This window comes from Thalassophryne amazonica, chromosome 1 (genome assembly GCF_902500255.1).
Source record: "Thalassophryne amazonica chromosome 1, fThaAma1.1, whole genome shotgun sequence".
Classification (NCBI taxonomy): domain Eukaryota; kingdom Metazoa; phylum Chordata; class Actinopteri; order Batrachoidiformes; family Batrachoididae; genus Thalassophryne; species Thalassophryne amazonica.
Window position 1 is genome coordinate 18,051,968 of NC_047103.1, and position 72,089 is coordinate 18,124,056.

General features: G+C 40.3%; 1 protein-coding gene and 1 long non-coding RNA gene across 2 annotated transcripts; both read left to right on the plus strand.

Moving 5' to 3' along the window:
• Window positions 1-7,939: 7,939 nt before the first annotated feature.
• Window positions 7,940-20,188, plus strand: rbis (ribosomal biogenesis factor). Its single transcript, XM_034166619.1, has 4 exons — window positions 7,940-8,009; window positions 17,785-17,900; window positions 17,992-18,108; window positions 20,056-20,188. The coding sequence occupies exons 2-4, from the start codon at window positions 17,790-17,792 to the stop codon at window positions 20,122-20,124; spliced, it is 297 nt and encodes a 98-aa protein (XP_034022510.1). The 5' UTR covers window positions 7,940-8,009; window positions 17,785-17,789; the 3' UTR covers window positions 20,125-20,188.
• A 910-nt stretch (window positions 20,189-21,098) lies between these two features.
• On the plus strand, window positions 21,099-49,148 carry LOC117506949. The gene is made up of 3 exons (XR_004559585.1): window positions 21,099-22,143; window positions 31,914-31,916; window positions 49,138-49,148. It is a non-coding gene; the product is annotated as an uncharacterized LOC117506949 (long non-coding RNA).
• The last annotated feature ends 22,941 nt before the right edge of the window (window positions 49,149-72,089 follow it).

A 72,089-nucleotide genomic window follows, 5' to 3' on the forward strand; every position in this document is an offset into this window, starting at 1 on the left:
ATCACGGCGGAAAGCTCGTATGGGCGAACCACGAAAACATCGAGCCAACAGGAAGGCGTGAACGATCCTGCTGCGATGGGTGACGTTGCTGTGCACGAGTGTACACGAAGCTGTCACAGCGGGAACACAGTGTGAACAGCTGGGATGTGGTGCACCACATCGTGCCGCTGATGTGGACAAAAATAAAATAAAAACCAGCTGTATAATTAGTGAATATCACTGGGTTGATATAAATAATAAACAAAATGGGACCCAATACAGAACCTTGTGGTTAAATAACCCTGGTTAAATAAAAATAAATGCCACTCACAGGATTTGAACCTGCAATTTACAAAAGCTGTGATTACCAGACAGAAACTTTACCACTGTGCTACAATCACTGTCTTATAACAGGAGCGCAAAATGACTAAAATCGACAAGGAGATAAATGTATTTTTTTTAAAAAGAGAAAAAGGCACAGTGATAACTAAACAAACGGAGTTTGTTACGGCATATTTCTGCTGATACGTGACTGAAAGTGGCGTATTTGTCGCACTGTTGGCTTGTCATTTAGTCCTGTCAGACAGACGTGACATTCAGATCACCTGCTGCGTGTCCACATGAACCGACGGTTCATTTCAGCTGGGACAGCCTGTCAGTGTGGTGCTGTGCGAACTCTTCAGCCCGTCGCAAAAGCCATATATGTTTTTATGTATTTCCACATTAGGACAACAAGCACACACACGTGTGTGTCCATCAAAACACAGTACGTGTTCTGCAGCTGTGATGTCCAGGACCACAGATATCAACAACTGCTGCTGTTGGCAGCCAGCCACGCCCCCTGTCTGTTCAGCACACAGATCAAGGTATCACTCTGTGATCAGATGAGAGGCGCCTCGTGTGTGGAGGGAGGAGCGCGAACCACATGCACACCATCTGTTGGGGGTGAGTGGGGGAACATGTGAAACACATGCCCACGTGTTGTGGGGGGAGTCGACACTCTGGCATGCCACATGTGTACTTAACTTCATACATGTGGGGCACTTAGCCAAATTTTATCGCCAGTTCAAAAGTGATTGTCTGCTGACTGTTTGCGTACTAACAGCGCAAATGGCCACACATTTTCTAAGTGCCAAGTGAGTGGCGTTAGATGTTCATGTGTGTCACCTGGAATTTGGCCAACACCTGCCGCGAGAGAGTTTGATGGGCTCTCATAGCGCACACTCTGTCTTTCAGCCGAATAGTTGTAGCAACAGGTGTCCGAGGCGTTGGAGGCCGGTCCGATTTCACATGTATTGCATACGATTCCTGCTTCATGTGCAATTCGGCCACATTCATACTATGTGTGAAGGGGCCCTTAGCCTTGTTTGAGTCTCGCTGGGCCTCACCTCCTCCTCCTCCTCGTTCATGAGCGCGAGTGCAGGAGGAGGTGGGGACCAGCCAGTGTTGGCTTTTGTGTGAACTAGTTTCCCGGATGAGATGCATATTTTTAAGCACTAGGGGCAAGGACACAAACCTTGGCAGCCTCTGTTAGTGTCCAATTTTGCAATGTTAAAAATGCAGTAGTGTATTTATAAACAGAGTACATTTATATACAGTACGTAGTGCTTTTCCATCTGAATCAGAAGGTCAAAGTGTTTTATAATGATATATCACATTCATTCACTCTCTCTCTCTCTCTCTCTCTCTCTCTCTCTCTCTCTCTCTCTCTCTCTCTCTCTCTCTCTCTCTCTCACTCACTCACACACACACACACACACACGCACATATACTTTATATATATATATATATATATATATATATATATATATATATATATATATATATATATATATATATATATATATATAAACGCAACACTTTTGGTTTTGCTCCCATTTTGTACGAGATGAACTCAAAGATCTAAAACTTTTTCCACATACACAATATCACCATTTCTCTCAAATATTGTTCACAAACCAGTCTAAATCTGTGATAGTGAGCACTTCTCCTTTGCTGAGATAATCCATCCCACCTCACAGGTGTGCCATACCAAGATGCTGATTAGACACCATGATTAGTGCACAGGTGTGCCTTAGACTGCCCACAATAAAAGGCCACTCTGAAAGGTGCAGTTTTATCACACAGCACAATGCCACAGATGTCGCAAGATTTGAGGGAGCGTGCAATTGGCATGCTGACAGCAGGAATGTCAACCAGAGCTGTTGCTCGTGTATTGAATGTTCATGTCTCTACCATAAGCCGTCTCCAAAGTCGTTTCAGAGAATTTGGCAGTACATCCAAGCAGCCTCACAACCACAGACCACGTGTAACCACACCAGCCCAGGACCTCCACATCCAGCATGTTCACCTCCAAGATCGTCTGAGACCAGCCACTCGGACAGCTGCTGGAACAATCGGTTTGCATAACCAAAGAATTTCTGCACAAACTGTCAGAAACCATCTCAGGGAAGCTCATCTGCATGCTCGTCGTCCTCATCAGGGTCTAGACCTGACTCCAGTTCGTTGTCGTAACCAACTTGAGTGGGCAAATGCTCACATTTGCTGGCGTTTGGCACGTTGGAGAGGTGTTCTCTTCACGGATGATGCGAAGGAGATGTGTTGCACTGCATGACGCAAATGGTGGTCACACCAGATACTGACTGGTATCCCCCCCAATAAAACAAAACTGCACCTTTCAGAGTGGCCTTTTATTGTGGGCAGTCTAAGGCACACCTGTGCACTAATCATGGTGTCTAATCAGCATCTTGGTATGGCACACCTGTGAGGTGGGATGGATTATCTCAGCAAAGGAGAAGTGCTCACTATCACAGATTTCGACTGGTTTGTCAACAATATTTGAGGGAAATGGTGATACTGTGTATGTGGAAAAAGTTTTAGATCTTTGAGTTCATCTCATACAAAATGGGAGCAAAACCAAAAGTGTTGCATTTATATTTTTGTTGAGTATATATATATATATATGAGGGCTGTCAATAAAGTATAGGTCCTTTTTATTTTTTTCAAAAACTATATGGATTTCATTCATATGTTTTTACGTCAGACATGCATGAACCCTCGTGCACATGCGTGAGTTTTTCCACGCCTGTCGGTGACGTCATTCGCCTGTGAGCACTCCTTGTGGGAGGAGTCGTCCAGCCCGTCGTCGGAATTCCTTTGTCTGAGAAGTTGCTGAGAGACTGGCGCTTTGTTTGATCAAAATTTTTTCTAAACCTGTGAGACACATCGAAGTGGACACGGTTCGAAAAATGAAGCTGGTTTTCGGTGAAAATTTTAACGGCTGATGAGAGATTTTGAGGTGATACTGTCACTTTAAGGACTTCCCACGGAGCGAGACGTCGTGCAGCGGTCCCAGGCGCCGTTGTCAGCCTGTTTCAAGCTGAAAACCTCCACATTTCAGGCTCTATTGATCCAGGACATCGTGAGAGAACAGAGAAGTTTCAGAAAAAGTCGGTTTCAGCATTTTATCCGGATATTCCACTGTTAAAGGAGATTTTTTTAATGAAAGACGTGCGGACGGGTCCGCGCGTCGGGACGCAGCCGGCGCGGTGTGGCGGCACAGGAAAAACACCTCCGTGTTGATAACCATTTGTAAAATCCAGGTAGCTTTTGATGGCTTTCAGTGGAGTGAGTATATGAGAAATTGTTTAACAGCTGGACATGTTCCAACTTGTCCTTAAGGCTTCCAACGGAGGTGTTTTTCCTGTGGCGGAGCGTCGCAGCGGCTGCGAGCCGACGCTGCAATCCGTCCGCACGTCTTTCATTAAAAAAAATCTCCTTTAACAGTGCACAACGTCTCGCTCCGTGGGAAGTCCTTAAAGCAACAGTATCACCTCAAAATCTCTCATCAGCTGTTAAAATTTTCACCGAAAACCAGCTTAATTTTTCGAACCGTGTCCACTTCGATGTGTCTCACAGGTTTAGAAAAAATTTTGATCAAACAAAGTGCCAGTCTCTCAGCATCTTCTCAGACAAAGGAATTCCGACGACGGGCTGGACGACTCCTCCCACAAGGAGTGCTCACAGGCGAATGACGTCACCGACAGGCATGGAAAAACTCACGCATGCGCACGAGGGTTCAAGCATGTCTGACGTAAAAACATATGAATGAAATCCATATAGTTTAAAAAAAATAAATAAAAAGGACCTATACTTTATTGACAGACCTCGTATACAGTGTGGAAAATAAGTATTTGAACACCCTGCGATTTTGCAAGTTCTCCTACTTAGAAATCATGGAGGGGTCTGAAATTTTTTATCTTAGATGCATGTCCACTGTGAGAGACATAATCTAAAAAAAAAAAAAAAATCCAGAAATCCCAATGTATGATTTTTTTTTTTAAATAATTTATTTGTATGTTAAGTAAGTAAGTAAGTAAGTAAACTTTATTTATATAGCGCTTTTCACAGACAGGGGTCACAAAGCGCTTTACAAGGTAAAACAATAAAAATATACAGTAAAAATACACACTCAGTACTAAAAGATTATTGGCCATGAAAAGCCTGTTTAAAAAGTAGAGTCTTTAGTTGCTTTTTGAACATCTCAACAGAGTCCAGGGATCGCAGGGACAGAGGGAGTTCGTTCCAGAGACGAGGCGCTACGGCTTTAAAAGATCGGTCTCCTCGAGTTTTAAAGGAGGTTCGAGGAACCATCAACAGGTTCTGACCTAAAGATCTGAGGCTGCGGGCTGAAGTGTAAGGCTGAATCAAGTCAGCAAGTTTGGACCTTTGGAGTAAGCCTTCTCCAGTGTTTCACAGAAATTTGAGAATGTGCTATGTCAGCCACTGTCAATCACTTCACTTCATAGTGTGACTGGGCCATGTGGTGTTCCACAAGGCTCAATTTTAGGACCTATTCCATTTGCCATATATTTGATTCCACTAAGTCAGATAATTACATATTTCAGTGCCATTTCTTCTCATTTCTATGCTGATGTTTGCTTGAGTTTGTATATGTTTCATTCTGTGGGGTATCACTTTGTTGCATGACGTATTAGTTTTATATTGTATTGCAAAGCATTTTGTAACATCTGTGAAAGGTGCTATAGAAATATTATTTACAATATATCCAAACAACTGAATTATGTGTTCATATTTCATCTGTAAAATGCATAATGTATTTTAAGTGTCCTGCAGTTTATCAGAAAACTGATTTGTATTTAATTGGATTTCTTTTTTTTTTTTTTTAAAGAGCCTTCCAACTTCATTACTGATTTATTTCTTAAATTAAATCTCCCATCTGAATTCTGCAGTGTGGCAGTGCATTAAATTTTCAAATTTTTAAATTACTGTTGATGCACAAATGAAAAATGAGAATAAATTGGAAGATTTTCCTCAAAATTGTCATTGCCTGAAATATTTATGTGTGTTGTGCACCTTTTATTCATAGGTTTGGTTCTCAGTGTAAATTGATTTCTGGTAGAAAATTAGTTTCACTGTATGCAGAAAAAGAATGGAAAAAAAGAATTTCAAAACAGTAGCTTAAATTCTGTTGAAAACATCAGAGTTCAGTGTATTATTAAGAAGGGTTTTGAAACTTGCAGTGCCAGGATTTGACAGCTGACTACACACTTTTACCAAGATGGTCATTTCACAATGGTTGTTTCAAACCTGTCAAAATATCTTCAACCTTTCTGGTTCCTGTGGTTATGATGGCCTGTTACAGTCCAACAAGGAAGCTAGACACTGCCACCTGGTGTACTAATATCATCTTTTATGACATGTTTATATGGCCTTTGTTTGCCCAATTTGTGGCAGGGGGCCCTTTGAGGTTCACGTTGGTGTGAATCTACCTAGTGGCTGTGTCCACACTTGCTCATCACAAACTTGATCCCGAGGACAGCATTGCCTTCCGCTATCAGCTTGCTGGAAGTTTCCTAAATCTGTGGTGACTCAATGCCACGACGAAAACCCGGAGTGAAGTAATATTTGACCTCCAGTATGCAGAGGATGCTGCCTTCACCAAGTTAGTCAGCAGCTGGCCTCCAAAGGACACTCTACACCATGGCAGATATGTGTGGTAGCACTGGTCTTGACATCAATGCCAGAAAGGCCCAGGTTATCTATCAACTACCCACCTTGGCAATGATGCTCCTGACTGGTACCTAAAGTCTGGAGCTGAAGACTTGTCAGGAGATTTGCCTAACTTGGCAATGTCGTGACTCAGACCTGTAGTGTTGATGAAGAGGTACAGCACACGATTTGGCAAGCATCTACTGCCTTTGCCCACCTCTCACACTGTGTGCTTCTCAATCAATGTATCCCTGTATCCACCAAGGACTCAGTTTACAAAGCTTCTGCTTCTGCATATGCTTCTATGGCTTTAAGGGTGGACCATCTACAGAGCCCATATCAGGAGCCTCGAGGCCTTTCACATCTACTGCCTGCAAGGGATCCTGCAAGGGATCCTCTATATCACTTGGACTGATGGGTTCCTCAGGTGGCCATCTTCCAGTCTGCAGGTTGTATGAGCATATAAGCTCACATCAGCTAACGGAAGCGTCGCTAGGTGGGTCAAGTCTGCCGACTGTCTGAAGATCACCTGCCCCAAAAACTGCTCTTTGGTGAACTTGTTCTCAGTCACCACAGTGTTGGGGGGTTACAAGAAGTGGTTTAAAGATGTTTATCATCATGATCGCTACAGTATTTCAGTTAGCTCTGTTATCAGCTGGAAAATGGCTGTGCTATTGCGACTCTGAATTTGAAACATTTAGTAGTTAGTCAGGAGACTGGATGACCGACTGTCTCCACAAATGTGCGGTGTAAGCAGTTAGTATACTGCCTGGTTTACATTGTGCAACTTCATTCAAAAACTTAAACAAGATGGCAGCTATGGGCTAACAATGTGCACAGCAAAGACTAGCTTGCTAACTACAGCATTAGCAATATAGATGTAAAATATTGTTGATATTATTGTTTTGTTACATTTTTCTAAAGTCCAAATGATGGCTATTGTTATGTTATGGAATGTTATTATCCAGTATTTCTAGGAATTGTAAGGTTGAACCCAAAACAGGAAACATTAACATACCAATTCTGCTTGGAACAACTCAATAAAAACAAAACAAACAAACCCCCCCCCCCCCCCCCCCCCAAAAAAAAGCAAGCTTACATTTGAATTACAACTTTCTTATAATTGATCATTTATTTTAGTTCTAGCAGGGTACCCTGGCAATGTGAGATTTCATAGACATTTATGATTGCTTCAACTCTGACAGTATGTTTGCTGGGCAACCAAAACCAAGTTTTGATTAAAGCCACCAATGACATCAAAGACAGAATTGAGTGAAATTAAAGGCAACTTTAATCCTCCTCACTGAACTCTGATCTTGACTGATCAGTAGTTTTATCTATTTAAAATTAGGAGCCCACGTTTACTAGGTGTTTGCACAATGCAAACAGGAAGGAAGGAAGGAAGGAAGGCTGGGAGGAAGGACTTCTAATTTGGAAGGTCCATAAATATTTAGACATTCTCTATCCATCTCTGTCTTCAGAATGGAAACAGATGACCACCAATTCTAAGCATCTCACTTACAATAGCGCCCTCTATTGGTGGTTATTCCCCATGAATTTCTCATGAATTCCATAAGGATGAAATGTAATGTTAATAAAGTTTTGATCTTAACAGAGATTTTAAATGTAAAATTCATGAAAGAGCTTTCACTTTATCGTCTGAACATCATGTGCTGTGAAAGGACAACAAAGTATTTTCAGAATAAATAACTGCACATAAGTACATATCTGTGCTTGTATTACAGTGACCCCTGCTGGTTACTAATGAGACTGCAAGGATTGTGGTCAGCGTCTTTGTGGTTTACGTCATTGAAAGTTTAACCTGGTTTTAACGGAAAAACAAAATTAATTTTAATCACTTCCAAACAAATTTATGTTACTCTGATGTGGCTTTCATTTTTATTCAGCACCGTTTTTTTAAATTGCTTGGTTTACTCCTGAGATTTGGCAACTCGACGCTTGTCCTGTCGCTTATGTATGACGTAGGTAGTTTGTACTACGACCAACAACACGTGAAGGTATGTGTGTGTATATTTTATTCTAAATCATTTTATCTACGATTTTTGTGTTAACTTATCTTCAGTCCGAGGATTTTTAATATGATATTTAACATAATATAATAAATTTAGATGATTTAGACGGTCACAGTGTTTACACGCAACACTTTGAAAGAAAAGTAGTTAGTCTTGTACAGTACCGACTGAAAAAAACAAACAATTTTCACCTTTTAAAATACACGTTAAAAATTAATAACAGATTTTTTTTGTGTGTGTGTGGTTTTGTATAATGAAAAAAAAAAAACCCCAAAGTGTTTATTTGTAGTTGTTGTGTATGAGAGTGGTCATAGATACTTATCTTTGTGTTTTCATGTGCTGGCCATTAACTCTATACATAATTATTTTAGTTTTGAACTATAGTTTTGTAATTTAATAGCTGGTTGTTTTCTTTAGCTATGGTAGTGAAAACAAAAACTCAACTCAAAAATTCAAGCCTACAGACAAAAGTCTGCTTCCATGTTTCTACTGATGAATTTGTGTTTTGTTTTTCTAATTAACAATTAGTGTAAAATGTCACAGTTGTGTTTAAAAGTGTCTGTTACAAATTCACAAAGTTGGAAGTGACAGCTTCAATTAATTTTTCTTCAAACAGCAATTTAACAACAGCAACAACAACAACAACAACAAAAAAATCAGTTTTCATTCATAAACAAGCCCATTCTTGTCAAAAACTGAAAGCATTTATCTTTGACACTGATACAGAGTACCACCTAATAACATGTATTCCTCATATTAGTATCAGCTGAATTTAACACAGTCTTTTGGGAACCCACAATGCGCTTGCAATAGTTCTGGTTCTTCCTGAATCATTGATGACTGTGTTAACTGGAATTAAAATTAAAATTAATACAACCCCTGGCAAAAATTATGGAATCACCGGCCTCGGAGGATGAGCCTCGGATCCAGTTGTTTAATTTTGTAGAAAAAAAGCAGATCACAGACGTGACACAAAACTAAAGTCATTTCAAATGGCAACTTTCTGGCTTTAAGAAACACTATAAGAAATCAGGAAAAAAATTGTGGCAGTCAGTAACGGTTACTTTTTTAGACCAAGCAGAGGGAAAAAATATGGAATCACTCAATTCTGAGGAAAGAATTATGGAATCATGAAAAACAAAAGAACGCTCCAACACATCACTAGTATTTTGTTGCACCACCTCTGGCTTTTATAACAGCTTGCAGTCTCTGAGGCATGGACTTAATGAGTGACAAACAGTACTCTTCATCAATCTGGCTCCAACTTTCTCTGATTGCTGTTGCCAGATCAGCTTTGCAGGTTGGAGCCTTGTCATGGACCATTTTGTTCAACTTCCACCAAAGATTTTCAATTGGATTAAGATCCGGACTATTTGCAGGCCATGACATTGACCCTATGTGTCTTTTTGCAAGAAATGTTTTCACAGTTTTTGCTCTATGGCAAGATGCATTATCATCTTGAAAAATGATTTCATCATCCCCAAACATCCTTTCAATTGATGGGATAAGAAAAGTGTCCAAAATATTAACATAAACTTGTGCATTTATTGATGATGTAATGACAGCCATCTCCCCAGTGCCTTTACCTGACATGCAGCCCCATATCATCAATGACTGTGGAAATTTACATGTTCTCTTCAGGCAGTCATCTTTATAAATCTCATTGGAACGGCACCAAACAAAAGTTCCAGCATCATCACCTTGCCCAATGCAGATTCGAGATTCATCACTGAATATGACTTTCATCCAGTCATCCACAGTCCACGATTGCCTTTCCTTAGCCCATTGTAACCTTGTTTTTTTCTGTTTAGGTGTTAATGATGGCTTTCGTTTAGCTTTTCTGTATGTAAATCCCATTTCCTTTAGGTGGTTTATTACAGTTCGTCACAGACGTTGACTCCAGTTTCCTCCCTTGTTGTGCATTTTCGATTTTTGAGACATATTGCTTTAAGTTTTCTGTCTTGACGCTTTGATGTCTTCCTTGGTCTACCAGTATGTTTGCCTTTAACAACCTTCCCATGTTGTTTGTATTTGGTCCAGAGTTTAGACACAGCTGACTTGAACAACCAACATCTTTTGCAACATTGCATGATGATTTACCCTCTTTTAAGAGTTTGATAATCCTCTCCTTTGTTTCAATTGACATCTCTCGTGTTGGAGCCATGATTCATGTCAGTCCACTTGGTGCAACAGCTCTCCAAGGTGTGATCACTCCTTTTTAGATGCAGACTAACGAGCAGATCTGATATGATGCAGGTGTTAGTTTTGGGGATGAAAATTTACAGGGTGATTCCATAATTTATTCCTCAGAATTGAGTGAGTCCATATTTTTTTCCCTCTGCTTGGTCTAAAAAAGTAACCGTTATTGACTGCCACAATTATTTTTTTTTTCTATTTTTTTTTTCCACGTGTGCGTGCAAACTAATCGTCCGTGAAGATAATTTTATTAACTACACAGATATATAATAAAACAAATGGTGACTGGTTTATAACACAATGATGACAGAGTTTGAGGGGGGACAGAGCGAGGAACTGCAGTGGCAGCCAGTTTTTTCTTTTCTTTGTTTACATGTGCACGTGCGAACGGGACAGGAGGTCCTCAAACTGGAGGTCCTGCAGCTCCAGTTATTTGCTGCAGCTCCCGCAGCAAATAATGAAACTCCCCGAATTGGGAACGTCTCATGAGGATGTTGTGAACCCAGGGACGGCGCCGCTGGTGACGTTTGTCAGCTTTCCCCAACAAATAGAGCACAGCAACTCGCTCCGTGTGTGAGAGTCATAAAACACAGGGAAGACAAAGACAACACACTGGAAATTGTTTTTTTTTTCCTTATTTATTCCTTTATTGGTTCATTCTACTGGTGGTTATAGTTGATAAAACTTGGATAAAGTTACTTGCACCAGTGCTAGTGCAGTATAAAATTACATGCACCGCTCGAATAATATGTGCACAAACTAGCACATGCCCGTACTAATGACCCCAACACTTTTGGATGTTTTCGAAATGTATAAACACACTCTGTGTATTTAATCAGGTCCAACTTAACGTGTTAACTGTACTCAACTTGTTTTCTGGTCTTATTACTGAGCACTTTTGTTGCTCTTGAAAGCTTTAAGAGACCGATTTTCACGCTTTTATTCACAGCAAAGAGAGTGCAGGTTGAGGCCAGAACTGGTCTCCATGTGCAAGGAATTATGGGTCCTTGAAATAGGGAATCAGCTTACCCAAGGTCCTATTTAACCCAAAGTCCCATTCAACACAATTTTTTTTTTTTAAATGAGTCTCTATTGCTATGGTACCAGCCACTTCATACAGCATCCAGTAAGAAACTGCCGTGATTATTGCAAAATAAAAAGGGACATTTTGGTGCTGAAGCTACGTAGAAGGCAGCTGATGAATTTCAAGCTCACAACTTAAGGTTTAGGCTTAAGATTGGGGTTACGTATGATCCAAGATGTTGCCAATTCACGGTTTGCGTACAATACCATATGCATAGTAACCGCCTTATTTATTTATTTATTAATTTTTGTTAATGAAGTGGCTATTTTCCACATACGGTATTTAGTAAGAAACTACTCTCCCTTAACGTAGGGTTATGATGTTGGGTAGTTTAAATGGGAATGGATGTTGTATTTGTAGCAGCCATATTTTTTTAAATCAGCTGATAGATAAATCAGTGAAAATAATTAACTCTTTTTCACCTGGGAAATGCCAGTCATATGATACCTCTCTTTTCCGGGGTGAGTTGCATGGTCACGTTTGAATTGTAGCTAAAAGCTGTTGAAGATTTCATCAATAAGTTGAGTCATCTGATATTACTGTAATATAGTGTTGAGTGTAATTTGCATGAGAAATATTCAGCACAAAACATTGACTTGCAGCCTCATTACAGGGTTCGGTTTAATGCCGTTCCTTTGAAGAAACAACACAGAATGTAAAAAAGATGCAGATTTTACATACCTGTAATGTCCTGGGGATGCGGAATCTCTCACCTATGTATGTTATCAAGAAAGTTCTGCTAAATAGAGGTGTGCGGTGTGATCGGCGTGTAAAGTCCACTAGTGTGGATCTGTTTAGAACAGACTTGGTTGTACCTGCAAAAGCACCAAAAACTCGCTTTAGAGTGAATACATTGCTGTTAAGCAAATTAAACAGAAGTAACATTATGATGTCGAATCTTCATTTTAGATTTGTAATTAAAATTTTCTATAAAATATAATTAATTTGGTTGAAATTGTCTGTAATTCAACCAAGATAAATACTTTTAGCCCATGGCCTTCCATTCAGATTGATTTATAGCCAAAGATAAGAATTTAAGCATCTCTGTATTTGAAGAACAAACAACTAACTAGGGCTCATGTAATACATTTGTTGGCCTAGAATATCACAATCATATCAATATCAGCATTATTTTTGCAGAGACCAAACTTTTATTTTACTGTTTAAACAATGCAGAAAGCTGTGGCTATTGTAAATAATGTCATTATGTAGTTTGTCCAGCAGAGGGAGCATCAAGTATGGTTACATTCCTCATCACCCATTGGTCACTTTTGCAACAAGAGACAGAGGCAAAGTGACCAGCTGCCATTCATATTCAGTCAGAGTGACTGTTTTACAGTGACAAGAAACAAGTGGTTCCTATGCCACCAGCAAGGTGGGGCCAAAATAGCCTTGAAGATTGTTTTATGCAAATACTGAGCCATTTGACTTTGTGATCGCCAATTCAAGTGAAGGCAGTATGTTGGTTGTTTTTGGTTATATTTATAATAAAGTCCATGTTTAAACTGCAAAACATCAAACCTCAATTATATGTCTTTGATAATGAAATGTGAGGAATCTTTCCATTTTTATTGTATATTTTGGCAGATACATTGGTATTGTAAATTTTCTGCTCCCTAAGGTCAATATTGACCCCCAAAATAACCATATTTGTTGGGCTGTAATTAAAAGAACACACCCATAAGATCCTTTATGACCGAGGTTGTTGCTTCTAAATCTATTACAAGTACTAAAAGAATCGATGGACATTCCATGAAATATGATTCATACTATAGAAACTACCTCCCCCATAACAGATATAAAAAATTAATTTAATGTAAATTATAAAACTACATTGTGCATATGATGCAGAAAAGGTAAATGGGTTGTATTCAACTGTACATTGAATTTGAACATCAAAGTTCATTGATTAAATGGGGACTCCATCAAATGACAGTTTCCAACCCTAAATCGAACCGTTTGTTGCTTGTAAGATAGTACACCTACATTTTCTTCTGCTGTGCAACAGCAATGCCAAAATGCTACTGACACACAATTAATGTTTTACACAAAGTAGAATTTTTTTTGTGCATGATTTTGCATTTTCCTTTGTCCAGAATCTAATTCATACCTCCTCATGGATGCAGGTGCTGCATCCAGCCACCAGGGAGTGATATATATAGATATATAGATATATATATAGATATATATAGATATATAGATATAGATATAGATATATATATATATATAATGGCCACAATTCATCATTTTTATAGCTCTTTCCCACTGCAGTCCTGGTCGTCATTGCCCGCTGTGGCTTCACTGTCTGAGCTGACAGTGGTGGATGACAGGTGGCATCGTTGGACTTTATTGTGTTTGCCTGTGATGACCTTCAGCAGCATCACTTGGTAAAAGTGTAGACGCCGGGGATGTCCTTTGTCCTCGGTCAGAGGGGCGACACTGAGAACACCACAAACACCAGTGTCATTGTTGTTGTGTTTAAAAAACCCCCCACAAAAACCTTGTGAAGATAAGGGTGTGAAATATTTGTAATATCTGCACTGAAAACTGGCTGAAGGTCCACCACAATCTCATTTCCCAGGCTTGATGGAGCCTCTGTAACTGTGAGGTGGACGGTGTCACTTTGAGCTGTAGCCACACTTTGACTCACTGTGTGTCCTTCAGCCTGTTGTCACACTATGTGACCAAAATATGAACGAAGTGCACCGATTTTCGCAAGTAACCAATGAGGCTGTAAAATGAGAAAAAGGGTGAAACCCAAAACATGCAATATTTTAGACATGCCAAACCACGAATAACAGTGAGATCTGCAACTATGAATTCTTTTATCATGTTCAGTTGTTTGTCTTGAATGTGAGTTCAAGCTGCAACAACTATTAAATTAATGGATGGCTATTTTAATAATCGATTAATTGTTTTGTGTCATTTAAAAAGAAATCCAAATTGTTTAATTTCAGCGTTTAAATGTGAACAGTTTCTTGTTTCTTCTTTTTTGCTCCTATGTGGCAGTAAATTGAATATGAATATCTTTGGTTGTGTGGACAAAAAATTAGCGCTGAATGAATCATCTTGGCCTCTGGATAACAGTAATTTTCATGGACTAATCAAGAACATAATTAATCGATTATGAAAATAATCATTAGTTGCAGCCCTAATGTGAATATGTAAAGTAAAAACTAGGTAAAATATTTATGTAGAAAATGTTGATACTCACACGAGTTGTTGAACATTTTAAATGATATTATTGAAGCTTCCACAATTGATTGACCAATCAGTTACAACTGTTTTGATAGTTATTGAGTATTTAAGTAAAACCCTCCAAATTCTCTGATTTCAGCTTTTTAAAAGTGATATATACAGTAGTGTTCAGAATAATAGTAGTGCTATGTGACTAAAAAGATTAATCCAGGTTTTGAGTATATTTCTTATTGTTAGATGGGAAACAAGGTACCAGTAGATTCAGTAGATTCTCACAAATCCAACAAGACCAAGCATTCATGATATGCACACTCGTAAGGCTGTGAAATTGGGCTATTAGTAAAAAAAAAAAGTAGAAAAGGGGGTGTTCACAATAATAGTAGCATCTGCTGTTGATGCTACAAACTCAAAACTATTATGTTCAAACTGCTTTTTTAGCAATCCTGTGAATCACTAACCTAGTATTTAGTTGTATAACACAGTTTTTCATGATTTCTTCACATTTGCAAGGCAATTTTGTTTGTTTGGAACCAAGATTTTGCTTGGTTACTAGTGTGCTTGGGGTCATTATCTTGTTGAAACACCCATTTCAAGGGCATGTCCTCTTCAGCATAAGGCAACATGACCTCTTCAATTATTTTGACATATCCAAACTGATCCATGATACCTGGTATGCGATATATAGGCCCAACACCATAGTAGGAGAAACATGCCCATATCATGATGTTTGCACCACCATGCTTCACTGTCTTCACTGTGAACTGTGGCTTGAATTCAGAGTTTGGGGTCGTCTCACAAACTGCATGCGGCCCTTGGACCCAAAAAGAACAATTTTACTCTCATCAGTCCACAAAATATTCCTCCATTTCTCTTTAGGCCTGTTGATGTGTTCTTTGGCAAATTGTAACTTCTTCTGCACGTCTTTTATTTAACAGAGGGACTTTGCCGGGGATTCTTGCAAATAAATTAGCTTCACACAGGCATCTTCTAACTGTCACAGCACTTACAGGTAACTCCAGACTGTCTTTGATCATCCTGGAACTGATCAGTGGATGAGCCTTTGCCATTCTGGTTATTCTTCTATCCATTTTGATGGTTGTTTTCCATTTTCTTCCACGCATCTCAGTTTTTTTTTTTGTTGTCCATTTTAAAGCATTGGAGATCATTGTAGATGAACAGCTTATAATTTTTTGCACCTGCGTATAAGTTTTCCCCTCTCCAATCAACTTTTGAATCAAACTACGCTGTACTTCTGAACAATGTCTTGAATGTCCCATTTTCCTCAGGCTTTCAAAGAGAAAAGCATGTTCAACAGGTGCTGGCTTCATTCTTAAATAGGGGACACCTGATTCACACCTGTTTGTTCCACAAAATTGACAAACTCACTGAATGCCACACTACTATTATTGTGAACACCCCCTTTTTTACGTTTTTTTTTTACTAATAGCCCAATTTCATAGCCTTAAGAGTGTGCATATCATGAATGCTTGGTCTTGTTGGATTTGTGAGAATCTACCGAATCTACTGGTACCTTGTTTCCCATGTAACAATAAGAAATATACTCAAATCCTGGATTCATCTTTTTAGTCACATAGCACTACTATTATTCTGAACACTACTGTAAATGCAGTCCATTTATTCCAATTACCATTTTAAATATAAGTAGGTTGTGGTTTCTTTACTAGTTTCTTTAATCTTCTCTGACAATAAACTGAGTAGCTTCGGGTTGTGGACAAAACAAGACATTTGGGATGTACATGGGCTTTGTTTTCACTATTTTCTGAGCATTTATGCACAAAATAACTAACTTTTAGTTAATAAACTGATTAACAGATTAATCGTTAATAAAAATAATTATTGATTACACTTTTATAGATTATGCCTTATTCCTAATTTGTATGGCTTTTGTGCTTTCATATGAGAAAGCTGAGAGGGTGTGATGTGATTTGAGTCGTACTGTTACTGGTACCAAACCATGAGGAAGGAGTACCGTTACAACCCTTTGTAACCACGCCTCAGTAAACAAAGATTTAAGAATAAATTAATCTATCAAATGAATGACGTCTCATTGTAAGGGCTCATGTGTTTGTTTTTTTTTTTTGTTCTGTGTGCCGCTTAACTTGCATGAAAAATGGGCAACAGCTCAAACCTCTAGAGGGGTGCAGCAGCCGGCACGAGTTTGGGAAGGTTAACATGGCTGTCAAAAACTGCAACACATCTGATGTTAAATGCGCTGATATGCTGTGGGGCATAAAATTGCAATGTTTGACTGGAAAATCTCTGGAAGATTTTGAATAATTGCAATTTTTAAAATGTATTACTGAAAATTTTGTGTTGAACATCCACATAAAAAAAACAAACAAACACGACAAAGCAGAACAAACTAGAACAAGACTAACAAAAAAACACAGGAAAGGTGCAAGTTTGCCCTCCAGTCTATACAATGACTTAAATGCCCACAAGTAGGTTAATTGTCAGAAATGGACTCCATGAATTGAAGACCATGTGAGGTCAAGGACGGCACATAACAAATGTGAAAAGGCTGATGCCCTTGTGAGCCATGCAACAAACAAAAATAAGGAAAAAACAAACTCAGCACAGTATGCTACATTGTAGTCCAGTAGACTTGGATAAAGTAGACCCTAGGCTTTCATTTCTCCCTATAGTCAATAAAAAGTCCCCAGTCCTCAAGCTGTAGACTAGACACCTTGTCTTTTAGCTGTAGTTTTAAAGTGAGGTGGAGCAACTGATTTCCACTTGGTTAGGATAACCTCTTTGTTAATGACTAGTCAAACATGAGGGCTTGTTAAAATGTAGGTGGGAGAGTTATCGAAGGTAAAGAGCAACAAATATTGGAAAGATCTTGTCAGGAGTTAGTTGCCTATCCTGTACGATGCTGTAGAAATGAAACAGTCTCTTCCCAAATGCTCTTGAGCACGGGGCGAGTTCAGATAAGATGCCTTATTGTCCCAACACTAGACTTCCACTTATCACAAGATTATTCACAATTCCAACATCTGAATTTCTGACGTTGTAGACTTCGAGCTTCATGACTCAAACGTCTGGAGCAGTGAGCTGTTGATGTAAACCAAGATGTGCACCTACGAACTGTTTTAATTTCTGGACTTCTGTGTTAAATGTGGAACCTGACTCCTTTAGGACAGACAAGTGCAACGGTTGTGGGTTTGAAACCATTAAAAGAAAATGCCAGAGGAAACTCTGGCTAAACCAACATACAAATAAAAGCGAGTGTATCCACACGGATTGGTTTTCTCTCCTCAGGTAACATGGCAAAGAATAAACAAAAAGGGAAAAAGCAGAATAATGTCTTTCAAGTGGCGCACAGGCATTTGAAGCCCAAGAACAAAGCAAAGCCCGTCACTACAGCCCTCAAACATGTAAGATCTCTTGGTTGTCTTTGAAACCACTTTGCATTCTCAGATGCAGCTTTTTGTTGTACCTGTTCACATGCAGTTTCTGGCTTCACAGATCAATGCGGTGAAAAATGAGAAGGTGGAGAACCTGAATCGAATCTTCACAGAAGTCCAGAAGGATGTTGGCAACATTTCCAAATCTGTTACACCTCAACCCAAGGAGCCAGTACAGGTATTCATTGATTCTTATCACAATGAACATTTCATAAAATACGATAAAAGCAAAATTTAAATGTCAAACAGTTTCACTGTGTTCACTTGAACAATATGAAGCAAAAAGGTGCCGAACAATCTACAGGGGATCCCCAGCACCATTTAGGCTTATGTGTTAACTTGATAAAAGCCTGATCTTGAATCGGGACCGGCCTCATTTGTCCCAATTCAATGATTAGGTCAAAACCTCATCTGAAAAAATAAACGCCTGCCTTGAGTAAGCACTGGACATTATGTACATTAAAAAGGTTACATTTAGTCAAGTCTGCTGCTGAGTGGTACCTTAAAATCGTAAAGCCTGATTTATGTTTCTGCAACTCAGTGGCCTTGCAATGACATCGACGTACGTGTGACCCTTTTAAAGTTTTTTTTTTTTCAATTTATTTTCCTTTATATTGCGCCAAATCACAACAGAGTTGCCTCAAGGTGCTTCACACAGGTAAGGTCCAACTTTGCCAACCCCCAGAGCAACAGTGGTAAGGAAAAACTTCCTCTGAGGAAGAAACCTCAAGCAGACCAGACTCAAAGGGGTGACCCGCTGCTTGAGCCATGCTACAAACATAAATTCCAGAAACAATTCACGGGTGAATATACAAGAATTGCTGTTGGTGCACAGGACAGAAGGATCGCCAACACAAATACAACTCTCATCTCTGGATGGAGCTGCACCTTAAACAGAAAAAAAAGAATCAGGCATCAGAAAGACAAAAAAAATGCTGTATAATTTGCCAGCATTAATCAACAAGAAAAACAGAAGAAATACTAAGGCGATTGCCGGCCGCTAGCCCTAAACTTCACTAAAAGACCCAGAATTTAGGTAAAGGTGAGGCCGCGGCCCGCTCCAATTACTAATAAATGAATTAAAAGAGTAAAAAGCGTAAAACAAAACTGTACCAGTATGCTAGCCATATGAAAGAGAAAAGAAGTGTGTCTTAAGTCTGGACTTGAAAGTCTCCACAGAATCTGACTGTTTTATTGATGCAGGGAGATCATTCCACAGAACAGAGGCACGATAAGAGAAAGCTCTGTGACCCGCAGACTTCTTATTCAGTTGCATCTTTATGCAATTTACAACAGGAACAGCAGCTTTTTCAGGATTCATTTGTCCCTCACTGAGCTCCACTCCTTTATACAGTCATTAGTCTCCAAACCTACAGTGTGTACAATTTCCTTCATGAATTGTGGGTCATTTGAGCGTCTTTTTCCGACTCTGTGTTGTGAAGTTGGTCATATTTGCGGACTTCTCTGTCAAACGTATTTGGTCCATTATCAAAATAATCGGCGGGGGCACTGCAAAAGCTTTTCAAATACGATGGGAGAGGAAGGAGTGAAACCGGAAAAATTAGAAATCACAGCCCTGGCGGTCTCAGTCATTTTGACTGGGCTACGGAGTGTTCACAGTGACACAGAGGGCTGTGATCTAAAGCAGTTTGATTTGTCACACCCAGGGATATGTGTGAAACTTAACACCATATTACAGTGCCGGTGTTGCGGTCTGATCGGTCATGTCATAGCATCAGCAGCAATTGGAGAATTATCGCCTTGTTTCTGCTTAAAACTGCACTCCAGTCATCATCTTTTGTAGTTATACTTTTGTACTCATACTTCTGTAATTATAAGTCCATTTTTTTCTATATGACGTGTAAAAATGTGCACGACTTGGGAAAAGTTTGATGAAGTCTGTACCAACACCATTAGTAATATAGACAAGGTTAAATTTTTATTTATTAAAACTTTTAAACTGGCAACACACGATGTATCAAAGTCTTATGTCTGGTGCAGGTGTGTACACTACAAATGTTATAAATATGGTTTTTGTGAAAGACAAAAGTGTATTTTCCAAGAACAGATTGCTTATTTTAAACTCTTGATTGATTTTAGTTTATTTTTTGTTTTGTCTTATTAGGTTGGGAGGGAGCCTCCAAAAGAATGTGTAAATATTGACAACGCTGCTCAGCTCTTCTCTCAGCTGTAGTGAACCATCACGGCGTCAAACAGTGAAGACAAATGACAAATGGCAATCAACCAGTGTGTGTGTGTGTGTGTGTGTATATATATATATATATATATATATATATATATATATATATATATATATATATATATATATATATATATATATATATAATATGCAACCGGATAATTCCCATATGTGTTGGTATTCTCTGCCAAATTGAGGCTTGTTAAAAGTTAAAGCAGGGTGGCAGCAACTAAACTAACTAAAAGAGCATTTAATTTGATCCCCCCGTCCACTTACTAGAACAGAGCGTACTGTAGGCACGTTGTTCTTGGAGGGGGGAAGAAATCATTTGACCTCAGATTGAGAAATTTAGATTTTAACGTTAAGGTTAGCCTCAGCCTGTAGCAGTCAGAAAGATGTTGACTTTGAAATGGTGCACTCACAGACCGTATACCTCCACCAAGACCCAGCAGTCCTCTGGTTGCTGTGGAATTTGGCTCCTCTCACATCCTGCCTGTGGGTTCAAATAGACTTAAAAAAAGTTACAGATAGGTGGTGCTTGACATCCCTTTGAGGAACCGTTTTTTTTTTTCTTCCAGTGTTAGTGCCAGACAGATTAATAGCAGGGTAAATAAATGGTAAATGGACTGCATTTATATAGCGCTTTTCCATCTACAACAGATGCTCAAAGCGCTTTACAATAATGCCTCACATTCACCCTGATGTGAGGGTGCTGCCATAAAAGACGCTCACTACACACCGGGAGCAATAGGGGATTAAAGACCTTGCCCAAGGGCCCTTAGTCATTTTCCAGTCAGGCTGGGCTTTGAACCGAGGATCTTCTGGTCTCAAGCACAACGCCTTAACCACTAAACCATCACCTCCCCCAAGGGCTGGTGGCCAAGTGGTCAGTGCACTTGGTTTCAGTGCGGAAAGTTACCAGTTCAAACCCCACCCCTGCTACATTTCTCCATGTAATGTGGAGTTGCGTCAGGAAGAGCATCCGCCGTAAAACTTGTGCCAATCTAACATGCAGCTCTACCGTGGATCTGCTGTGGCGACCCTGAATGAAAACGGGAGCAGCCGAAGGGACGTAGTTTTAGGTCCAAAGTGATCAACATTATTTTTTCTAGCTCAATACAAGTCTATTAATGGTGCACATCTTTCTGTATGTCAGGATTTAGTACAGTTTGATTCATGGGATCACGATTAGTTTCAAAATTGATTTTCGATTCATAAATCTATTTTTGATTGCAAAATTAATTCAGTGCATACAGCTACTAATTTCAGGAACGACTCAAGTTTGCTGCAGTATGCTAAGAAAGCTGGTGTGACAAATGATGCCATGAGCGCAAAGTGTGTCTAAGATTATGTATTTTTATACATTTGAAAAAGGCAACATAAACAAAAGTAACACTGTAGGGGTGCAGCTCTTATGAAATGAAACAGGTGTTGGATCTAGTTAATACTTTTGGCACATTCAGAATTGGCTGGAAATTTCTTAAAATGAAGTTGAATAAAATAATTTGTGATTTGTCAGGTTTTTTTTATTATTATAAGATTTTAAAGTTAAATATGATGCAAACTTCATATTTCATTATTTTCTTATATTTCATGTCATTTGATATAGTTTAGTCATAAATAATGTTTTAAAATGTTAAAAATACATTAACATTTGGTGGATGTAAGGTTGACATTAGGGATACAACTTTTTTGCAATTATATTGTGATGAGCTTTTGCTAGAAAACAATGACAATCAGTTTGTTTGTTTTTTTTTGTATTTGATCAAAACTAACTTTGAAATTTTCATACTTTGTTGTATTTGGGTGGATTTCTACAAAATCCACTTCTAATCACCACTTAAGTCTTACAAATGCTAAGAATTTATTGAAAGCCAAGAGTGCTGTGAAACATTGATCATATTTAGAGAACTCCAAAGTGAGTTCAGATCATTTTATTTATGCATAAAAGCTTATCTAAATATGATACAAGAAATTGTTTTTGAGGAAAAAAATTAAAAACTTGTATCCCTAGTTTACATACACCTTTAATCTGTGAGCAGCAGTGTTGCCACAGTTAACGAGGTCTGTTAGAAAAGTATCCGACCTTTTTATTTTTTTCAAAAACCATATGGATATGAATCACGTGTGATTGCGTCAGACAAGCTTGAACCCTCGTGCGCATGCGTGAGTTTTTCCACGCCTGTCGGTTGCATCATTCGCCTGTGAGCAGGCTTTCAGTGAGGAGTGGTCCACTCCCGCTGCGGATTTTCATTGTCAGGAAATGGTGGAATGATTTGATTTTTTTTTTTTTTCCATCAGAATTTTTTGCAGAAACTGTTAGAGACTGGCAGCTGGAAACCATTTGAAAAATTTATCTGGCTTTTGGTGAAAATTTTACGGGCTTCACAGAGAATAAGGACTGTTACTACAGCTTTAAGGACGCTCTGCGCGCAGTGCTCGTGCCGCCATCGAGAGCCACAAACCACCGGATCATTTCTAAACGGATGGCTCTGTGGAGCTGGGACCGTCGTGTGCCATTTCTCTGGTTATCACAAGAGCTGGACATCAACTATTTTCCGGCAGATTTCACTTTTAACAAGAGATTTTGTCATGGAAAGCCGAGCGGAGGCTTCGCGTGTCACGATGGATTCGCTCACTACTGGAGCCAGACAAAACCACCTCCGTTTTGGTCTCACAGGACGGCTTTGAGATGGCGTTCAGACAGCTGTCGGTGGTTTTTCCATCGAGTGATTATCCGAGAAATTGTGGATGTGCCTGGACATGCCAGAACATGTCCCGTGAGGCTTCATCACGGCGTTGCTTTGCACCATGCGGCACCGCCGCGACGCGCGGAATTCCTCCGCACGTCTGTCTCAATGTGCCGAAAAAGTGCTGATGTCCACGTCTTTTCACAATTCCTGTGCTAGTCAGACGACGTCCCGGATAAAACACAGCGTCCAGTTTGGAAATGAACGGCACATTCCACTGTTACAGGAGTTTTTGTCATGGAAAGAGGAGCGGAGGCTTCGCGCGTCGCGGCAGTGCCGCAGGGTTCAAGCTTGTCTGACGCAATCACATGTGATTCAAATCCATATGGTTTTTAAAAAAAATAATAAGGTGGGATACTTTTCTAATAGACCTCGTACTTTGAAAGTTACTTTATACAGTTACTTTAGCAGTTTTATGCAGTTACTTTTTTAGCAGCTGCTGACAACTTGTAACTAATAAGGTGACGAGTAATCTAACTTAGTTATTCTTAAGGTTCAGTAATCAGCAAAGTAACTAATAATTACTTTTCTGACTACTCAGTCTTAAAAATAACCGATTTAGATTACTAGTTACTTTACTAGTTACATTCAGCAGCTGTCAGTAAGTTGTCCACAGCTGCTAATGAAGTAACTATAATGTTACTGTAAAAAGTAACTAATAAAGTAACTTTTCGAAGTAACTGTGGCAACACTGGTGAGCAGCAGAGAGCTGCATCAGACATTTTATCACAGTGAGACAAAGACTAAATGTAAACTATTTTCATTAAATGGTTTTGAGTTGGATTACGGTTCTTGTTATTAGGGTTAGATGAATGGACTCTGCGTTGCACAACATGTCACACCAGACTAGCTTCACCATTTTGGCAGTTTTAAGTTTGTTTAATTTTTACACAAATTACAGCATGCTATAAATCATTGCTCTCTACAGATTAAAAATTGTAGGCAGCGTCACCGTTCGGCAAGCATCCCGTCCATGAACTTTTGCATTAAATTGGCCACATTGTGTGTATGAGCGTGCATGCAGCCTGGTCTGGTCTGATACAGAGACAGTGATTCAACACAAATATGGATCGGTACATTTTTGCAAATAGCACCATTGGATTTCTTGGCCCCAAAAATCTGCATTAGGTCACCTAGTAGCAGAGATATTGGAAAACTCACATTATAAGCCATCAAATTTTTATATATATATATATATATATATATATATATATATATATATATATACACACACATATAATATATATAAAATACTTACTCATAATGGCCAAAATAAAGCAGATTTATTTATACGGTGTTGCGTGTGCTCCATAATAAGGGCTGTTCAGTCACACTGGATTAACTCTAGCACCTGTGCCTGTTCATATCCTTTCACCAGAAACCACGCCTCTGTGTCTTTGCCGTCTCACTCACCTGTTGCTTCTGTTCAAGCCTCCTCTCCGGCAGCATTTTGGTTGGTTTCTTCCCTCTCTCCTGCAGCAATGTCTTCTTGAACCAGTGTGTGAAGAACATAAATACCCTAATTTATGACATAACGTCAATGCAGTAGTTTCGGTCAAATTTGTGAAGGGATATGTACAACACAAATTTTTTTCTTCTTTTTGTTTTTGCAAGCTGTCTACACAGACAACTCTTCCTCCTCGTGTTTTTTTTTTTTTTTTTCTGCAATCATTCATTATGTGCATGATCATGCTGTTCGGCGATTGGTTCGTTGTCAGTGTTTCTGAGCGAGCTGGACAAGAACGGGCTACTCAATGTGCTGTACATATTTCTGCAATAAAATATAATGTAATAAAAATCAAAACAAATAAAATCGGTGTGTGGCAGTCAGTGTTGCTATTGTGGTGAGATCTTGCAAGTCAGTAAGGAAAATGCTAGTTTGCTTTGTTGATGGTGTCAAGAAAGATGACTTTAAGCTTGCTTTCAGCTTGTTTTCATCTTGGAACATAGTACGTGCCATTGGATTAATATACATGCTGTTGGATTAAACTGGACAGTGTTTGGTACTTTCCTGGAGTAAGTGAGGTCATACCGGACTTTTCCATTGCAGATGGGGAGGCCCATGGAATGAACTCAGTGGTGAAGACGATGGAATATGTCTAAGAATGATTCTAACATAAGTATGATTAAATGAACTATTAATGTAATAAAAGTAAGAGTTGATTAGAAAAAGTATGTTACAAATAAGTGAAATGAATGATTATATGAGTTGTTTTTCATAAAAAGCAGTCAGAAGAGGAAGTGAAGGAGTTGGTTTGATAAAGAGTGCAGAGAAGAAAGGGGAAGTGATGTTGCAACAAGGCAGAAGCTGATGATAAACAACTGATCAAATGATTAAGATGTGGTAAAATATGAAAATGAATAATAAGGAATGAAAATGTATATGATTATATGAATTGTTTTTATGTGAAAGAGAGTTGAAATGATTGAATATGATTGATGTGATTCTAAAGACATGATTTAGAAAAATGAATTCTCAGAAAAGCTGAAGTGTTAACAGAAAAAAGTAACTTGAGAAATAAGTTACTGGCAAAGGGCCGCAGATGGCTTCCAGTAAGGGAAGGAGAAGGGAGGAGGTTTTGAGTCACCATCGTCCCCATGGTAACCAAGATCATCTGAACAGCAAAGAGTCAGCACATATATAACTGTAAAACACCAGGAAACGGGGTTATTCTTCCAGGGAGAGGTGCTGTTGTCACTTCTCCCCTGCTACGAGGAGATCACAAGACTTGACCATCTTGTGAGCAGCAATTGGAATCGTGGAGTGAGAGGATTGGAGCCATAAGAGATCATTTGAGAGTTTTCAACTCCCACTCAGGCCGTCCAGTCACGGAGTAGCAGAGCATTGGAGAATAATCACTGGCCTTAAGTCTGAGTGAGGAAGTTTCAACGTTTTCTCTCTCAAGAAACATCACATCATACCAGAATGGATTAGATCAACTTTTGGTTGAAGAAGGAATAAACTCTTATGTGGATTAATTTTCCTGAAGGATTACAACATCACACAAGGATCGTAGTCAGCTAACAATTAATAGCTGATGAAGAGGAAATCAAGTTCATCGAACTGGGGATTTTAACATCAAAAACCTCCTTCCCTCACTCCTAGAAAAATTGTTAAGTTAATCCAGTCCAGTCAGAGTGAGATCAGACAGCATTATTGAATCAAAAACAAAAATCTCTGCCAATCATTATTCTGATTATATTTGAATTACTGTTGTGAAATTATCATCATATAACCTATTTTGATTATGTTGTCGGCACTTGCAAAACCTGCAATAAATTTCCAAGCATGCAGTTAAAGTGTTAAGGCTCGGACATTGGATTTATTGATTCTTCTTAAGGTGTAAAAGTTAGTTTATTGGGTGTATAACATCAAAAAGTGCTCTAAAAGGTTAGTCTGGTTTTCAATGAAATTAACGCATCCTGGGGACTCGCTGTACGATTCACTAAATTCAAAATCTAGCAACATTCCAAGAGCCCTGATCCATAAGAGGAGAGCTGCCGTTAACGGGCGTGGCCAGCTTGTATCCTGGTTCCAGAGAAGGCTATTCGACCGGGGTGCGAGATCAGCGTCAGCTGGGTGGACGTCCGGATGGAGGCAGTGAGCGGCTAGACGAATCTCCTCGCCACCAGCTTGAACAGCCTTTGTGCAGCCCTGCCGGGTAATACCCGTGGAGACGCGAAGGTCGGACCCCAGAGAGGGAGAGCTGGTTTTTAGTACACAAACATTCATCGGAGGGTGAGCGTGTGCCGCGTGTATCTAAAAAATAAAAACGGGATCTGACAATGGCAAATAAGGAAAATGCTAGTTTGCTTGTTTATGGCAAATAGTAGTGCATGTAGGGGGCGCTGTTTCACCACAGTATGGGAAAAATAACAAAAATGTATCATCTTAAAAGTGAAATGCATCTGTCGCTCCTCTGTGACCCAAATAATTTTTCTTCACCAAATTGAACTGAAATATGTCTGTCTATTTGACATGTCCTACTGACAAACACAATGGGCACAAAAACCAAAAAGGGGTTGGGGTTTTCACGGAGGTAAGATTGTGGCCAAAATGACATTAAGGTGTGAACACAGATTTTGCCATATTTTGGGGATGTGTAAGTTGTTTTTTTTTTTTTTTCTCCTGATAATCTCTGAAACATACAGAGCCCCCGGACATGACATGGTTTAAAAAAAATTGGCCAAGAAATACCAATTTGTGCGTACAAAATACTACTTGAATTTTGTTCCCACGAATTAGTATTTTGTGTCCACAAATGAGTATTTCATACACATGACAGTATTTCGTGGCCATGATTTTTTTTTTAAACCTTGTCATGTCCGGGGTTCCGTAGAAGCAGAATTGTTTGTGAAGCATAAAACAACAACTAAAAAACAGGTGAAGTCTCTTACTTTTCAAACTTCATTATACATTTAAATTAGTATGTTTTTTTTTTTTTTTTAATATTGTCACCAGACCATCTTTGATTATGTTTTCATGTCTTTTGCTTTCATACACCTGATGTGATCAAAAGGGAGATAATTGATCTTGCCGTTTGTGATGATGAACGTCAAATTGGGTAATTATTTAAGAATTAACTTATGCTTAGAGTACAGATATGCTATGTTAAACATGTTAAAATGTAATTCATGCAATAAATTATGTAAAGCTCCCCCCATTTTTATTTTTTTTTAATTGTTGTATTGGTTGATTACTCTCATTAGAGTTATGGTCTTATTGCACCATTGGACTGCATCACATTGCTGTGTATTTGTATTTGTTTGTCCTTAAATGTGGTGACACTTGAAGTTGGGAATTTGTGCTGTCATTTCTCTTTACGATGGTACTTGAAACAGATTTTCAACCTGTGATCAGTATGCTGCTGGTGCATCCTGCAGTAAAAAACCTGAGAGTGGAGGTCACGGGTGCACTGGTGCCCAGCTGATTGCTTGTCTCCGTGGTGACCTCTGACTGAATTAGGTGGCCATTAAATCTAGAGTAAGTGAGTTCACTAAGAAACCCACCCGCTCACGACAATGTTCATGTATACAGAAGAGGCAATGCGAAAATTCTATACTTTGAGGATGATATTAAATTGACATATTTCAGTGATTGATGGGTTAAATGATTATTACTAGCCTCTAATCCAGCCAAAAATCCTGAAAATGGAAATACTTAGAATATATATTTTAGTAAATTTAATACATTAATGAAGTACTAGTGTGTTGCCCATGGGGATCCATGGGCTGTAGATTGGGTAGTGTTTATAAAAAGTTGACATTTTTCAAAGGTGGTAATAAATTATGCAAAGTTTCTGTAATGAGTTGGAATGGTGTGTGAGTCAGAATGTTTTTAGGACCTTAGACTGCAACAGTTTTTAGAATAAGAACTCAACCCTTTTATTTCCTGTTAACTATGTGGAAATTGCAGCGGATTTCCGATTTCAACAACGCAACGGCGTGGCACAGTATTTTTCTTCCTTCACATAATTCACAGACCTTTTATAACAACTCGGCCCCACCCATTAACCCCACAGGAGCCCTGACAGGAAAAGCACCACAGGGGCCAAGACAGCTTGTCATATGCATAGCAGGAATAAACATTGCCCATTGTCTACGCAGGGGTCGAGACAGAAAACATCATATGCACACCACAGCATGTTAACACATGCAGAACAGGGGACCCACTCGAACCACAAGTGGTGACACTGGTATACACTTCGCACATCTAGGTGTGTTGCCACATACCAAACAGGAAACACAGTCAGTATGGTGAATTATGTCCACAATGTCCATTGCGTGTCCACCACAATTACGTAATTTTTCCAGAATGTAATTATCAACATCCATTGTTCACTGTTACGGAATTCTCAAGGTAGGCGCCACGTCACTTCTGGTGAAGTGGCCAATCTGAAGGTGAGATATTTCCGTGACTGGTCGCTTGGTGAAAACGTGCTTGGGCTGTATGCTGTTCTGTTGAAATCAGTCAGTTTGCTTTTGTCTCTAACTTGCTTCTATCAGCCAGCTATCTGCTATCATTGCCTGGAACAATGAGATTTATACACCAAGCTGACCTGGCGTGAACCATTATACATTAAATGGACTTTATTGACGAGTCTGACCCCTTTGAAAAGTGACAAAATTACATGTATTTGAACTCAGTTTGATGGTGTTTTCACGGACACAAATTGGCCACTAGAGGGTTCTAGGTAATGCCTGACCTCATGAATATTCCTAAATTCTCAAAAAAAATATTAGTCCTATCAACATTCCATCTTGGCGGTGTTTATCCTTGACTGTTATTACAAACAGCCAAGATGTCATTGCTGCTTGAGCCATGATATTTATCGCTCTTTTCCTGTCACTTCCTTTTACTCCTAGGGCTGCCATCGTCTTCCAGCAGGACACTGCAAAGAAACGTCCTCCTACTTCAACAGGAAGTTCCATGTTTGCCAGCCTTGGTGTGTACAGTCTTCCAACAGCTCATCATACTTTGCAAGCTTCACCTCATGTGCTTCTTGGCATCAGGTCTCCCATGGTACCGTTAACTTGATGAGGAGTAGTTTCTTTGTACTTTCTGAGATTAGCAGGACATCTGACTGGAGGGTTGGCTCTACTATTGGTGGAAATACAAGTGTCTTTCCAAGGTCAACCTTCAGATGCCAATTCTTTGCCATGCTCAGAATTTCACCTCTCGGCTGATGTTTAGCTAGGGCATGTTCTCCACTTCTGAAAAAGTTGATGAAAGCTGGCTGGTTGTCTTTGCGATCTTTCTTCCTTTCAGTCACCAAAATGTGGACCAGAGCTCTCAACACCTGGTCATGTCCACCGATATCTTCCCTGGCTCAGGGCAACCTGGCATGATGACAGAATGTCCTCTAGGTTGGCTGGTTTCTGGCACAGACAGCATGATGTCTCTTCTATCATTCCCCAGTTGCCCAGGTTTGTCGGTGTAGGACGTACGTCATATACAGGTCTCAACAGGAACTGCAGTTGGAAAGATGTGTACTTCCATATTTGATCCCATGTCAATTCTCTCTGCTCAGTTTCCCACCTTGTCCAGGCTCCTTGGTTTCCCATCTGCACTGCCCGTACATCTTGTTTCTTCCTCTTTCTTTCCTATCTCCTGTTGGACCAGTTGTCTTCTGTCTGTCTGCTCCTTTCCACCAAGTTGTAGGTTCAGTGCCTAGACCTTGTCTTCCTTTGCACCCACTTCCAACCATGTCTCTGTGTTGAAGACAGGATTCTGTTTCTTCTACAGCTTCAGCTGCCCTCCATTTGTTTCCTGTTCTTATTTCAACTCCTGCTTCGTGGACTTTCGCATCTTTGGAATCTTTCAGGGCCATAATTTTCGTGTCTTCCCCGTCTTGAATTTCTCCACAACTGACGAGAGTGGCAATCGAAACTTTGCTGATTTGCAGTACAGTCCTGCTGAGGAGAGGCTTTGTGGAATTCCTAGCCACCTTCTGAGAAATCTGTTGGTTTTCCTCTCCATGACCTTGACTGTTAACAAGGTAATATCATTGGCCACATTATTCTGGGTAGGAGCCCCTGTAGGAAGATCCAGGCTTTAAACTTCCCTGGTAGCCCCCTGGGGCTCTCACTGCGGTATTGTATCACTTCCTGTTCCGGAGCACAGCGGTGTTTTGCTGTATCTGTTAATTTTGGCTCTCTGTTGGGACTGTTTACACAGAGACTGCTACCTGCTGCTTTGGACTTTGAACTAATAGTCTTTTTCAAGACTTTTTACTTTTTTACCTTTTTATTTTTTTTTTTTTTTTTTTTTTTTTACTTTTTTACTTGACTCTACTGGTGGTCGGCTCTCACTGCGGTATTGTATCACTTCTTGTTCCGGAGCACAGCGGTGTTTTTCTGTATCTGTTAGCTGTTTGATCTGCGCAGTTAGATTGATCTAGTTATCTAGATTACGATTTGTTTCCCAGTGTAATCTTTACGTGCCTTAACTAAAGCACTCCTTCTGCTGAATCACCTCTAAATTATTTACACATTATTCGCTTTGCGTGTTTTTAGGAATCCGCTAGCTTAGCGTAGCTACTAGCTCTTAGCCGATTTAGCATGGCGGCTTCTCCTGTCTCTCCCGCACTTTTCTGCTCTGGGTGTGAAATGTTTAGTTATTCCTCGGCCTCCTTTAGCAGTAATGGTACTTGTAATAAGTGTAGCTTATTCGTAGCTTTGGAGGCCAGGCTGGGCGAATTGGAGACTCGGCTCCGCACCGTGGAAAATTCTACAGCTAGCAAGGCCCCTGTAGTCGGTGCGGACCAAGGTAGCTTAGCCGCCGTTAGTTCCCCCCTGGCAGATCCCGAGCAGCCGGGAAAGCAGGCCGACTGGGTGACTGTGAGGAGGAAGCGTAGCCCTAAACAGAAGCCCCGTGTACACCGCCAACCCGTTCACATCTTTAACCGTTTTTCCCCACTCGACGATACACCCGCCGAGGATCAAACTCTGGTTATTGGCGACTCTGTTTTGAGAAATGTGAAGTTAGCGACACCAGCAACCATAGTCAATTGTCTTCCGGGGGCCAGAGCAGGCGACATTGAAGGAAATTTGAAACTGCTGGCTAAGGCTAAGCGTAAATTTGGTAAGATTGTAATTCACGTCGGCAGTAATGACACCCGGTTACGCCAATCGGAGGTCACTAAAATTAACATTGAATCGGTGTGTAACTTTGCAAAAACAATGTCGGACTCTGTAGTTTTCTCTGGGCCCCTCCCCAATCAGACCGGGAGTGACATGTTTAGCCGCATGTTCTCCTTGAATTGCTGGCTGTCTGAGTGGTGTCCAAAAAATGAGGTGGGCTTCATAGATAATTGGCAAAGCTTCTGGGGAAAACCTGGTCTTGTTAGGAGAGACGGCAGCCATCCCACTTTGGATGGAGCAGCTCTCATTTCTAGAAATCTGGCCAATTTTCTTAAATCCTCCAAACCGTGACTATCCAGGGTTGGGACCAGGAAGCAGAGTTGTAGTCTTACACACCTCTCTGCAGCTTCTCTCCCCCTGCCATCCCCTCATTACCCCATCCCCGTAGAGACGGTGCCTGCTCCCAGACTACCAATAACCAGCAAAAATCTATTTAAGCATAAAAATTCAAAAAGAAAAAATAATATAGCACCTTCAACTGCACCACAGACTAAAACAGTTAAATGTGGTCTATTAAACATTAGGTCTCTCTCTTCTAAGTCCCTGTTGGTAAATGATATAATAATTGATCAACATATTGATTTATTCTGCCTAACAGAAACCTGGTTACAGCAGGATGAATATGTTAGTTTAAATGAGTCAACACCCCCGAGTCACACTAACTGTCAGAATGCTCGTAGCACGGGCCGGGGTGGAGGATTAGCAGCAATCTTCCATTCCAGCTTATTAATTAATCCAAAACCCAGACAGAGCTTTAATTCATTTGAAAGCTTGTCTCTTAGTCTTGTCCATCCAAATTGGAAGTCCCAAAAACCAGTTTTATTTGTTATTATCTATCGTCCACCTGGTCGTTACTGTGAGTTTCTCTGTGAATTTTCAGACCTTTTGTCTGACTTAGTGCTTAGCTCAGATAAGATAATTATAGTGGGCGATTTTAACATCCACACAGATGCTGAGAATGACAGCCTCAACACTGCATTTAATCTATTATTAGACTCTATTGGCTTTGCTCAAAAAGTAAATGAGTCCACCCACCACTTTAATCATATCTTAGATCTTGTTCTGACTTATGGTATGGAAATAGAAGACTTAACAGTATTCCCTGATAACTCCCTTCTGTCTGATCATTTCTTAATAACATTTACATTTACTCTGATGGACTACCCAGCAGTGGGGAATAAGTTTCATTACACTAGAAGTCTTTCAGAAAGCGCTGTAACTAGGTTTAAGGATATGATTCCTTCTTTATGTTCTCTAATGCCATATACCAACACAGTGCAGAGTAGCTACCTAAACTCTGTAAGGGAGATAGAGTATCTCGTCAATAGTTTTACATCCTCATTGAAGACAACTTTGGATGCTGTAGCTCCTCTGAAAAAGAGAGCTTTAAATCAGAAGTGTCTGACTCCGTGGTATAACTCACAAACTCGTAGCTTAAAGCAGATAACCCGTAAGTTGGAGAGGAAATGGCGTCTCACTAATTTAGAAGATCTTCACTTAGCCTGGAAAAAGAGTCTGTTGCTCTATAAAAAAGCCCTTCGTAAAGCTAGGACATCTTTCTACTCATCACTAATTGAAGAAAATAAGAACAACCCCAGGTTTCTTTTCAGCACTGTAGCCAGGCTGACAAAGAGTCAGAGCTCTATTGAGCTGAGTATTCCATTAACTTTAACTAGTAATGACTTCATGACTTTCTTTGCTAACAAAATTTTAACTATTAGAGAAAAAATTACTCATAACCATCCCAAAGACGTATCGTTATCTTTGGCTGCTTTCAGTGATGCCGGTATTTGGTTAGACTCTTTCTCTCAGATTGTTCTGTCTGAGTTATTCTCATTAGTTACTTCATCCAAACCATCAACATGTTTATTAGACCCCATTCCTACCAGGCTGCTCAAGGAAGCCCTACCATTATTTAATGCTTCGATCTTAAATATGATCAATCTATCTTTGTTAGTTGGCTATGTACCACAGGCTTTTAAGGTGGCAGTAATTAAACCATTACTTAAAAAGCCATCACTTGACCCAGCTATCTTAGCTAATTATAGGCCAATCTCCAACCTTCCTTTTCTCTCAAAAATTCTTGAAAGGGTAGTTGTAAAACAGCTAACTGATCATCTGCAGAGGAATGGTCTATTTGAAGAGTTTCAGTCAGGTTTTAGAATTCATCATAGTACAGAAACAGCATTAGTGAAGGTTACAAATGATCTTCTTATGGCCTCGGACAGTGGACTCATCTCTGTGCTTGTTCTGTTAGATCTCAGTGCTGCTTTTGATACTGTTGACCATAAAATTTTATTACAGAGATTAGAGCATGCCATAGGTATTAAAGGCACTGCGCTGCGGTGGTTTGAATCATATTTGTCTAATAGATTACAATTTGTTCATGTAAATGGGGAATCTTCTTCACAGACTAAAGTTAATTATGGAGTTCCACAAGGTTCTGTGCTAGGACCAATTTTATTCACTTTATACATGCTTCCCTTAGGCAGTATTATTAGACGGTATTGCTTAAATTTTCATTGTTACGCAGATGATACCCAGCTTTATCTATCCATGAAGCCAGAGGACACACACCAATTAGCTAAACTGCAGGATTGTCTTACAGACATAAAGACATGGATGACCTCTAATTTCCTGCTTTTAAACTCAGATAAAACTGAAGTTATTGTACTTGGCCCCACAAATCTTAGAAACATGGTGTCTAACCAGATCCTTACTCTGGATGGCATTACCCTGACCTCTAGTAATACTGTGAGAAATCTTGGAGTCATTTTTGATCAGGATATGTCATTCAAAGTGCATATTAAACAAATATGTAGGACTGCTTTTTTGCATTTACGCAATATCTCTAAAATCAGAAAGGTCTTGTCTCAGAGTGATGCTGAAAAACTAATTCATGCATTTATTTCCTCTAGGCTGGACTATTGTAATTCATTATTATCAGGTTGTCCTAAAAGTTCCCTAAAAAGCCTTCAGTTAATTCAAAATGCTGCAGCTAGAGTACTGACGGGGACTAGAAGGAGAGAGCATATCTCACCCATATTGGCCTCTCTTCATTGGCTTCCTGTTAATTCTAGAATAGAATTTAAAATTCTTCTTCTTACTTATAAGGTTTTGAATAATCAGGTCCCATCTTATCTTAGGGACCTCGTAGTACCATATTACCCCAATAGAGCGCTTCGCTCTCAGACTGCAGGCTTACTTGTAGTTCCTAGGGTTTGTAAGAGTAGAATGGGAGGCAGAGCCTTCAGCTTTCAGGCTCCTCTCCTGTGGAACCAGCTCCCAATTCAGATCAGGGAGACAGACACCCTCTCTACTTTTAAGATTAGGCTTAAAACTTTCCTTTTTGCTAAAGCTTATAGTTAGGGCTGGATCAGGTGACCCTGAACCATCCCTTAGTTATGCTGCTATAGACGTAGACTGCTGGGGGGTTCCCATGATGCACTGTTTCTTTTTCTTTTTGCTCTGTATGCACCACTCTGCATTTAATCATTAGTGATCGATCTCTGCTCCCCTCCACAGCATGTCTTTTTCCTGGTTCTCTCCCTCAGCCCCAACCAGTCCCAGCAGAAGACTGCCCCTCCCTGAGCCTGGTTCTGCTGGAGGTTTCTTCCTGTTAAAAGGGAGTTTTTCCTTCCCACTGTAGCCAAGTGCTTGCTCACAGGGGGTCGTTTTGACCGTTGGGGTTTTACATAATTATTGTATGGCCTTGCCTTACAATATAAAGCGCCTTGGGGCAACTGTTTGTTGTGATTTGGCGCTATATAAAAAAAAAAAAATTGATTGATTGATTGATTGATTATTGATGTTCACCTTTCTGTCTTTCTGTTGTTTGTTGTTCCAGACACTTCTTGTTGTTAACGTCCTTCAAACTGTCATCGTACAGTTTTCCTAGGCACTTGATTGGGTTCCCTATGATCAATGGGATCTGTTCTTCCTGAATCTTCAGGGTGAACGTCTCTGTGATTTTGCCTTTCTTGATCACCATACACCTTGACTTGGCAGGTTTGAAGTTCTCTTCGTGATGGCCATGAACGTGCTCATAGAAGTGGGGAAAAGAGAAGCCAGAGGGCCAAAAACCAGGACAGATATCCGACAACCACCAAGCAGAGGGTTAATGGATGATCTAACCATTACAACCACATCACATGTCCAGGCTAGATGGGTTCTACAGGCATTGGAAGAGACCGCCATGCGGGCAAGGATGAAGTTCACTGAGATGGTGCAACTATGCCCTTCTCTACTCGCTGCCAAGATGTTACATAGTCCTGCACGGTAAGTCTTAGGTGGATCCCCTCGAGATAGCTTTTCAGAATCTTGGTGATCTTTCCAGGGATGTCGTAGTGCTCATGCTTTTTCAGTGAGTTTGTGAAATACCCAAAATACATAGGCATACCAAATGGCAAATATCAGCTCACCCCAGATTCGTGATTGAAGGAGCGCGCAAACACGTACACAGAAGCCACTTTGCTTTTAATACATAGATGATTTACCACTCCCTGCTGGAGAAGTGTGTGAGTCCAGAATGTAATTATTAACATCCATTGTTCACTGTTGCTTGATAATATCCGTAGTTTCTCCAAAAATATTAGTCCATATTAATCAACATTACGTTTTGGCAGTGTTTATCCTTGATCCAAAATATATAAGCATACCAAATGGCAAAGTCGGCTCTCATATACACACAGCAAATTAACCTTTTCAACATTTATCAATTCGCCAGTGCCAAAAACCGCTACTGGGTCTTGGGATTACTTCCTGCTTGCTCCTTTCTGTGCAGAGTTTGCATGTCCTCCCCATGGTCACATGGGTTGCCTCCGGCTGCTCTGGTTTCCGTCCAAAGACATGCAGGTTAGGTTATTTGCAAACGTTTAATTGACCATAGGTGAATGTGTTAGTCCGTCTGTATGTAGCCATGTGACAGACTGGCTTCCTGTCCATGTTGTACACCACCTCATGCCCTATAACTGCTGGGATAGGCTCCAGCCCCCCGTGACCTTTCGTTGGAGTACAACCCCAATTCGAGTGAAGTTGGGACGTTGTGTAAAATGTAAATAAAAACAGCATACAATGATTTGCAAATCTTCTTCAACCTATATTCAATTGAATACACCACAAAGATAAGATATTTAATGTTCAAACTGATAAACTTTATTGTTTTTGTGCAAATATTTGCTCATTTTGAAATGGATGCCTGCAACACGTTTCAGAAAAGCTGGGGCAGTGGTATATTTACCACTGTGTTACATCACCTTTCCTTCTAACAACACTCAATAAGTGTTTGGGAATTGAGGACACTAATTGTGAGTGTCATGATTGGGTATAAAAGGAACAACCCCAAAAGTCTCAGCCGTTCACAAGCAAAGATGGGGTGAGGATCACCACTTTGTGAACAACTGTGTGAAAAAATTGTCCAACAGTTTAAGAACAATGTTTCTCAATGTTCAATTGCAAGGAATTTAGGGATTCCATCATCTACAGTCCATAATATAATCAGAAGATTCAGAGAATCTGAAGAACTTTCTCCACGTAAGCGGCAAGGCCGAAAACCATCATTGAATGCCCGTGACCTTTGATCCCTCAGGCAGCACGGCATCAAAAACCGAAATCATTGTGTAAAGGATCTTATGGCATGGGCTCAGGAACACTTCAGAAAACCATTGTCAGTTAACACAGTTCGTCGTTACGTCTGCAAGTGCAAGTTAAAACTCTACCATGCAAAGCGAAAGCCATACATCAACAACATCCAGAAACACAGCCGCCTTCTCTGGGCCTGAGCTCATTTGAAATGGACAGACACAAAGTGGAAAAGTGTGCTGTGGTCTGATGAATCCACATTTCAAATTGTTTTTGGAAATCATGGACGTCGTGTCCTCAGGACAAAAAAGGAAAAAGACCATCTGGATTGTTACCAGTACTAAGTTCAAAAGCCAGCATCTGTGATGGTATAGGGGTGTGTTAGTGCCCATGGCATGGGCAACTTACACATCTGTGATGGCACCATCAATGCTGAAAGGTACATCCAGGTTTTGGAGCAACACATGCTGCCATCCAAGCAACGTGTTTTTCAGGGACGCCCCTGCTTATTTCAGCAAGACAATGCCAAGCCACATTCTGCACGTGTTACAACAGCGTGGCTTTGTAGTAAAAGAGTGCGGGTACTAGACTGGCCTGCCTGCAGTCCAGACCTGTCACCCACTGAAAATGTGGCGCATTATGAAGCGCAAAATACGACAGCGGAGACCCCGGACTGTTGAACAACTGAAGTCGTACATCAAGCAAGAATGGGAAAGAATTCCACCTACAAAGCTTCAACAGTTAGTGTCCTCAATTCCCAAATGCTTATTGAGTGTTGTTAGAAGGAAAGGTGAAAGGGCTGGATCCAGAGTGAAAATCTGACAGATGCATTTTTGCCCAATGATAAAATAAAAATCGTACGCGTCTTGTTATTCAATAATCATCATTTATTTATGCGTATTTTATTTTATTCGTGTATCACATGGCTGTGGAACTTCCCTATAATTTAAAAATAATCACGTTTTTAGAATTTTGCAGAATTTATTTATTCGCTCCAGAAGAAAAAAAAATAGCTCTACAAATTTACAGTGTAGTTTTTGGAATTTTATAGAATTTATTTCTAATAGTATTTATTCGCTCCAGAAGAAAAATATAACTACCAATTTACAGTGTATTTAAAATATGAAGAAAGTTCTGTGTGTCAACAATGATTTAATTTATTTGATTATCGGAAAGTGTCCTATGTCACATGACCGAATGGGTGCCTTCATTCGAATACATGTATTTAGTAAATAAATAAAATGTTTTTCGATCTAAAAGTTTGTGTGTGGCATAAATACACTTAAACCAGGCATACTTCCATGATGATTTATGGATACATTAAATAGTTTTACAATCAATGCATGTGGCATGTCCGATATCTTCGGCATCAACAATCGACAGCGACTGAGCGAGTGGGTTTTTTTTTTCCAAGTTTCGGCCATCGGTCGACCAACGATTTTAGTCGGAAAACCATCAAAAATGTAATTTCAGTCATCATAGAATGCCTTTCAAATCACAGTATTGTCTGAAAACTATTTATATACCACTCACCGTTTCTTGCTGAAATAAGCGCCCAATTTTCCTTGCACAGCAACTTTTTTTCTGGATGCCAAGACCATCGAATCGACTGGACTGACACTATGTTTGTTTTGATCCACCTGCGCAGTGCATTGTGGGATCACATCAAAAGCTGTGTTCCCCACGGGGACACGTTCGGCACTATTCAGGATTATTCAAGATTTTTTTTTTTTTACCGATGATGAACGATGTGTAAAAAAATCTGACCGATGCAACTGCATCAGTCCAAACCGGTCTGGATCTGGGCCTGAACACAATGGTAAACACCACTGTCCCAGCTTTTTCGAAACGTGTTGCTGGCACCCATTTCAAAATGAGCAAATATTTGCATAAAAACAAAGTTTATCAGTTTGAACATTAAATATCTTGTCTTTGTGGTGTATTCAATTGAATATAGGTTGAAGAGGATTTGCAAATCATTGTATTCTGTTTTTATTTACATTTTACACAACGTCCCAACTACATTGGAATTGGGGTTGTAAGTGGATATACAGTGAGTAAAACAAGTATTTGATACACTGTTGATTTTGCAAGTTTTCCCACCTACAAAGAATGGATAATTCTGTAATTTTTGTGATAGGTACACTTCAACTGTGAGAGACAATCTAAAAATAAACAAATAAATAAAATCCAGAAAATCACATTGTATGATTTTTAAATAATTTGCATTTTATTGCAGTCTATTAGAATTATAGCTCTCAAGAGAGCCTAGCTGGAATGACAGCTGTCAGGAGAGGACAAAACCCAGGAGTTACATTCCATCGCTCAGTGCTGTAATTTCATTGTTTTCCTGGAAATATCCTTAAACCTCTGCACAAGTCTGTAATGAAAACCCAGTTACTAACTCATTGATTTTATGGTATGTCCACAAAACACTATAAAGCAAAATGTCAATGAAAACAGACCTTTTTTTGCATCAATAAAAGTTGTAAAAACAACAACAGAACAATACTAAAGCTCAGCATGACATTTGCTGGGAAAAGCATTAGATCGATGCCTTTTGGGCTCGGCAATTTATTTGTAATAGGGTTTTTGGGTGGAAATGACTGGCAAGCGGCCTGGAGCAGGTGTTAAAGTGTCAGCCTGCAAGCAGGTGCATCCCGCTGTCATCCAGATGGCTGCACCACAGCACAGGCGGTGGGGATGTACCAGGTTGCTCCCTGGGGACAGAGATACCATGCCAGCATGCATGCATTAAATTGTGAATATGATCTACGTGAGCTGGTTTGCAATATTTTCGGATCTGTGGGTGTAGATGAGTTGTGTTTTCTTTTGAGCTTTCTGCTTGATGTTCTCATTTCAGCAGTCCAGTTTCACTTTTAAGCATCACTTGATGTCTCACTAAGGAGCCAATCAACTGCTATGCTAATGATGTTATGCTTTATAATTAAGGTTATGCAACACAGAATTGATTTTCATAAATCCATAATTAAAACCGCATTAAAGGAAAATCTCTTCCCATACGCCTTTGTCAGATTTTTCCATTTGTTGTTGAAAAGTTATTAGAAGGGAAACTTTAGACAACAGCCAGAGCTGGACGTGTCCACTAGATGGTGCTGTGAGTGGCTGTATCAATTATGCATGCGTGTGCATGGAGAGAAGTGTTCAGCTCCCTGAATGTCAGTAAGAAGCTGAAGGTCTATTTTCATCATGTCATTCCCAGCGCACAGCTGGCTTTTTCACTTGGCCGGCAGTGACAGCCAAAGGTTACAGCACCTGCACAGAAATAAGAATCACTCTGCCTGACAGCGAGACATTTCGGTTTGTCGATGCAGATTTCTTTCACAACCATTTTGGATCCCAGCAGGAGTCACCAGTGTGTCGAGGACATGACATTCACATACTCTACGCTTATATTAACACACCACAGTGCACATTTTAAGATGACAGAGTGTCAGGAGTACTCTGTGTCCAATGTGTATTTGGACACTGACAAAGATTAAACCAAATAATGAATATAATCTGTCAGGGTAATGACAGCTGAATGAAGAGAGCAGTGTCAAGCCACTTTGACTATTTCACAAATTTGATCCCAGCACAGGCGTGCCAGTGAGTAAACTCGTTGTCGTAAACTGTGAGGCTGTGTGCCAGTGCGCAAAGAAAATTTTGAAATATTCAAAATTTCTGACACGCATAAATTTCATGCCACTTCTATGAACTACTTGTGAACATTGTGCAACCTATTCATAAACACTGCATGTCATTGCGCGCAGGGCCTTGCACAGTTTGCAACGGTTTACGATGAGTTTACTCATTGGCACGCTAGATTGTGTGGCAGTGCGGGGATCAAATTCATGTAAGTGTCAAGGTGGCTTTTCAAGTGTACCATCTAATGACAGGCATTGGCAGGATGAATTGGGCGGCAGTGCTGTGCCAAAATTCTTGCAAGTGTTAAGGTAGCTTAAGAATTACAACACTTTTTGTGAAGGCTGTAATTATTGAAAGTAGGCCCAAGGGCCCTTAGTGATTTCCCAGTCAGGCTGGGATTTGAACCAAGCATCCTTTGAACCAAGAGGATTTTTCCACTTAACTCAAAAAAAATTGCGTACCTCAAGATGAATATTTATGGCAGCGTTCATGCTTGTATCATTTGAATGATTTTTCCTTTTTTTTTCCCTCCACTATCAGTGCAAATAAAAACATTGGAACTTTTAAGATGGTGCATCAACTCAATTTCTCGGCTACATAAAGATGGAGTAATGGAGGAAAAGCTTCTGGACTTCAGATCTGTTAAATTACAAGATCCAACAGCACCCAGTGGGTTTGGGGACTGCACCTATCTGTGACATGTCCTGCCCCAAATATAAGAAGTGCCTGACTTAAAGAGCCCCCCCGCCCCAATTTTTCAAAATTTTTTGAGAGAGAGAGAAATATCTGCTTATATTCAGGCCATTATGATAATTTTGTGAAGCAATTGTGTCTTTCAAAACAGCAGATTTCATGACGCAATCAGTTCATTTTATTCATGGACTGAAAAAGCGTAATTTGTGCCCTTATTGTGTCAGAATATTTATGGGTGGGTTGTTTTAACCTGGCATCTACCTCCCTAGTAACACTTTTTCTTGAGGGCGACAACGCTGCAATGTTTGATGACAGGCGGGTGGAACCATTTGCATCACTGCAACCCGTATGGTTGCAAATCCTATATAAGCTTCAATTCTAAATGGTCTAGCTCTTGCTGGTTATTTTACTGTCCATTTGTCAAATGACAATAATGAAAAGAAAATTGTGAAATAGTTAAGTCTCTTATTCACAAATTCACAAATTGCTTTAAATGCCCAAACGCGGAGTGTCAGACTGACCTGAACAGGTTTTCGGGTATTGTCCTTGTTCCTCAACCATAGCAAGCACTCCTTGAGCTCTACTCATTGACTGTCTGAATCATAACACAGACAATAGAAGCCTCTGGACTTCTATTTCCATCTGCAACCAAGCAGCAGAGCATCAAGCCACTGCAGGCTGTTTGGCTAGTAGGGACTGAAATAGGCTTTTCACTTGAGAGAACACAGCCAGTCACTTTTTTTTAATAGGATGCTAGTGAGGTTCCAGGTAGTGTAGGCTGGTTTGTGACTGTGGACCAGAACATGGAGGAGAGGTGTGTGTGCATGCCTGCTGCGACATTTGCCAGCTGCATGAACTAAGTACATCTGTTCTTCCCCTCCTCTGGCATTAGATGTCACCGTCTCAAATCAGGGTTTATAAAAGAACATTTATTTTTGCCTGTCTGTTTCATAGGTGCAAAACATGATCACAACCTTGACTTAAATCATAAAGAATTTGAATTTATATCTGCTGATGGACCTTTTGTCACAGATGATGTCACACCAGTAACTTACAGCTGAGGCTACAGACATCTGCAAAGTTCACCTGGCCTACTATGTCTGACCCATCACACAGTAAGTGTTTAAAACAGTCTCTGCTGGAAAAGAAAATTTCACAGCCTGGTCTATGATAGGATCTTAACAAGATTAATTAGTCTCTGTAATATCACCCAAATTATTGAAGTTTATCTGATTGAAACAGGCAGTACTCTCTGCACTTAAATAATCCATCTCTCGCTGCCCGTTTTCCTCGTTATAAATAAAACAACCTCAATTTGTCCTTGTTGCTGCAGCAAGTGGGAAAAGTTGTAAATATTTAACTTTTAATGGCAAGTGGCATCACACTGCGCAGCTACCACAATTTTTCTGTCAACATTTCATTGAAAAGAATACACCTGCTTACAGGTGTAAGCAGGTGTATTCGGCATGGTCTTGACAGCATTCAGAATGCGTTTTGCATTTTCATGTGGATGGAGATATCTATTTTTTTTTTTTAAACCAAAGGCCGAAAATACCCATTTTCAAAAATACCCATGTACATGTGGACTTGGTCTTAGAAATATGTTTTTGTGTTCTTTAGGTTTTCCAAGATGCAGTCAGTCTGACCGCATCACTGTCACTTTCACTTTTCGCTGCTGGGTAAATTCAACTATCACAAACACATAAGAATGCACGAAAAATGAATGAATTAAAAAAAAAAAAAAAAAAACCTCAAACACTGTTATCATCTTTCAAAAGCAGTAAAACACATTATTAGAAGTCACAGTTTATCTCAGTATTAGATACACCATCATTTATGAACGAAAAAGCTGCTGCTTTTTTCACAGGCTTTGAACCCCGCGGCTTAAACAACCGAAATATGTCCATTAATGCATTGATTGGCAGAGTAAAAGACACATAGTAAATATAAATTCTTACCTGTTAGTTACAGTGGGATTCATCTGAATAAATAATCCACATAAAGTGTCCTTTTTTTTGAAGAAGAAGAAGAAAAGTCCCTCTGTACACAGCTGCGCCATGAGAGCTCCTCACCCCCAAGTCTTGCCAATTAGATTAGATATACTTTATTGATCTCACAGTGGCGAAATTACATTTACACTCCAGTTACCTCAGACAGCAATTAGTCCACAATTATTACTTGTTTACCGTAATAATGGCACACATCAGAATTAAAGGCAACACATACACATTTGACATTATGTGCACTAAGTTTGAAGAAGTCCGTTATCCGAATTGAGGCAAGTGGGTGAAGTTCACGCAGCAACCCTGAGATAATTAAATTACAGCCACAAAGAAATAAAATAAAATAATGTTAAAAGTAGTCAAATTTTGTGTGTGTGTGTTGAGCAGACTCACTCACTGTAACGTCTAAAATGAACCTGAACTACACTACCCACAATGCTCTCTGTGTCGACAGGCCAATCACGTTTTGCGCTTAATGATGACATCATCAGCAAGCGACAGGCAGCCAGTCTGCTACAAACACACAACAGATGGATTAAAATGTTTGATTTTAGGGTTTACAAATGTTTTTGACCGTTAAACTTTGCTCACTTTACCAGCAAAAAAAATGTTATCGGACTGAAAGTTATCGGAACTAAATTTATTGGAAGATAATTAGTCTGATGATAGTTTTAAAACTTATCTGAAAAGCTAATCCGCTAGCAAAAACATTAGCTTTGATAATTATCTGGTATCGGATTAGCTGAACTGTGCCCACCACTGATAGCATCTAATCACAACACAACCTTACCAACCCCCAGCGTATAGGCTAAAAGGAAAAACTCCCTTGGGTGTTTTTTGATAGGAGGAAGAAACCTCAAGCAGACCAGACTTGGAGGGGTGACCATCTGCTTTGGCCACACTACCAATGACAAAAATCAATAAAGTATAACAGTAAAATGTCCAAAGCCAGTCTGATCCTATTGAAGCTCAGAAGCAGAGTCGGTCCTAGTTAATACTTGGATGGGAGACCTCTTAGAAAGAAGGGGGGTTGCGTGTATTTCTCCGAGTGAAACGGGAAGGCATCCAGCATAAAACGTGCGGCTACCCTGAACAAAAACTGGCCGGCTGAAAAACAACAGTAAAATATCCAACATGCCAAACAGAGATGATGGAACCAAGCATCCACACACTTATCAGTTCCAAAGGGCACAGCGACCAACCGTTGGTCCTGGACCCATTAAGACTGCTCACCTTCTACAACCAACAGTAATGAAATTCCCTAAGTCTCGACCACATGGCCCTTGTTTACCTTCAGGCTGCCATCGTAGTACAGTAAAGACCAGTCCAGTCCTCATGTCTTAAGGATCCTTAAGACGTGTTTCAGTGGTCAGTTTCATTTCTAGTTTTTCCTGACACTGAGCAACAGACTCTGATTCTAGAAGCTGGTCCATAAATATAACCAAAGCTTTTCCCCATCAACTCCTAAATATGCAAGTCACTGAACAGCCTTTAAAATTTGTTCATTTGAAAGATTCTTCAGAAATCGTTCATGGTGTTTAACATGCAGTCAGCTTTGTACCACTGAAAAAAATAACTGGTTAATAAAAACCAAAATTAATATATTTTGTTCCTGTTATTTCTTTCAAATACCTTTATATGGCAATAAAATACACATTCTCAGTTACTGCTCTGTTATGAGGAGTTAGAAAACTGGGTTTTGAGTACTGTATTTTTATCCAAGCCTACAGTATGTAAACGTATGGCCTCAGCGTTATCTAAAGATAGATCACCTCTGTGTCTGTGGGATGTTTTTGGCTACAAACATAAAACATCTCTTTTTAAGATCTGAGGCCTCATTCATAAGCCATATGTATGCATAAAAATTGTGGGTATTCCTTTACCCCACACATGAACTTGAATTTGTAGCCACAGCCACACTGCTCCGAGGACACCTGATCCTGTCAGATGTCAGATGTTAAGTGGAGTAGGTTCTGAGGTTTCTCCATAGAGAACTGGAGTTGTGTCAGGAAGGGCAGAGAGTGTAAAACCTCCGCTGAATCTTGGTGCGGATCTGTTGTGGTGACCCCAAACAACGGGGGGCACCGCCAAAAGCAAAAGAACTGAGGGTATAAAGGAAGAATGTACATACCACACACACTCTTCAGATTATATGTGCAATGTGCATCATAATTAAAACACCTCTGTCCACTATAACCTCATGAATCCATAAATGCTTTCCAGGCATCTCTTGATCTAAAAGGCCAAGGGCCCAGAGACATGCGTGTCACTGCAAACATAAATGAATGTCTTTCCAAATTCAACTGTTTCACTGCAAACAGACACACTTCTAATGGCCAAGTCCAGGAAATCACAGAAAGCTTGTATGTTAGTCTTGATCCAAGATATTGGATCAAGACTTTGGAAATTTATTAAAAATAAAAAACTAAGAAGTCACATGTATATAAGTAGTCACGCCCTTTGCTCAGTACTTTATTGATGCACCTTTGGCAGCAATTACAGCCTCAAGTCTTCTTGAATATGATGCCACAAGCTTGGGGCACCTATCTTTGGGCAGTTTTGTCTATTCCTCTTTGCAGCACCTCTCAAGCTCCATCAGGTTGGATGGGGAGTGTCAGTGCACAGCCATTTTCAGATCTCTCCAGAGATGTTCAATCAGATTCAGGTCTGGGCTCTGGCTGACCCACTCAAGTGCATTCACAGTTATTCTGAAGCCACTTCTTTGATATCTTGGCTGTGTGCTTAGGGTCATTGTTCTGCTGAAAGATGAACCTTCGCCCCAGTCTGAGGTCAAGAGCGTGCTGGAGCAGGTTTTCATCCAGGATGTCTTTGTACATTGCTGCATTCATCTTTCCCTCATGGTCAGGGCGTCGCACCATCAGGTCATCCCACTAATTAAAAAAAAAAAAAAAAAAAAAGCTTGGCAAACCTCATTTTTTAAAAATTATATATCAAATAATGTCTGTGCAAAATGTAGTGCCTTTACCGTTTGTACAGTTTTTTTTCCATATATGCCCCACCATCCATAACTGGTGAAAAGAACTCGTATGGCTCTGTGCGGACACACTGATTTGATTACACAGAGTTTTATATGTGAGGAATGGTGACCTTTTTTTTTAAGGTTGCTGAAAGGATGCATAATATAACCCCTTTGAATATGCAAGTACTGAAAGGCATAGAGATATATAAAAAAGACATGAATATAAAATATCTGCACAACATTCATTTTATGTCTTTTTACCCTCACACGATGTTTCTAATGATGTTTGTGCTTCTGGCTGTTTTATAGTGTTTTGGAAGGTCTTAATCCACATCTCTAAGGGATAATCAGTTAAAATGTATTCTTTTTTATTTAAATTTGCGATGATATTGATGCTTGAAGCACAGCTACTGCCTTGGAAGTATAATGTTCTTCCTTCCAGTAAGATTATTTTTCAGTTTATTTTATGCAAATCAAAGATCTTCATCCTAAATCCAGACGGACTTGATAAGATTGTAATATATCCATTACACTCAGCGAGTTATTTTGTCATATATTGAAAGTTCTGCAGCGTGCGTTGTAATGTGTTGTGTTGTTAATGCACGCTGTGCAGCGATAGGTTTCATTTCTCTTCACTTTGTGTGAGTGTTCTTATGTACAGTAAATCCTTGTTAGCGGTTGTGCAAGTGGAGCTTTTGCAGCACTGGCTACACACCAGAGAGTAAATAAATGTGTGAATGTGGACCTGGAAGGTGCTGAATAACTGCATGCTCAGCAAAACACTTCGCTGAATTCATGAAAAGAACAGAAAATGATGCTTCTTATCTGTCGTCGCCGATTTGTTTTATTACAAAGGCCGTGGCTTTCTGCCGTCTGCAGTTTGTGTTTGTGTGATAGTTTTAAAAACTTTTTGTTTCTTCTTTGTACCATACAGGTTTGTTTTCCAGCATGTATTTTTATAGGGTGTAGCGGGTTTAATGAAGTTCGTGTCACCTTTCAGGTCACCTTTGCACGACACGTCCTGCGTTTCTGTCAACAATTGCATAAAAGTGCTGCGTGTGACAGATTCACAAAGAAGCCAATTTATAGTTATTAAGAATTTAGTTGAATTGCATGAAACAGATTATTATCATTCTTGTGTTTGTGTCATGCTGATGGCTGACCTCTGACCTCTTTCCACTGCACTAAGACCCGTTCGAACCCAGTTACCATCAATGGAACTGAGGTGGATATTGTGTACTACTACAAGTACCTGGGTGTTCAATTCAATTTTATTTATATAGCGCCAAATCACAACAAACAGTTGCCCCAAGGCGCTTCACATAGACAACAAACAGGACTGGACTGTAAACACAGATGCTGTGTATAAGAAAGGTCAGAGCCGACTGTTCTTCCTCAGGAGGCTCAGATCTTTCCACGTCTGCAGAAATGTGTTGCAGATGTTTTACCACTCCGTGGTCTTCAGCATCATCTATGCTGTAGTGTGCTGGGGCAGCAGGCTGAAGGCAGCTGACACAAACAGACTCAACATGATCATCAGTAGAGCTGGCTCTGTCCTGGGGAGTTGAGCTAGAGTGTGTGGTGGAGGTGTCAGAGAGGAGGATACTGAGGAAACTGCTCAGCATCAGGGACAGCACCTCCCACCTCCTGCATGCCACACTAATGTCCTATCAGAGCACCTTCAGCCACAGACTGAGACCACCGAGGTGCACCACAGAATGCCACAGGAGGTCTTTCCTACCTGCAGGAATCAGACTGTATAATTCCTCCCCCCTCTGCAGGATCAATAGATAACAGAGTTATTCAGAGTTTTTCAGTTACTCAGAGTTATGTGCAATATTGTTGAATATCTTGTGCAAATGTCTTAAAAAACATTGTTCTCTATTTACTGTCACTGTTTTGGTACTCTGGCAAAATAATTTCCTTCAGAATAAATAAAGCTGATCTTATTCTTATTCCTTAAGTGTACTGCAAGTTAACCATAAAACAAAGAAACAAGAAGGCACTCAGAGAGTGCACACTTCTGCCAAAAACACACATTCCCCACCACCAAAATACCCCCTTTCACTTGCATTTAGCATCAAGCCTGGTTTCCTAAGAATTTATCTCTAAGATCATAACGTTACATCAAGATCCATTCATAAAATTTTGAGTTCAGTGCTGCTATATCTCTAACATTCATCTGGATCCCGGAACCAAAATATGTTCTGGACTGACTCAAGAATCACAGAAATTATTTCCTAGGGCAGTATTCATGTTATCAAATTCATTATTATTCATAATTTTTTTTAATTATATGTTTCTGAATAACAGATCATGTTCCTAATAAAATCCCTCATTTTGTCAGACATGATCAGATTTAATTTATACAACCCCTGGCAAAAATTATGGAATCACTGGCCTCAGGGGATGTTCATTCAGTTGTTTAATTTTGTAGAAAAAAAGCAGATCACAGACATGACACAAAACTGGCAAATGGCAAGTTTCTGGCTTTAAGAAACACTATAAGAAATCTGGCATCTGTCCATCTGCGGGAGATGATGGTGTAGTGTTGAGTTTGTTTTTGCTTTTAATTGTTTGTATGTTTCTTTTATACACTTTTCCCACTGAATTTCAATTTATTTCATTTTATATAGTGCCAAATCACAACAAAGTTGCCACAAGGTGCTTCACATAAGTAAGGTCTAACCATACCAACCCCCAGAGCAAGGACACAGGTGACAGTGGTAAGGAAAAACTCCCTCCAATGATTTGAGGAAGAAACCTGAAGCAGACCAGACTCAAAGGGGTGACCCTCTGCTTGGGCCATGCTAGCATCACAGCTGACAAGACAAATATACAGGAAATTTTTGTGTTTTGTTTCTATCTGCACCTGTGCAAATGACTATCAGTCCAATGCACGAGTGACAATCTCTGCCGCGTTTGTTACACGTGTACAGTAGTGTTCAGAATAATAGTAGTGCTATGTGACTAAAAAGATTAATCCAGGTTTTTAGTATATTTCTTATTGTTACATGGGAAACGAGGTACCAGTAGATTCAGTAGATTCTCACAAATCCAACAAGACCAAGCATTCATGATATGCACACTCTTAAGGCTATGAAATTGGGCTATTAGTAAAAAAAAAGTAGAAAAGGGGGTGTTCACAATAATAGTAGCATCTGCTGTTGATGCTACAAACTCAAAACTATTATGTTAAAACTGCTTTTTTAGCAATCCTGTGAATCACTAAACTAGTATTTAGTTGTATAACCACAGTTTTTCATGATTTCTTCACATCTGCGAGGCATTAATTTTGTTGGTTTGGAACAAAGATTTTGCTTGTTTACTAGTGTGCTTGGGGTCATTGTCTTGTTGAAACACCCATTTCAAGGGCATGTCCTCTTCAGCATAAGGCAACATGACCTCTTCAAGTATTTTGACATATCCAAACTGATCCATGATACCTGGTATGCGATATGTAGGCCCAACACCATAGTAGGAAAAACATGCCCAAAACTGTGGCAATGCTACAATACAGAAGCTTAAATTTGGATAAATATTTGGCCCAAAATTAAATCTCTTATCACTTTACAGTTCAGGCATCTAGTGAGGATGCCCCCTGGTTGTCTCCCTAGGGAGGTCTTCTAGGCACGTTCAACTGGGAGGAGGCCTCAGGGAAGGCCCAGGACACGCTGAAGGGATTATATTTCCCAGATGGCTTGGGAATGCCTCAGGATCCCCCAGGAAGGGAAGTGTGGGTTGAGCTGCTTGGACTGCGGACACCGTGACCCCGGACCTGGCTAAGCATCCCCTGTAAAGCACATTTCTTAATGAACAAAGCACCTGGTTTGCATTCAAAATCCAAATGAAAGGCAGCCGTTTTATTCCTCTGGAAACATTCAGTTTTTTAAAAACTCTGCTGCACACAAAAGGTGTTTGGGGAAAAAAAATGAACATGAAAAACTAAAATCAGCTTTCATCAGTGATCAAATATAGTACAAAGTTGTCACAGTTTTATCAGGTATTTCCCCCCCGAATGCCGGGAGCTGAAAAGTTCATTTTAATAACAAGAATGTCAACGGTACAGCAGAATTCAATTTAGTCTCTGTTTACAGATCAGTCAGAAAAAATGTGCGTCGGATGTTGTTCATCTCCACGAGTGCACTTTTCAAATCCAGACTGTATGATTGGGTTTTACTTGGGGGTTGGGGTGGGGTGAGGGCGGGAAGGGCTCGTTCCCTGCAAAAACAGAAGTTTCCCTTGTGCAGAGAAGCGGAGATGATGACAGCAGGTCTCACCTCACCCCGGGGAGGTGACGAGCCCAGAGGCGCTGCAGAGAAATGGATTTCTGCAAAAAGCAAGCTGAAATGGAGAGAAAGTAAAAAGGTGCATGCAACTAAAGATGTGACAAATGCGGGGAGCAGCTGCAGACCCAGATAGAGGAGCTGATAAGGTGAGAAGGAGGTTGTAGATCAGATGAAGGAAAAAGGAGATGCACTAAAAAAAACCAAAATAACCTGCTTCCTTCGTTAATCAGCTTTACTTTGGTTTAAAAACCATAAAATAAATACTTAACCTGCAGCCAAAATGTTATTTCACTTCAATTAATCCTAATTTGTAGAAATTCTACAGCTCAGAGTTGATTGATGCTGGTTTGGTGACGTTTCCCATCACATTCAGCGATGCACTCACGAAGTATTTCGTTGTTGCACCAACAACCTTGCACTATTCAATTAACCTTTAAAGTGTGCGATATTTCCAAACAATGCACTACAAATACAACCCCTGGCAAAAATTATGGAATCACCGGCCTCGGAGGATGTTCATTCAGTTGTTTAATTTTGTAGAAAAAAAACAGATCACAGACATGACACAAAACTAGTCATTTCAAATGGCAACTTTCTGGCTTTAAGAAACACTATAAGAAATCAAGAAAAAAAGATTGTGGCAGTCAGTAACGGTTACTTTTTTAGACCAAGCAGAGGAAAAAAATATGGAATCACTCAATTCTGAGGAATAAATTATGGAATCACCCTGTAAATTTTCATCCCCAAAACTAACACCTGCATGAAATCACATCTGCTCGTTAGTCTGCATCTAAAAAGGAGTGATAACACCTTGGAGAGCTGTTGCACCAAGTGGACTGACATGAATCATGGCTCCAACGCGAGAGATGTCAATTGAAACAAAGGAGAGGATTATCAAACTTTTAAAAGAGGGTAAATCATCACGCAATGTTGCAAAAGATGTTGGTTGTTAACAGTCAGCTGTGTCTAAACTCTGGACCAAATACAAACAACATGGGAAGGTTGTTAAAGGCAAACATACTGGTAGATCAAGGAAGACATCAAAGCGTCAAGACAGAAAACTTAGGGCAATATGTCTCAAAATATGAAAATGCACAACAAAACAAATGAGGAACGAATGAGAGGAAACTGGAATCAACGTCTGTGACCGAACTGTACGAAACCGTCTAAAGGAAATGGGATTTACATACAGAAAAGCTAAACGAAAGCCATCATTAACACTTAAACAGAAAAAAACAAGGTTACAATGGGCTAAGGAAAAGCAATCGTGGACTGTGGATGACTGGATGAAAGTCATATTCAGTGATGAATCTCGGATCTGCATTGGGCAAGGTGATCATGCTGGAACTTTTGTTTGGTGCCGTTCCAATGAGATTTATAAAGATGACTTCCTGAAGAGAACATGTAAATTTCCACAGTCATTGATGATATGGGGCTGCATGTCAGGTAAAGGCACTGGGGAGATGGCTGTCATTACATCATCAATAAATGCACAAGTTTACGTTGATATTTTGGACACTTTTCTGATGTTTGGGGATGATGAAATCATTTTTCAAGATGATAATGCATCTTGCCATAAAGCAAAAACTGTGAAAACATTCCTTGCAAAAAGACACATAGGGTCAATGTCAACCAGCAGATGTGATTTGATGCAGGTGTTAGTTTTGGGGATGAAAATTTACAGGGTGATTCCATAATTTATTCCTCAGAATTGAGTGAGTCCATATTTTTTTCCTCTGCTTGGTCTAAAAAAGTAACCGTTACTGACTGCCACAATTATTTTTCCTGATTTCTTATAGTGTTTCTTAAAGCCAGAAAGTTGCCATTTGAAATGACTTTAGTTTTGTGTCATGTCTGTGATCTGCTTTTTTTCTACAAAATTAAACAACTGAATGAACATCCTCCGAGGCCGGTGATTCCATAGGTTTTGCCAGGGGTTGTAGAAATGCAAGAAAAGAAACAGGCATCAGAAGGACCTTTAGTCTCAGCATTCATCTCACACTCAGTGGAGTGTTTATCAAAGTGAGAGCAGACAGTCATTTAGAAAAAGGTCATGTTGGTTGTGAAAAGAAGTTCAGCCTTCCTGCTTTATGAATATGTGATATTTTTTATATTTTTAATGTGTTCTGAGATCCATAAAAGAACCAAATATTAGGACAGTTTTGAAATTGTTATATAATTGTTTAAGTACAAACAAACAGTTTGGGCACCCCTGATAATTTTTAGAGTCTCAACAGGCAATTGTTTCACACAATCATCAACATGCACACACACACATACACACACACACACACACAATTTTGTCCTCAGAAGGCAACGCAAGTAATGAAGTGTGCAAAACCATCTGTGTTCTGTTGTCAGCATGGAAACATTGAAATGATATAGAAATGGAAAGCTGTTAATGTTCTCTTAGATGTGTGAGACGTGCGCTGTAGTGCCCTTTTCTCAGTGTACAAACACACTGATGCACAAGCTCGAGAGTGTATTTGAGGAGATGAAGTCGATGCTGTAGCTTCACAAACAGCATTTAGAAAACATTTCCAACACAATCGAACACTTCTGCGGAAAATCATTGCATTTGGAATCAAACATCGATTTTAAGCAGCTGTATTCATTAAGAGATGAAAAACTTAGTTATATTTTCCTTTTTCCATCAATACGCAAACAGGTAACACCATGTCATGTAATAACACAACAAAATCAAATGTATTTTCACTTTATTATGTAATAACACCAGCATTTTGTAATAATCTGTCACATTACGTAATAAACAGCCTGTACAAACTATGTTATATTATTAATATAATATTTTAGAAATGCATCAGAATTGAGATTGGGAATTTAATAAGACTAATTTGTAAGGGTTTCGTGCACATGTAAATTAGAAAAACACATTATGTTTGTGTCTTACTTTTCATTGCACATTATTGAAGGCCCTGGTGCATAATATTGGATAATTATTTTAATTTATTGCATAATTATTTTATTCACTGTCTGTGGAGTTTAGAGAGTGTTGTGCTTTACTGCATAATCTATACACCAATTTGGTAACATATTCTGTCATTTACATGTGTACAGTCGAAGACATTCATTTTAATTTGTTGTTGCATAATGCACTATGTTATTAGATTTTCATCAGAAAACAAGTGAAACTCACATTTTGTAATAACCATTGCAATACTGTATGTAATCATTTCTTATAAAATGATTATATACATTATATGTGAACATGTCTCCTGAGGTGATTGGTTGCAACGAAAACCTGCACCATTTCGGTCCTTCAAGCCCATTCCTGGTCTAGACCTAACTTTTTGTGGACAGCACTTTTAATCCACCGCTGTTACGATTAGGTGCTATATGTGTAAAACAAGTGCAGACCAGTCTTTAATGTGAACCCTACTCTGAATACTTATTCAGCAAATTTTAAAAGGATTAGACAACTATAACAGCCAATAGCTATTTTCTGGATAAAGACACACTCCCTCTGTGCTCTGAGCTTTTCTGTCCTATTTACATTCTTGGTCTGGGCACATATGCATGATCACGGAATGAAATTTCCACGTGCATGTGTTTAGTGCACATGAATATCTCCCTGTAAAATTGTTGCCTGTAGCCATGTTTATAATAAGACTGCAATGCTCACTACACACAAAGCTGTAAATTTTTTTCTGTCTAAAAATCACACTCTGTGGTTAAAAACTGTCTTACCAAGAAAGTGGCTGAACTGCAACCCACATACATCTGTCTTTGCCCACAGAGAGAGATGCCCACCTCTTAAAAGTCTCATTGTGCTCATTGTGGAGGAGTAAGGTTTGGGGAGGAGTGGCTGAGAAGGGAACATTTTTTTGATTCTGAAAACAGAGCTAGTAGTAACACAGTGGCATGAAAAAAAAAAGTAATTCATGGATCATTTAGGAGTTCTCAATCCACAGAGAATGAATCATTACAGTACTGTACTGTATATCCAAACCAATATTTTGACAAATTTCCCTCATTTTTTGTTCATGTTTTGCTTGCTTTCAGATTGATTGTCTGCAGGAAGTTTGGAGGAAAATGCTTTGAAGGTTATAATGATAATTAATTTTTGTCAGCTACTCGTTAAAACAACAAAACTCTACTTAAATAATGCATTCTTGGACTTTTTTTTCTGAAAACTATTTTTGAAGTGTCGGTTCCAACCAACATATTTTGCAACAGTCAGAAGGTGAAAACCTTGATGTTATTCGGTTTTGAAATCGAACTCTGTTTGACCTCCGCTATTCACTAATTCTAGCCATGTGACAGGTTAATCCCACTTCATTCAAAACATCCGCTTTTGCATCGAACCAAAAGCAGTCTCTTGGCCTCGAATCAATCACAGGTTTTAATAAAAAAAAGGCATTAGCAGACCACTCCCACTCCCCTTTTTGTTAAATCCTCTGGAGGGAACTGCTTTAGATTAACCTGAGCAGCTGCTTCTGAAAATCAAACCTAGACACAAAGCTTTACATTCACCAGCCAGCTTGTGTAACTCATATTTTAATGATACTTTGAGGTGACATTAATATTGTGATTAAGCCACTTTATGATCATCACTGTTCTATCTGTCATCTCCCTTACAGTATGCAGGGAGGTTAATCTTATGTCAGCCTCCAAATTCAACATCTCGTCTCACGCTTAACCTTTTGAAAGGTTGCACCCTTTTCTTTGACATTTTTGAAAGAGGCCTTTTGCTGCAGCAACAACAACATAACTCCTTGCTTTGACATACTACAATATCTTTTTCAAAGCAGGTTTTTCACTAGGTTAAAGGAGTTACAAGTTAGCCTATAATTCAAAAATACTCTGATGCATGTTTTTCTTGTTACATTCTTGCCATCTTTTGTATTTTCCATACTGCACAGACTCACTTTGCAGAGGAGCTCTTTGACAAATGTGGGTCACATTTTCTCCTAAAATAAAACACCCAAATGGCAAAGCCATGCTTTAACAGAGTGCATGGTACACCATGGCGATGTAGAATGTTTTGCACCTGTGAGTGTGTATACTGAACCTCTCTCTTGTATCTTATTACTGCCATGCAGGCATTTTGCACATCGTGTTTCATCACTCTGTAATGCTGCATTATCCAGCCAAACACAAATATCACTTCAATAATGGGATGAAGCTGAAATTTAATGCTATCCGGCATCATGAACTAATGCAATTTTATGCATTGATCTGAGGATTTAATATTCCAATCATACAGAGAAGATCAGATTTTCTCCTTATTTTTAACTATGCATAATCAGGGTTTTGCTAGAAGTCTAAAAATATTGTGCAGAGCAAATTAAACCTGCAGCCTGATAGTTTATTTTGTCTTATTTTAGGTAGGTTATATATTTTAGGAGTTCTGTGTATTTCCTTTAAGTTTTACTGTTAAGCATTTTGTAAATGTAGATATAAGTGAATAAAATAATTCATGTGATGTAGAAATGTAGTTTGTAGCTATGATGATCACTGGCATGTTGCTGTTAGATCTATAAATGAGTTTGAAGTCATGTTGATTAATTATTAATTAGTGACACTGTGGGGTTTAACAGCCAGCTGTAACTGAATACTAATTAATGAAAGCTTGAGCTTTAATAATGTCATCCTGCATTCAAAGAAACCTTTAAGTGAGATGAGGGTAAAATGGGGAAAAAAGCAGTAAGTGAAGGAAATTCCTGTGATGGAAATTTGACAGAAAACTGTTTATTTTAACATTCAGCACTCAAAATATTTTTTCTTAAAGCTGTATTTCCTTTGGGTATTTTAAGATTTAAGTCATAAAAAGAATTTTCTTTGGCACCACTATAATTATATTCCTTAACATTTAAGTAAGGGATTCATAATATGATATTGCCAATATGATCTAAATTCATGCTGTCTGGAAACAATTTAGAATTTCATCCCCTGATGGGTAGAAACTCAAGCCATGTCGCCATGACCAACATTTGTTATTGACATCATAGATCACATGAGGGCTTTCTCTGATCTGCATGAGGGATGTTTGGAAGGACACGGCAACAGCCAATCAGAGTAACAGCGTTACATCAGCTGGCTGTTTGCTTGAACAAAATAAATCAATATGGTGGAAAATGCTTGAAATAGCTTATTTCTGTACAAGTCTAATATCTTTCTCCTAAATTTTGTAAAGGTTAGCAAGAAATAAATTATTCTCTATCTAAAAACATTGTTTTTGAAATCAGATAACACCTCCAAAGTGATTTGTAAGACATCTTACAGATGTTAGTGTGCACACCCCTTGGGAATGCGTATCAAGCAAAGTAATGAAGAAAAGATAATCTCAAAACCTCAGGCATGCAAACAATGGCGTTAGACAGAAAAGACTATTTGCTGTGGAATTCCCCCCCCCCAGCTAAATAAGTTCTTTTCATTAAAATGAGCTGTAATTTTGCAACATGGTACAAAAATAAACCTACATTATAATGCTTGGATTTTGATAGAAACTAAATTTTGTCAGTTGTCTGAAATTTGAACACCGTACAGCTTTAGGACTTGTTGCCTCAGTCCTGGCCCTTGTGGCCCAAAGCACTGCACGTTTTCCATTTCTCCCTGCTCTAACTGCAAATACTAAGCCAAATGAGTTGTGTTCCATCATTCAGCCAACTGTTGATTGGATGAATGCACCTGACCAAGCTGACCTGGTGTGACTATTAAATGAAAAACATGCTTTGGGTCCCGAGGAACAGGATTGGGCACCAAACCAGTGATGAAGGTTTTCTGTATAATACTGGATACTATGTTTGTGGCAAACCACTGTTTATCTGCTGTTGTTTCATTGGCACAGTATCTTTCACTATTGATGGGTTTTATTGAAGAAAAGGCTGACGGTGGTTTCACATTGCACTAGCTTTAGCATCAGGTGTGGTTAGCACCATGCCTGCAAAATAAGGTCCTGCATCAATAGAGGTGGGGAAGCGCGGTGGCTCCGTGGTTAGCTCCAACCTGGTCCACTCTGTATGGAGTTTGCATGTTCTCCCCATGTTTGCATGTGTAGCGGCCCACTTGGAATAATAAAGCAAGATGCAGAGAGCTTTGACTGGTGCAGCTTTAATTTCTTTCACCGTGAAAACTATGAAATGGACACAAAAATACATAAATTTCCATAGCACCATATTTCACAAATATTGCATAGAATTATATTCACATTTTAAACTTAACACCAGTCTCTTTTAATAAACTGAAATAATGCATTTCACATGAAATTAACCCCTCAAACCAGAGTTACAGCTCTTGTTGAAATAACAATAAATGAAATAAATCCCTCATTTTTATGAATAAATCATCATCTCCTCCTACCTCCTTCTGCTTCCAAGGGCGCTAAGTTTGAGCTCCGTTTGCTAGCAGCCTATCCTCCACATACATCTCACAGGGACAGTCCTTACATGTGACATAAACGATACAGAAGACAGAGCAAACAACAATAAAATATCTTTCTTAGGTTTTAATACATAACACGATAAGTAATTAATTTGTTCACATGTTTTACCAGCTCGTGCGTGATGTGAACATGTCGTTGCGACAAGACAGGAGCGTAATGTCTAACGTTGGCAGCACAGGAAGTAGAAGAAGAAGAAAACGGTGGTCTTCAAAATAAAAGCACCAATCTGTAGCGTGTCAGAACTTCATCATTTGCCATAAACGAAATTAACTGCCATTTACACTCCCACCAAATCCTGCTACAATGAATGAACAAATATACAAAGGCTAAATGAATTGTACAGGATTTCTTGACCTATAACCTTTAACTATCAGAGTTATACAGTTGAACTGTACAACATCATACACAATAAAATAGCATGTACACAAACAGTCTGTTTGTTCTAATTAATTCTCAAGAAGTACTAATTTTTGGACTGGCCTCTCAATAACTGAAGGCTTAGAGGGGGAATCTTGTTTTCTATGAGGCTTTCGCTCTCCTACTTGGACTTTGACTCGACGGACCAAACCATCACTGTCCTGAACAGTCTCCACCACTCGTCCTAATTGCCAATGATTTCTAGGAAGGCTGTCATCTTTAATAATGACAATGTCATTGACTCTGAGGTTGCGCTGAGGTAGGTGCCATTTCTGTCTTGTGGATATGTTGAGTAGATACTCTCTTTTCCAACGACCCCAGAATTGTTCAATGAGATACTGAACTCTCCTCCATCTCTTTGTAGCATACAAATCCTCTTTCCCAAATACTCCAGGGGGAGGAAGAGCAACCTTAGATTTCATCATGATGGGGTGGTTCGGTGTTAAAGGTTCCATCGCTTGAGGATCATTTATTCCATCCACTGTCAATGGGCGACTATTAACGATAGCCATGGCCTCATATAACAGTGTTCTGAGAGAGGCGTCATCCAATTGACCTGGGCACTGTGCAAAGGTAGCATTTAGCACGTTTCTTATGGGTCTGATTTGCCGTTCCCAGATACCGCCTGCATGGCTAGTAGAGGGGGCATTGAAGACAAATTCACACTGCCTTTCAGTCAGGAAGATTTCCAATAGTTTGGTGTCACATCGTTTAAGTGCTTCCTTAAACTCATTTTTGGCTCCAACAAAATTAGAGGCCTGGTCACAATAAAGTTGTCGGACAGCTCCTCTGAGACTGATGAAGCATCTTAATGCGTTGATGAATGAGTCTGTCGACAAATCTTCGAGCATCTCGATATGAACAGCTCTGGAATACAGACATGTGAAAATGAGTCCATACCTTTTGTACTCTTTACGAGCTTTCTTTACAATAAATGGTCCAAAACAATCCATGCCACTATACGTGAAAGGTGCTGAGGCTTCAAGACGTTCTTTAGGGAGTTCAGCCATTTGTTGGTTCTCTGTCGGCCGTTGAAGTTTCCTACAAAGCACATAGGTGTGTATCAACTTAGCGACCAGCTTGCTTCCACCAATGACCCAGAATCCATTGGCTCTAAGCTCCATTTGTGTCTGGCTTTGACCCTGGTGGCATGTCTTAGCGTGGTAGTGAGACACTATAAGCTTAGTTACATGACTCTCGTTTGGTAAGATAAATGGGTGCTTGACTTTGTGACAGAGAGATGACTGTTCTAATCTCCCACCAACACAGAGAAGTTCTTCAGACCAGATGGGATCAAGACTAAAGAGGGAACTAGATTTTGGAAGGTCCTTTCCACCTTGAAGCAGCTTTATCTCATGGGGAAAGGCTTGCTGCTGTACAATCTTGATCACTGTCTCAGCGGCCTTCTCCCACTCCTCAACAGTCACATGTTCACTATGTTGTTTTTGTTTAGACCTCAGTCTCTTGATTCTTGCAACCACCTTTACAAGTGTTGTCCATGAGGAAAACTGACTCAGACGCTTGAGGATGTCATTGCAGTTATTGGTTTTGGTTGCAAGTACTTGAATTGTCTTGACTTCAGGATCACCGACGAGTAAGTCTGCTGGACTCCTTGGTGTTAGATGCAATTCACGCTCCCAGAGAAATTTCAGACCTTGCAGCCAGTTCGTTGAGTGAATGTCTGAAACATGGAGACCTCGGGATGCGTAATCGGCCGGGTTTTAGGAGGAATCCACATAATGCCACTGATCAGGATCACTATTGTCTCTAATCAGTTGAACACAGTTTGCGACAAATATGTGGAACCTACGGGCATCATTGTTGATGTACCCAAGCACCACTTGCGAATCCGTCCAGAAAAATTCTTGATCGATTTTCATGTTAAGCTCACATTTTAACATGACGCTGACTTTTGCAGAAACCACTGCTGCTGCGAGTTCCAGCCTTGGAATACTTGTGACCTTTGAGGGAGGGACCCTTGCTTTTGCCATCACGAGACTGCAATGGATGTCATCCTTGTCATTTTTGTACCTGAGGTAAGAACATGCACCATATCCTACGCAGCTGGCTTCTGAAAAATGGTGTAATTCTACTCTGACAATGTTATGAAAGTCATGTGGGTGGTAACATCTTGGGATTGAGACCTCTTTCAGCTTAAGAAGTCCATTCATCCATTCCTCCCACCGTGGCTTTATATCTTCCGGAAGTGGATCATCCCATCCGATGCCTCTGTGACAAAGCTCTTGAAGGATACGTTTTCCACTTAGGCTGAATGGAGCAATGAACCCGAGTGGATCGTAAAGAGAGGCGATGACAGACAAACAACCACGATGGGTTGAAGGTTGATCCTTCAAGCTGATGTTAAAGCTGAACATGTCATCCTTTATCAGCCACTGGATGCCGAGAGCACGTTCTGATGGCGTTGGATCAAACGCTAGAGGCTTGACGCTTGCTGCTCTTTCAGATGGGTCTAAGCAAGACAATGCAGCTTCTTTGAGTTGAATTTGTGGAGGCGCAGGCCTCCTCTTTTGCACAACTCTTGTGATTCAGTGATCAGTTTTTTGGCTTCATCAACTGATGGGATGCTGACTAATCTGTCATCAACATAAAAATTTCTCTCCACAAATGCTGATGCCAGGGGATAGTTAGCTTTGTGTTGTCTTGCTGGATGCTTTAAGCCAAAATTGGCACACCCTGGAGACGAAGCAGCGCCGAATAGATGAACGGCCATCCTGTACTCCTGTGGTTCCTTCTCCAGATCTCTGCCTTTCCACCAGAGGAACTTCAGATAATTCCTGGATTCAGGAGTGACAGAAAACTGATAAAACATTCATTCAACATCACAGATAATGGCTACAGCTTCTTTTCTAAATCGACAAAGCACTCCTACCAGAGGATTGATCAGATCAGGCCCAGTTAGCAGGGTGTCGTTTAGAGAAATACCATGGAATTTGGCTGAACAGTCAAAAACGACTCTTAGCTTATTTGTTTTTTTGGGGTGGTAGAGACCGTGATGTGGAAGGTACCACTCTGTCACTCTCTCAGAGGTTGCAGGGGCAGGCTCTGCATCACCCTTGTTAATGGTTTCCTCCATGAATGTTTTGTACTGCTCGTAGTATTGTTTGTTGGCCTTTAATTTTTTCTTAAGACACTGTAGGCGAACTGTGGCTAGCCTCTTGTTGTTTGGTAAGTTGGGTGGACTGTTGCCTTTGAAAGGGAGAGGCATCTCGTAATGCCCGTCCTCCTTCTGTGTGATGTGGTCACTGAGGAACTGAATGAAATGAACATCATCTTGTGAGACATATTTATTCTCATAAGTTCTCTCAATGAAGTCTGATTCCAAAGTCTTCAGAACATCTGTTGCTGATGGTACTGGCAGTTCTCTTACTGTTAGCCGAAGCACAAAGCTTTGACTTCCTTGCCTGTCTAGGTGGGGGTTTGACGAGCCTATTATACTCCATCCTAGTTCTGATCTCTGTGCGAACGGTTGCTTTTTGTCACCTAAGATAACCAAGAGGAGCCAGCACTGAAGGACAGTCATATCCTATTAGGAGTCCTACATCACAGTCCTGAAAGGGTGGCAACTTGTCTGCCAAGTTTCTGAGATGAGGCCACAGTAATGCTGTTTCTTTTGTTGGAATGTAAGACTTATCCACTGGGATGAAGTCACGGCTGTAGGCCTGCTGTAGTTGAATACGACTCTCAGAGTCAAGTCCACGGACTTGTAGACCACGAACAATCTTGCTCGATATGATTGTGTCGATGGCTGTCATGGTACTGAGTTTCAGCTTTACTGACTGTGCATTCACATTCAGTTTATCAAGTACATCTTCTAAGACAAATGTTGAGTCACTCTGTGTGTCTAATATTGCATACGTAAGTATTTCTCTGTGTGGCTCTTGCAATGAAGAAACAAAGACTGGGACAATACTTGAAGTAGCAGAAGCGCGTTGTGTTGATGTATGGGATATGACCTTCTGCACTTCTTGGCTTGCACCTTCTTCTGTGGAAGTGGAGCTGTTCAGTATTGCTTCCACAGGTCTTTGGTTCCTGTCTTCGTGCAAGCAGGTTGGGTGACGATGGCTGCATATGTCGCATGTGTGTCGTCTCTTACAATCTTTAGTCATGTCACCCTTTCTTAAGCATCCAGAGCAGAGTCAATTTTCATGAATGAATGCCTTTTTATCTTCAGCACTTTTTGTTGTAAAAGTGGGACACCTTGTGATGCCATGAGTTTCACTTTTACAGACAGAGCAAGGCAAATTCGGTTTACTGTTGTTCGTTTCTTGTTTCTCTTGAACTACACTCTTTGATTGTGTGCTTGTGTTGAAAGCTCTGGCTCTCTTTGGGATCCTGTCATCCACAGGTTTGAAATTTATCGAGAGTGGAGAAGCAATTGGGTTGCAAGCTATCCGTGCCTCTCTGCTGAGGAACTCTGTGAAGCATGCAAAATCTGGATAGCTGTCAGATGTGTCAAGTTCATCCACAACAATTCGACTCCACTTTCGTACAATCCATTCTGTCAGTTTTTGAGCAACTTGTGGTTTTCTTCACAGTCATTAAGGATAGCTAATCCTTTTATATGTGGAATTGCCTCATTGCAGCTTTGTAGGAAGTCAGCAAACTCCCGTAGTGCTAGTGCATCATTTGTGCTGATCTTTGGCCATTTCATGAGCTTATCGTGGAAAGCTTTTTGTATGATGAATGGGTTCCCATATCTGTCCTGTAAAACTTTCCATGCTCCATTGTATGCATTCTCTGAATCTCGATAAAAGAAACCTTCAACAGCTTTACGCGCCTCTCCAGCAAGATCATTTTTGAGATAAAACATTTTCTCACTCGCTGGAAGTGGTTTTCTGTCAATCAGAGTCATGAATGACATCTTCCAATCTGTAAACTGTAAAGGGTCACCACTAAATGTGGTGGGTTCAGGGACTGGCAAGCGGTTCATACTCAATGAGCTAGCAATTGCTTGTGCTAAACTGACAGACTCCTGGGTCATTGTCACTTCAGGAATTCCTTGGCGAGATTGGAACAAAGCAGCGTCTGGATTCAGCAGAGGCTCTGTTTTTATCTTATAGTGAGCTGAGCTAGTTTTGTCGTTAATTTCTTCATTTTGGTTCTCAAAACCTTCAAAACTATCGTATGCTCTCACATGAGCTGCTGCTGTAGCAACTTCCTTTGTTGCTTGTAACTGCTGCAGTTTTGCTCTCTCTTGTTCCAACTGTCGTTGCATCTCCACCTCTCTTTGCTTCATTTCTGACAACATTTTTGCCTCATTAAGTCTCCATTCACTTTCTAACTTTTGAAGATGTGCTTGTTGTGCTTGAATTTCTTCTCTGGCTTTTAATTGCTCTGCTTCTGCATCTACTCTGTTGCCGCAGGTACTGACTGAGCCGGAGCGTTTGCTTGATTTCTCTGACGACTCTGATGAACTTACAGTTTCAGTTTTAGATAAGCCAAAGACAGATCCATATTCAATTTTGTTTAACGTTTCTCTTACTCTTTCCTTTTCAAGTTGATCGTTATAATCTTCATCAATAGTCTCTTTTGACGGTTGCTTATGAGATCACAAATTTCCTTTGTCAACATAACACACGCATCCATTTTTTTGACAACTTCTGGCGTGGTGCTATTGTTACGCAGAATAGGTTCATACTGCAGTTTTACAGCACTGTACTTTGCTTGAATATCTTCCCGTAACTTATTGAGGTCTCCTAATGAGCAGAGGGTTTTTAATCTTGTCCTAGTTTCCCTTGCTACTAGCTTCCAAGAGTCATAGGCCTTGTTGAATATTTTCTCACGTTTTTTGGAGTCTTGGTTATGCATTTCTTGGCCTTTCTCTGTTAGCTTCCTCTCACGTGACCTAGACCTGAATGGTGTGTCTGTGGGATTGTCTGTTTCTTCTGGTGGGAGTGACATCTTGTTTGTTTGTGCGACTGTTTCAAGTCTGACGTGGCTTTGATTGTCCTATGCCTGAATTCACACCTATGAGCTGTAGCTATCTTTTACCACAGAGTAATATCTATAATCGAGCATTCACAGATTATGGACATTCAAAGGGATTCTTAGCATGAAACAGTAACAAGTGTCGTAAATGAGTGATGCTGGTATTAATAGCAAAGAGCTTCACTCCTTTTTAACCCTTTCATAAACAGAAATATCATGAATTATTATCCCTAAACACATTCCATTTGTCCTGAAATATTCATCACCTCAGTACTGTTATATCTTAGAAATCAACTCACAAATTATTTTTGACCTCGAAACGATATAAGGCATTTCAGTTATGCTTTAAGCTTGTGCGTGCGTATGTAAATCGTCCTCTTTGCTCCTTGGCACTCAAAGTCCCTTTAGCATCCGTAGTTGTACCTTCAGTGTGCCGTCCTTTTTGATTTTGCCTGTGCAGGATATCGATGTGAGCGGAATCAGCTGGCTGGTATCCGTCTGGTAGCTGGATCTCAGATGAGGTGGCATCAGCTTCTCTGCAGGGATGGCAGGTCTGTTGTAGCCAAAAGGAGTTTTCACTGTAGCGGCCCGCTTGGAATAATAAAGCAAGATGCAGAGAGCTTCGACTGGTGCAGCTTTAATTTCTCTCCTCCCTTTTTTTTTTCACCACTGACATTTGACACCGTGAAAACTATGAAATGGACACAAAAATACATAAATTTCCATAGCACCATATTTCACAAATATTACATAGAACTATATTCACATTTTAAACTTAACACCAGTCTCTTTTAATAAACTGAAATAATACATTTCACATGAAATTAACCCTTCAAACCAGAGTTACAGCTCTTGTTGAAATAAGAACAATAAATGAAATAAATCCCTCATTTTTTTCCACACACATCTCACAGGGACAGTCCTTACATGCGACATAAACGATACAGAACACAGAGCAAACAACAATAAAATACCTTTCTTAGGTTTTAATACATAACACGATAAGTAATTAATTTGTTCACATGGTTTACCAGCTCGTGCGTGACGTGAACATGTTGTTGCGACAAGACGGGCGTAATGTCTAACGTCGGCAGCACAGGAAGTAGAAGAAGAAGAAAACGGTGGTCTTCAAAATAAAAGCACCAATCTGTAGCGTGTCAGAACTTCATCATTTGCCATAAACGAAATTAACTGCCATTTACAGCATGTGCTCCGGCTGCAGGTGAGGTGAATTGGTGACTCTAAATGGGCCTTAGGCATGAGTGAGAGTGTGACTGTTGCCGTGGTCCTTCTTTTTGGTCTTCTCAGGATGTCGTCTTTTAGATAACACAAACTAATTGCAAGTGATATGCTAGAAAAGGACACAACACTTTAGAATAATTCAGCCTTAAGCAAGATAAAATGCACAGAGTTTTTAAGTTTATTTAAGCCTTCGACACAGAGCTTAGACAAACTGAGTCCTCTAGAGAGACTGAATATGACAACCGCGCTCATCTATTTATTGGAGACCCGCGGGCATCGCTCCTCCTTCGACTTTTTTATTTATTTCATTCCCAAGACATGGTTTTCTATTGGAAGCGTCCTCTAGTGAACCCTAAGCAGGTGTTAGGCCATTATTTCAATGTGACAAACGCTCCCATTAAAACGTGAAGGATTTACAACTGATTTTTTTAAAAGACCTTCAGCCACAGGTGCAGCTGGCCTGAGGCCCCCCGCACGTGGCCTCAGCCACAGGTGCAGCTGGCCTGAGGCCCCTCGCACGTGGCCTGTGGGAAAGCACCTAAAAGGCCTTGGAAAGCCCCTGACAGACTGAATGACTAATAGAGCCCTTTTTTTTTGGGTTGAACACCTGCTAGTTCAGCCAGAGGACATACAGTTCAGATCAGGACACTTGATAGTTCATCACAGTTCAAATATGGACCTAAAAATTCTTCTACAGTCCCTCCTCTGGGACTCGAAAGAGTCCCATTACATCAACTATACTCTTGGGTTGTTTACTGACAAGACATCTTCATTTGTGCATTGCAATAATAAAAAAGAAAAACACATCACTCGACTTACTGATAACTCTGGTGCGGATATGAATATCAGTGATACTTCACGTGGTAAATATATTGAAGTGCAGGTGAACCTACATACTAAGGCACAAGGTGATCAATTAGCTGGATTATATCAACGCAAGGTGACATTCAAACATTGAGTTTTGGTGTAATTCAAGGCACTTAAAATGGCCACATAAAACAAGTTACAGCAACCTCTTAATCATGGCAAAGTAAAGGCTTTACATTGACATCAGTGCAACCAATCATCTTCTGGCATCTATTGTCTCACTCAACCAGAGGCTCCAACCCATTATACTTGGTTCTACATATTATTTTGTTAAAGAGTTACACATTTATTACTTAAATGCATCAAATAACCCCTACGTTACCACTATTTAGTCAACCAATCAAGAAACTATTCTAAGGTTAGCGCAGCTATGTCTAGTTAAATGATAAACACAATAAATGGTTTCCCTTCATGTCCGTCCTTAAGTTATTTGCCTTAGTCAATTATATAATGGTTTTCATTATAGGCCATTTCTCAACATTTTCCACTTTGTTTTTCTTCTTTATCAGCTTGTTTTCTAATGCCCTTTTTGGCCAGACGCCAAATTTAGGCGATGCATGTCTCTTGAGGCATGCTATAATTTAAGAAAAAGAGGTCCCTATGGTGCATCTTTACTACTAAATCTACAAACACGCCGTGTAAGGGTCCCCTTTTTTATAACTTTGCAATGTGATATCTATGTGTACGCATTTAGCTTTATCTGTGTTACGCAGATGATGGTAAGGACAGACATTTACCCGACCTTCGTTACTAACATATATCCTTCTTTGTTTTTATTTACACTCAGATTTCTGAAACCAGTCCGCAATTCAAACTCAAGAACCAAGATCATAGTCCGTATTCAGTGCCATTACGTCAGTCCGCGCTCCTCAGCATTTACTCAGCGTCTGAAGTTTTGGGAGAAGTTGGGGAATATGGGGAGGTTGGCCTTTCAGGGGTAGTGGGGGAAGGATCAGGAATTCTGGCTTTCAGACAGTCGTGCAGTTCTCTGATGGATCTTTCCAGCTCCTTGTGCTGCTTGGCCAGGTTGTACAGGGCCCCCAGAGAATTCTTGCCCACATTCAGGGTGGTGGTGGCCAGCCCTAGCTGTTCCCTCTCCATATGCTCCATCATGCTGGCTAGCATGTCAATACTAGACTGAAGACCACACAGTTGAGTATGGAGGCCCTCCTGAGCACAAGAGATGTTGGCATTGTCACGGTGTATCCTTAACAGGTATGCAGCTGTCTGACTCAGTTGTGGCATGATTTCCTCAAATAGCCCATGGGGAATATGATTTGTGAGGGGCAGGAGCTGCTCCAAGGTTTTTGGAACAGACTCTTGTGGAAGACGAAGCTCTCGAACCAAGATTGCCATGTCCAGTGGGGTGACCATGACCAGATTAAGGTTGTGCAGTCCAGGGGACAGGAAGTACAAGGGGGAAGGCATTTCGTGTGTGGGGGGAGTATTGTTGATGTCGCACAGGCAAGTGGTTGGGACACTCTGGGCATTTAGCAGCCTGTACAAAGCTCCCCTCTGTCCTGGTGGGTGAGTTTGGCTAAGGTCCACCCCTGCTGATCCTCCTCCAGAGGCACTGGGCTGATCAGAATATCTCTCCTGCCTTGGGGGTGGAAAGCTGGGGACAGGTCCTAGCAGTGAATTGGGTCTAGGATGCACTCGGGCGGTTGCTGCATATGGCCGACCTTGGCTGCCTCCCCTGGAGGGTATCGTTGCCACTGGCACATGTGACTGTCTCCATGGCATCTGCGGAAGGGGTGTGTTCCTGAGTCCAAAGGGTCCTTCAGGTGATGGTGGAGTCCTCGGGCCGACTCTTGCTGCAGGCAGATTCTGTGAAGCCGTCATCGCCAGGTGCTGGAACGATGAAGATCCTTCTGTTGCCAACTGGTTTAGCTGCTGGATGGATGGCGGCTGTGGCGACCAATCATGTCTCGACCATCCCTCCTGTATATCCTCTTCTCCAAACAGTTCTGAGAGTCCAATCAGACTTGATAGAGGCAGATCAGGCATAGGTCCCTGATCAGGGGAGTCTGGTCTCTCAGCCATACTCCTGTGTCCTAGTAATATACATATACGTTCATTATTACAGCTCCATGTCATTCTTTCAGATATTGTCTATCCTATCCCTCATTTTTGTGGGTGCATGTGTGTGAATGTAAATGTGCGTGCATGTCTTCTTCCTCGTCTACAATATCACCAAGCACGGTCCATCCCAGTCCTCCCTATCTGGGGTGTACGCCACAATATTAGGGAGCTGGGGGCTGTCGGGGAGGATAATTGGTATTTCATCCATTTCCATATATTCTGGTTCTCTGTCTGTTTCGTTTGTGCTTTCTTCCAGGGCTCAGATGGCTAACAGTGGGAGCTGTCCTACTGTGGATGAAATCAATTTATTGACCAGAAATTTTATCAAGGGAATACCACAACATATTACCAGCAAGACCGCCACCCCTGTTAGTGCCAAGACTACACCTATCTGATATAACCAGTCTTTCCATGATATCCACCCTCTCCTTAGAGTCCCAAACAGTGAAAATAGTGGGCCAATATTCATTCCATTCCCTACAATGTATCCAGAATCGTCAGTTTCATTTCTCCCTCCTATGGAGTTACTTAACAGTTCCTGTTGCATCTCTTCAAGTGTGATTAAGAGCTCTGTCAAATTTCCGTCTTCCCCTGTACGCATGGGAATAGCTGTGCAACATTCAGTGGCTTTGATCATAATACAAACTCCTTGTTCATCAGCCATCATCATCTCGATAGCTAATCTATTTTGCATTGTCATTAGCGAGGTGGCGTGCAGTTGTTCGGTTAAGGCTCCTACTGCTGCCAATGTCCAGTTCAGGTATCTTTGCTGATTATACCACAAGTAATTAATCCACTGCACCTCCTGGAACCTAGAACGGATTTTTGGAGTAACCCCGAACAGCGCCAATGCCCATCCCCATTTATCCGCGTCTTCATCTGCTTTAACTCTGCTACTGTCTATGGCTTCTAATTGTCGGGGTATCCCTTCTGGTATCCCGTTTCTTACTGTGATGTTGTAGTCTGTTTTAAACGTCATTATTCCTCTTTTCTTACGAAGTTTCTGTGGCATGGGTTGTATTGAATTTGGCATTTCAATTACTGTTATAGCTCCTGTGAGCATCACAGGAGCACAAAGGCCTTTCCAATTAGGGGACAGCGATGACAGGAGTTTCCTTCTTTGTCCGCATATCCAAAAGATGTCAGCTAAGGGTACCGTTCCCTTAGCTAAATTTGGAGTAGATACCCATGAAGCATGGGTGAGATTCAGTCCAATTACAGACCCCCCTGTGGCCGGTACTATTTGTTCACACTGTATGCCTGCTGCTGGCAGGGTGTGACAGACGGTAATGTTCCATGCTGTTTTGGCCGGTTTGTATTCTTGCTGCTTTTGCATACACTGTATGTGGTGTTTTGGCTGGGTCGTCCCTACCTGCCAATCGCTTATGTATTGTGCTACTAAGCCTTTAGCTATACAGAATGGGTGTATCATCCCTTTCTCTATTTTAATCATAGGTGGAACGGTTCCTTCTGTACTTAGAGGCACTGGACAAAGTTTACTGTCGGCAGCATATTTTTCATCACCTACTGCCATTTTCATAACACATTGTGTATAGCATTCTGCTTGGTCTGAGTTATGTTGGGGGCTCCTATAACAGTTGTTGATATCAGGTAGGGGTTTAGCCTGAGGTATCACACCTTTCCGGTGACAGGCTATGCAAGGCTTTTCACTGATCTGCCTAGCCGAAAATTTCAACCATTGGTAAAATAAATTGGTCTTCAACCCTTGTGTGCGGGCTAGGTCTGTACTGGGATCCCATCTCCCTAAGTGACTGCTTGTTTCTAGGCTTCTAATTGTCCTCTTTTTCCTTGGTTTGATTTTTACCCATTTTGTGGCTTCATGTACTGTAACAGTTACGTCTTGCTTGGTTTCCCTGCATCCTCTTTTATCACAAATTACCTCTATGTTGAGTGTTCCCTCCTCTTCACATTTGATGCTAATGGCTTCGCCTAATATGTAATCCCCCAGCTTTCCCTGTATTCCTATGTTCTTGTAGGCTTTTGATTTAATGTATACCAAATTATATGTTTTCCTGTGTTTAGAATGCCTTGTTTAGCTGCTATTGCGGCCATGGCCACGGCACAGTCCGTTGTATGTTTTGGATGTCTATTTTCTCCCATACTGACCACCAGTAGTATTGTCAATCCCTTGAATAATTCCTTAATCATTGCTCTGATGACTGTTGAGATGTGCTACTAGATGTGCTACTGAGTGAGCCGTCACTAGATGAGCTGTCACTAGGGATGTGTGGTGTATCTGTGCTTTGTCTGGGTTGTACTTCCTGTGGTTCTTCTGTCGGTAAATCTACTGAGTTGCTGTCCGAGTCTGATGTCTCCTGTGGCCTGTCTATCTGTCGGTCTGTATTTCTGTCTGTCTGTTGGCCTGCGTCTCCAGTTGTTTCTGAGTCTGCATCTGAGTCTGTCGCTGCTCTATCTGGCAGGGATCCACTACTCTCTGAAGCTGTGCGTCGTCTTTGTTCAATCAGTCTCTGTGAGCGCCTTGGCCGGTGTTCGCCTGGCTGCAGGGAGGCGTGGCCTTCCCTCGGTGCTTCTTCTGGCTGCAGGGAGGCGTGGCCGTCCCTTGGTGCTGCTGTAGGGTCTCTGGCTTCTCTTGCTTCCCCCCTTGGCCCGGCGGCTCTGCCAAGACGAGCTTGCCGAGGCCGCAGGGGCGCTGGGCCACCAACCCTACAGCAGTGGTTTAAATTAAACCAAGTGTCCTTACCGTCTACTTTGACTGCTGTACATGAGGCAAGAATAACTTTAAAAGGACCTTCTCGGCGGGGCCTGTCCCACTTCTTTTTGAACACCTTGACGTAAACCAGATCACCAGGCTGGATGCTCTGATTTTCGAGTGGAATCTCTGCTTCTCTGTCTTCTGTAGCACCTTTGACCTGCAAAAAGATAGTTTTGTGTATTTGGGTTAACTGTCTCAGATAATTATGCCATTCGTCTTGTAGCTGCTCCAGCGATGGTCCTTCGTAGGGTCCTCTCAGGTATGGAATAGGCATCGGCCGACCTGTAAGAGCTTCAAATGGTGTCAAATGGGTTAGTCGGTTAGTTTGTGAGCGCATTGACAATAAAGCAAGCGGCAACGCATCCAGCCAGGTTAGTTTGCCATTGCTGTCTGCTATGATTTTTGCTAGTTTGTTCTTTAAAATGCCATTAGCCCGTTCCACCGCCCCATTTGATTGAGGGTGATAAACACACCCAAACTTCTGTTTGATACCCAATTGTTTGAATGTTTCTTGTGTAACCTTGGCTACAAAAGCCCTACCGTTGTCAGATGAGATAGTATCTGGAATGCCAAATCTTGGAAAGATGTCTCGGCACAAGAATTTGGCTACTGTTTTATGGTCTTGATTTGCAGAGGCTACTGCCTCAATCCATCGGCTGAATCTGCATATCACTACC

What these genes read in the sequence shown, in the direction of transcription:
- rbis (XM_034166619.1), top strand. Translation starts at nt 17,790, where the DNA reads ATGGCAAAGAATAAACAAAAAGGGAAAAAGCAGAATAATGTCTTTCAA. An exon ending in TCACTACAGCCCTCAAACAT is followed by an intron (nt 17,901 to 17,991) that starts GTAAGATCTCTT and finishes CTGGCTTCACAG; the next exon opens with ATCAATGCGGTGAAAAATGA. An exon ending in AACCCAAGGAGCCAGTACAG is followed by an intron (nt 18,109 to 20,055) that starts GTATTCATTGAT and finishes TTGTCTTATTAG; the next exon opens with GTTGGGAGGGAGCCTCCAAA.